General features: G+C 40.5%; 1 protein-coding gene across 1 annotated transcript; it reads right to left on the reverse strand.

Moving 5' to 3' along the window:
* Nucleotides 1-31,128: 31,128 nt before the first annotated feature.
* On the reverse strand, nt 31,129-60,570 carry GAL (galanin and GMAP prepropeptide). Its single transcript, XM_075566632.1, has 6 exons — nt 60,348-60,570; nt 58,937-59,017; nt 55,231-55,285; nt 50,204-50,290; nt 42,294-42,371; nt 31,129-32,934 (listed from the first exon to the last, which is right to left on the reverse strand). Exons 2-6 carry the CDS (start codon nt 59,015-59,017, stop codon nt 32,873-32,875), a joined length of 363 nt encoding a protein of 120 aa, XP_075422747.1. The 5' UTR covers nt 60,348-60,570; the 3' UTR covers nt 31,129-32,872.
* Between the last annotated feature and the right edge of the window lie 6,139 nt (nt 60,571-66,709).

Raw genomic sequence — 66,709 nt, forward strand, 5'->3', positions numbered from 1 at the left:
TCAGTTATAGCAAATAGGAGCAGAGAGAAAGAAGTCATGCACAGAGAGGAACTTGTTAGAATGGGAGCGAGCATTCCAAAGGGTACAGGAGAAAGGGAGAGAGGAGGAAGGGTGGTAGGGGATGGGTATGAGTTTGAAGGGGTTGACACCCGAAGGAGTTGAAGTTGCATTTGGCAGGCGAGGACGAGATCATGTAGAAATAAGGCAGGGACCAGGATTGGGAGAGATATCCCCAGAAGCAAGGAGGAGAAGCATGGATAGAAAGAATGTGTGAGGATGATTTGTGGGGGGTGTTTTAGTGCAGGGGGTATAGCTGTGTAGTAACAGAGGGTGCAAGTAAGAAAGGAGTTCATGTGAAGTGAGAAGTGGTAAAGAAAGGAGAGATGGAGATATATGAATAGAGTTAGAGACATAATGAGGCAGGTAGAAAGAAGTGCATAATTTGAAAAGAAGTGAGGCCATAGCAAATATAAATAGTAAAGGCAGCATCACAGCAATAGTTTAGTCCAGAGATGTGCAGTCTGGGATAGATAATATCCTTCTTTCCAGCATAGATCAAAATCAGGAATCAGGACCAGTAGGTGTTGTTCACTTGTTCACTCCTTTTGATCTCCCTTTTAAACTCCACTTTGCTTACTACTTAAAATGGGCTACTTGAAACTTGGGCTGATCACTTCCAGGTTGGAGTTGACTGTAACACTGACTGCATTCCATTTGATCACTTTCTGGTTCTTATTTGCAGTTTGAAGAATTAGAAATGAGATATTATAAGGTATTGGGAATTTGTTGTTACACAGTTTTTTTCATTTGTCACAGCGTGTTATGCTGATACAATTATGCACAGTTCACTTTTGATATGTTGCTATGTATTCCTATGGTATATGTGTTGGATTTTACAATTAAATGGCATCCGCTGTTGTGGGAGGTTTTGGTGCCAAAATACACTATTTAAATGTGCTTTGTGTGTTAATATGTACCTGATGAAAGGTCTCCATATGGGACCTGAAAAGTTGTTTCTTCTCTACTTTTTATCTCTGTCCTAGAGGAGACCTGCATTTTGAGTAATTTGTTTGTTTATGTTGTTTTGGCTGCACAAGCAGTATTTTCCTCGCTTGAAACGGTTTCCCCTCACATTGGAACTGTAATATACAGTACATACAGTATAGAAAGACTGTCGATAAAAGGTTTGTGAACTACTTAGGATTTTCACATATGTAACATATTTAAAACCTAAAATGTTATTAGATCTTAATCTAAGTTCTATTAATAGATAAAGATAGATACAGGTATAGCCAGCGAAGATGGGGTATATCCTGAGAACCCAATGTTATCGAAGAAATACAGGGACAGCTGCTGCTGTGCAGCTGCTGACAGTAGCTTATAAATAACACACAAATAATCCCCTATTGAAAATAGTAGCGGGTATATAAAACATTTAAATTACTTTTATTATAATAAAGAGGATCAAATAAATTGGGGGTAAATGGACTAACAGTAAACTAAACAAACACTAAAAAGACCTCCATAAGAAGCCAATAAAACTGGCTAGGGATGAGGTGTTCCAGGTGACTTTCTGAACTATTAGGTCCACTTATATACAAAAAATATATATAAATGAGCCTGCTCAATATGATCTAAAGTTACTGGAGTAGACTCCAATATCTGGAATGTATAATAGCACTAGCGTCACAACCACTCTCACTGTGTTACACCTATAACTGTAACTCATTAAAGACAGTGCTGCCTAATCCCTCTCCATAGCAATGATATAATAAGCTGCTCCTCTGGGCAATATAGTGCCCTGGTGCCGAGCCAGTATGAAAAGTATTCAATGTTTAGGCAGATATAAGCTCTTTATTGGACAATATAAAGGATTGCTGGTTCATAAGTAGGGACCGTCACGCCTCCATAAATAGTGGGGGCTCTACGTCCAAGGTCCTAGTGAAAATGCTTAACCAGTGGGTGTATGTATCGATATACTGTATTAGCCCAGATTATTGTAAAGCAGTGTGCTACATATGGTTTGTACTGTATGTTTCAGCATCAAACTCTTCAAGCAATAGGTATACCCATATACCTCCGAACTCCTGCTTTATAAGAATCTGGACTTGACCCTGAAAAGTAGTCATGCAAAGAATAAAGTTGGAAAAAAGAAAACCCAGTTGAAGCAGACAAAACCACACTAGGACCAATATGGAAGAAGAAGCATCGAGAACCATAGTGGTTGAACATGGCCGAAAAGCTTATTCTGCACTAAGTAAGTACAGCATGGTAAAACTGCATATAGCAGGTGTCACTAGGTAGCTGTGTGTGTCACTTTTAAGTGGTCTGTGTGTTTGTGTGTCACTGGGTAACCGTGTGTGTTACTTTGAAGTAGTCTGTACAGTATGTCACTGGGGAAGCTGTATGTGTGTGTGTGTGTGTGTGTGTGTGTGTGTGTGTGTGTGTGTGTGTGTGTGTGTGTGTGTGTGTGTGTGTGTGTGTGTGTGTGTGTGTGTGTGTGTGTGTGTGTGTGTGTGTGTGTGTGTGTGTGTGCGTGCGTGAGTGTATTATATAATATTTTACAAATTTAAAAAAAAGACATATTGTGAGAATAAATTATTTATTAACATTGTGCAACTTTGATAAATATATATACAAACATACATACACACACATACACACATAAACACACACACACACACACACACACACACACACACACACACACACACACACACACACACACACACACACACACACACACACACACACACACATACACACACACACACATACACACACACATACACACATACACACACACATACACATACATTGCAGACTGAACGGTAGCGGGTCGAAAACATAGTTTTCGGAGTCTTCCCCCCTATCGGCCGGCTCCACGCTCACTGCCGTGCGCCCGTGCGGCCGTAGCATAGAATGGCTGGCTAACCACAGCCAATTATAAGTGCTGCGCGCGCACGGCGCAGCAAGCGCACCCACTATATTACGGGCCTTCGGTGCATTGTATAAAGATGATATTGCCAGAGTCCCAATAATAAATATCCTGTTATCCTGCTACAGCTTAAACCCTGATCACCGCTATAAACGACATGTATTAGCTCATTAAAATGTATTCTTTTAACCTTGGAGGATTTAAGGTTGGAACATGTATGGATTGCTTAGAGGAAAGCCTCCTCATATGCACATTTTTTTTCCTTGCAGTTACTAACTAAATGCAAGTACAGTACAGTGCAATTAATGATGCAGAATTCATTAAAAGCAAAATGTAACTTTTTGTAATTTTGTTATTTGAGTACTTTATTTCTACAGTTTTAAATATAAAAGTTCAATTGTATTCATTTTTTGGAAAAAAATGATTGATTTTCAATTATATCTCTGTTTTAGTATAATATTGATGCTGGTTTGACTGGGTAATATTTAATTGTATATCCCTGTATAACATTGTAACTATTGTTATTTGGTATGAAATTAAACTTAACAATTTGTCCATATATTGGTGTATCAAGATTTTAAGAACAGCATTATATATATATATTTATTTTTTTATTACATATGGTTATTTTAAATATTGTAGTTTTTTTAAATATATACAGTAACTAATTTTCAGTCTCCGTAAGAGAACTTGGGGAAGTGAGAATCTTTACCTCTGAGGAAATAATAATTTGGGTCACTGAAGTGGGTTGCTAGTCTGTAAGGCTAGGACTATACTGATATGAGTAAGATGCAAACCAGCAGTGCCTAAATTATCAATAATTTTTTCTCTGAGTACTGTACATTAAGAGATGATGTGTCTTTTATGTATGAGGTTCATCACTTAGCTCACAGACTATTTCCTATTGATGTCTACTTTTTATATATTCTTTGAGCCATACATCTACATGATTACTTTAGAAAAGGTCTGCAGCATAATTTGTATCTTTTTTGAAATATTCAGTTTACAGTAGCATTATGTATTTTATTTCCATGATGCTATGATCAACTAGTTTCTTTTAGTAATGTGCTGCTGGGCAGTCAGAGGTCATCAACAATTTCCCCTTTATATTCCACAATTCACACTCTTCACTGTATCTAATAAAGTTGGATATGAATTAAAGGTGACATTGTGTAATTGAATCTACATGGAGCAGTGTTTCACGATTTGCAAAAATTGTCTCAGTAGGATTTGAGTGATATGAAATCACTACAATCTATATTGCACCATAGTCATTCAATTTTGATGTGGCCATTCCATTTTATCTTGAAATATAATTTTGTTTATTAAACCATTCAGTTCTGGATCCAAAAGTAAATTAAGTTTACCACAATCCTTTAGAGATTTTTAAATAAAAACACAATGATATATTTAGAACATTTTATTACCCCTATCTGGAATCTTTAAATTCGAAACAATCAATCCCTTTGACCAGATAAAATTAATAATACATTTACTTATATTTCTCCCAAGGGGGCTCAATACTTTTACAATTTAAAAATATATTTTTTTTTATAACAGAAACCAATAACAAGATAAAATACTAGGAGGAATACAATACTTAATGCAAAGATAAGTATTAAATGCCAGACATATTGTGTTTCATTAATAAAATTTTGTTGCTTGGAGATGAGGAGGAGCGCAGGCAGGTATAGCAAAATATGCAAGAAAGAATAACATATATAGTGCAGATGGTAAAACACTGTGCAGATAGATGTAATCTATAGAATAGAACTCACAAAAATCGCAGAAAGTATCACGTGTCAGAGATCCTTCTCTCTCTGACTGGAGCCCTTTGTGCAGTAACAGGGAGATCCCTCAAGGAACGGATATATATGAATAAAGAGAAAAGCCACAATAGTGCATACTATTCCAACATTTGTATTAGTCACACAATTAACACGAGTATATCACACTCACATTTGCCATGTATAAATCAGATGGGGGAGAGAACCGTAGCTCGTTGTATGGTGGTACAGATGCAGGCAGCTTCACAGCGTTTTGGATTCTCTTACTGTGTCTTCCGCATACGTCACAGCCGTCGCGTCACTTCCGCTATCGCGTCACGGCTAAGGGCGGAAGTTCCCACTGGACGAGATCTTTGCCCGGATTCTGCCAGTCCTTCAGAGCGGGTTCCCTCACTACAAACTCTACGCGACGGCTGTGACGTATGCGGAAGACACAGTAAGAGAATCCAAAACGCTGTGAAGCTGCCTGCATCTGTACCACCATACAACGAGCTACGGTTCTCTCCCCCATCTGATTTATACATGGCAAATGTGAGTGTGATATACTCGTGTTAATTGTGTGACTAATACAAATGTTGGAATAGTATGCACTATTGTGGCTTTTCTCTTTATTCATATATATCCGTTCCTTGAGGGATCTCCCTGTTACTGCACAAAGGGCTCCAGTCAGAGAGAGAAGGATCTCTGACACGTGATACTTTCTGCGATTTTTGTGAGTTCTATTCTATAGATTACATCTATCTGCACAGTGTTTTACCATCTGCACTATATATGTTATTTTTTCTTGCATATTTTGCTATACCTGCCTGCGCTCCTCCTCATCTCCAAGCAACAAAATCTACCCTTCTGGGACCTGGAACTGTCCCATCAGAGGAAGTTGAGCTGTCCTTTACACTTCTATTTTTCACTATTGGTGTTATATTGTGTGTATATAAGTTGTATTCCTAACAACATTATTGGTTCATCTGGGAGCGCCCAGTCCATTCCCCACTCCTTTCCTTCCCCTTCCCTCACATCCCTAAATTTTTGCATTCATTAATAAAATACCTGGGTAAACAGGTTAGTCTTTTTGATTCCAGAGAGGGGGGTCTCTCAGACCGGATGAGGCAAAGAGTTCCAAAAATCTAATAATCAATTATTAATAAATATCTATAGAATTGTTACATTTATTTACGTAGGACATTGAACTACTACTGTTTTAACATTTAAGGCAATGTCATTTAAGGGTGATACATGTTTCTTATTTTCACAGAGAAGCGAAGCGGCAGGTGGATGAGATCAGTCAAACAAATGATGAGCGCTCCGCTGCAAAGGACAGGAGATTCTGCAGAAGAGTCCTGATCTTACATTGCGTGAGAGCAGTATCAGGCAAATGAAATGCAATTTGGGATGGACCTATGGACGTGTCAGGTTTAGTGCTTTACTGTACAAAAATAGTGTGATTCTTAAAAGTGCCAAGTCTCTGGTTGCAGCACCTAGATTCTACAGTAGCATGTTTATTACAGTATGTAAAGTATAGTATAATCACATTTCTGTGTATGCTATACAGTATTTGTCTATGTTAGCAAAAATATACTGTACAATATTGTACTATAGTACAAAGAGACATACTGTAGTATTAATTTAACCCGTTCTTTCTTGTAATTGCAGAGTGTTTCCCATGATAAGGGAGGCCAACAAGATAAAAACAGTCGGCCAAGCATGTGCATTGATTCAGAGTGGAGAAAGTTTGGATGATGTTATATTTTCGGATGAGACATCAGCCGCTCTTGAAAGATTTACAACTATGGCATTCAGGGGGGAAAAATGTTTATCCCTGAAACTTCGGACCGAGCACCCACTCAAGGTTCATTTGTGGGGTGCAATATTGAGACGTGGACCAGGACCCAAATTATATTTCAAGGCAAGTCCTTGTGTATCAGTTACTTAATTATTCGATTGATTAGACAGAACACTAAATGTAAGGTACTGTGCAGTATGTAAATGTTACACTTTCCACGTACTGTATAACACTGCTAGACAGTTCTATATAAATAAACAGCTATGTAACAGGTTAGTAACAGGGTGTATTTATTTAAAAGTTTTTTTAGGGGGGGGGGGGCACAGGATTGGTACCACAGGCAAGCGGGGACCCCCGGACACTCGCAGGGAACACCTGAGGGCCACCGCCGGCCTATAGTATAATTCCTGTGCATAAAATATATATATATTTTATGTATGTTAGGGGGTATTGTGGTTGTTGGGGGCACAGTGGGTGGATGGGTTGTGTATTGCAATGTTTATTGGGGCAATTGTCCCCAATAAACATGCTATTGTGCCATAACCCCTTCAGTGCCTTAGTGGGTAGCCGCAAAGGTAATGAAGCTGCTTTAATGTCATTTTTTTATAGTGTGCAGGAGCAGGGGGTCTCCTGAGCTGGACCCCCTGTTTCCCGAGTTACAGGCCCAGTATGGGGCATCGGTTTCCAGTGTCAACGCCATTTTTAAAGCGTCCACGTCGCGTGACGTGTGACATGTAAATAATGGAGATACCGGCACCCCTTATCTGGGCCTGTAAATCGGGAAAGAAAATGGAAGCAGGCATACGGTCTTCTGAAGATGCAATTTAATGTGCCACCAAAGGGTCCAACGTTTCGGCAAAAATTGCCTTTATCAAGGAGAGGGCTACAAGATACACATGTGCATGCACATATATGCCTGTAAATCGAGAAGCAGGGGGTCCTCGAGGCTGAAATCAATGCTGTTCAGCTCAGGAGACCCCCTGCTCCTGCACAATATTAATTAATTAATGATATGAAAGCAGCTTCATTACCATAGCAGATAGCCGCTATGGTAATTAATTATTTTTGATTATGATGTGTATTTTGATACTAGTGTAGATGAGCAGGGGGTCTCCTGAGATAAACAGCTTTGGTTTCAGCCTTGGGGACCCCCTAATTCATGAGATACAGGCCCAGTTATGGGGTGCCGGTATCCCCCTGCATGATTTAAATCCCCCAGTAACGTGACGCGGGAGCATTAAAAGCACAGGGGATACCGGCACCCAATAACGGGGCCTGTATCTCATGAAGTAGGGGGTCCCTGAGGCTGAAACCAATGCGGTTCAGCTCAGGAGACCCCCTGCACATGTACACTATTAATATAATGTATATTTTTACAGTACGATCGCCTGTAAGAGCCGTGCATGGAGACGCAGCGTCTCCATGCAGTTCTTACAGGCTTTTTTTTCTATCAGGTATCGCGCTTTACAAGTTTAAGCACGATAGCAGGGGGAGGGAAATCAGCTTGCGCGATCGGACATATTTTGGCCGCACGGACCACAATGCGCTTCACTTGTTAGGGAATTCCGCATTTGGCTTCACTTTATAATGGGAGAGTCAAAAATTCCCAATCGGGCACAAAAGCTCACTGCTTAGTGCATAGCCCCCTAAGTCACTAAGTCTCTTTGCGCATGCGTGTGTATGGAACGCTTTGGCTATGCGCGTCACTTGATAAGAAATGGAATTTAAGAGGCGGTGGTCTGAGAGGAAGAGGGGAGGCCTGAGTTAGTTTTTAGACACATTTGAGCCAAAGACAGAAGGAATGTACTGTAAAAAAAAAGTAATTGGCAGCCTGGGGGAGCTGGACAAGGAAAAAGGTAGCGCTAATCTTATTGAGAGGGACCCGCAGCCTGTGATATAACTCTGACCCCCCAGGTCAGATAAGGAACCAGAAACAAATGTTATATCTATGGCGCTGGGTCAACAACATATATAAGTGAATAAATGTATTATACAACCAGTAAAATGATGCACTCCGCTGGAACTCTTCCAATGAAGACAGTGAATCATGCAAAAGAAACAAAAACAGACATAGTGTAATACAGTAACTAACAGAACACTAAACACTGCTAGACAAACATATGCTGAGACAAAAGACTGTTATATAAAAAGTATCACATTTAATAAAACAACATTAAAATGAAGGGTCACGTTTGCACCGCAGCCACAGGAGAAATGCCCGCTTACCAGACACTCAAAGGGTACAGGCAATGGATATATTGGAGAGTATCCCCTCTCTTGCGGGCCACACCACGTGTCCTGGCGTCTGACCGGAGCTCAGGGAGAATCCCTTGCTGTTGGTTCTGCCGCGGACCTCTACTCCTCGAGTTCTCCGGCTGGTGTGTGCTGGGAGAGATGCCGTCACGTGCTCCACATGGTAGCAGGATACGCGTCGATAGCAGCAGCCCAGTAATCAGATGTGTATCCGGATCTGTGTGCCATTCGCCGCAACCGGAGACCGCAACCGCGGGGTGACCGTGGAGTGGGTCCAGGTGGTGTAGTGGGTGATGGGGTAGCAGCTGTGCAGACGAAAACCACCCTACGCGTTTCGGAAGACTGCGCTTCCTTCCTCAGGGGTAAAAAAATAGTTCCTTTGCCATGCAGAGTCCACATATATATAGTCCCGATTTAAAGGTATATAGACCCAATACATTGGTGGACATGCGTAATGGCTCTAATAGTGAATCCCAAGTCTCAGCAACAATGACAACATGATATAAAACACAACATGACACATACAGTAACTGACAATACAGTATATAAACTACAAAACTAATAAAACTAATAAACACTCATCTGAGATTACCTAAATAAAACAGGAAACAAAAAAGACACAAAAAAGACAAAGTTATGCATGATAGTGGTACATAGAAGACATGAAAATAGTACATGAGAAACATGTGTTGATGTAGTTAACCCCTTAAGGGATATGCAACTCATGGGGGAGCTGTTAAGGCTTGATAGAAGCAAAGTGGGAGAAGGGTGGATGGCATTGTTTAGTGTATGCAAACAGCAAATTTCTCCCCAGCCCATGCACAAATGTGAGCATGAAAAACCCTGATACTGTATTACACAAGAAAAGTGTCACAGTGCATTTGCAAACTACATACTGAAAAATATAGAGAAAGTGGCACACCGCTACTTATAAATAACATAATAAGGCATTCTCTCACTGGTGCTCACCTTCCGTTAATTCCGGCATCTAAAATCTGGAGCCAAAGTTTGCAAGTAATAGTTGTTGTGAAGGAAGCACACAGGAATTAGAACTTTAAGAAACTTACTCTGTTTTTAATCCATAAAATGTAATTTACAGATCCAGCAGCTGTTATTCGAACATTTTACGGAGCCGTTTTCATGAACTTTGGTGTATTCTAAACGGCATTCACACGTTATTCTACCGTGAACGCTGCAGTGAATGCCACCAATCACACCAGTCACACCTATGTTTACCGCCGTTGATTTCCTTGAATTACCTGGATTCTGATTTCTTTGGGCGCAATTCTTCGCGTATCCGACAGGTGGCAGAAATGAATGAATTGTAATGTGTACAGTACAGTACTGTGCTACTGTGTCAATTTGCAGGTGTTTAAAAACCAGATAAAAAACAAGTCTACAGTACTACAGTGGTGCATTGGGAATCGACCTTGGTCCTAGAAGACGTTATCAAATGTAGACGTTTCATAATAAAAACATCTAAGACACAATGCTGTGGGTTTTTCTACATTCTTATCCCTGCACAATTGCTGACTGGACACCATGTGTACACCATACACGTATAAAAAACCTGACTGTAGTTATGCATTTTTAATATGCAACAGATAATATGGCGACTTTATCCGAAATATATGAATATTTAATTTCGAACTATGATTTTTACAAATTTTCACCTGACGTTCATGGGTGGACGCATTCGGTAAGACAAACCTTAAGTAACGATCAGTGTTTTTTTCGCATTGCCCCTCCTCGCAGAGATAGAAGAGGGTATTGGTGTGTGATCCCAGATTTTTACAGTATGTTTGAACATGGCAACTGCAAAAGGAGAAAGGTCGGGTTTAATCCATATAAGATTCGTCTATCCCAATCCAGCAATGTGCCAGCACCGGCACCAGCACCGGCACCAGCAGTGGCTTACAATAACAGTCCGACCATCAGTGAAAACCTGATGAATGGCAATCCTTGCTACATGTCCCACCAGATTACCTGCAAAATTTCCAGCCTGATTTCTAACCAGCATGCTTACCAACGTGATTACCAGCTTCAGCAGCTGTCAACTACAGGTGTAGTAGGCCAGCTGTCACCTGTCTACTATAATGCATACTACAGGAGTGACAGTGGCTCATCTCCACCCATTTGTCAAAGTTTATAATGAAGGTAAATATAATGCACTACAGTATACTGTATTCACTATATAGTGTATATATATATATATATATATATATATATATATGTGTGTGTGTGTGTATGTGTGTGTGTGTGTGTGTGTGTGTGTGTGTGTGTGTGTGTGTGTGTGTGTGTGTGTGTGTGTGTGTGTGTGTGTGTGTGTGTGTGTGTGTGTGTGTGTGTGTGTGTGTGTGTGTGTGATAAAAAATCACTGGCCCTCCAATAGAAATTCAATAATGAATAGGTGCATGTCCCATATAAATAATAAACGTATACATTACCGCATAGCAGCAAAAAGGGAGACAGCACTCAGGTGAATGAAAATAAATGTATTAAATACAGCACATAACTCCAACGTTTCCACCCTGAGGAAGATCCCCCTGAGATCCCCCTGAGGAAGATCCCCCTGTGGGATCGAAACGTTGGAGTTATGTGCTGTATTTAATACATTTATTTTCATTCACCTGAGTGCTGTCTCCCTTTTTGCTGCTATGCGGTAATGTATACTTATATGTATATATATATATATATATATATATACATATAACAGAAAAAAATCAGCGCTAGGACTAGCACAAATGAAATATTATAAGTGAGTAAATGGGTGACTAATAAATGTACTGACCCAGGTGAAATGAGCTAGCAGGATGCAGCCCTAACGAGGATATGCCTATCCTAATTAAATGGAAGAAAGAAAAAAGGCGCAATCCTGTGTAGCAATAAAAAACAGGAAAATGTATTAATTAAGCATGGAAGGCTAGGTGACTGAACAGATTAAAACAAACACAATGATGCCAATAGACACAATAACCACAATATATGACAATAAAAAACAAGAGTACTCTTGAAAATAAAAAAGAGGGAAATGTAACCAAAAAATGTCCAATAGCGCAAATGTAGGAGGCAGTGAGATGTGGAAGGAATTGTCACTCTATAGGTAGCAAATGAGTGGAGCAACAAATGGGGAGATGTAATTTACTCTTCAGATGATAGATTGCGGATGCAAACGTGGAAATATCAGGCTGATAATTGACCTCTATAGATGGAAATAGGGGGTAAGCATATAGAATATGCAAGGGATTATGGAATGGTCTCACCAAAGGATGTAAACGTGATGACCACTGGGGTCTCCGCAATCTCCGTCAGCACACCAACGAAATCACGCTGGAGATGAACATATGATGCTGATCCGGGTAACACTGGAGACGCTGTTCCACTTCCACTTCCTGGATTACCCCCACACACAAGACAGCTGTATTCGTTCAAGTTGAATATTCACTCGTGTCTTTGCTTGATTTCAGACTCAGACTCAGCCAGACAGACAGACAAATGCAGCCTTCCACTTTGTTCCACCAATATAACTGAAATAGTTGCTCTCACTCCTCACATGCGATTAGGCACTCCTTTCACAGTCAGCTGTCGGACATGGATGACGCGAACCTACGCATTTCGTCAGCTGTTGCGCCGACTTCTTCAAGGGTGAATTCTAGGGCATAAGTGATGAACCTTTATAGGGCTGATTAAAACCTGATAGGTTAATTAGTGGGAAGACAAATATGATGTCTCTTAAAGAGAAATACATACAGAAAATGAATGAAACTAGGATAGTGCCAATATATAACACAAAAAATCTAAGGTGATTGGAATAGGGCTACAGTAAAACATATATAATACATTAGTCTTCCCACTAATTAACCTATCAGTTCAATCTATAGAGGTCAATTATCAGCCTGATATTTCCACGTTTGCATCCGCAATCTATCATCTGACGGGTCAATAACATCTCCCCATTTGTTACCTATCGAGTGACAATTCCTTCCAGATCTCACTGCCTCCTACATTTGTGCTATTGGACATTTTTTGGTTACATTTCCCTCTTTTTTATTTTCAAGAGTACTCTTGTTTTTTATTGTCATATATTGTGGTTATTGTGTCTATTGGCATCATTGTGTTTGTTTTAATCTGTTCAGTCACCTAGCCTTCCTTGCTTAATTAATACATTTTCCTGTTTTTTATTGCTACACAGGATTGTGCCTTTTTTCTTTCTTCCACATATATACAGTACTGTAAGAAATCCACACCTCAGTTTACTGTTTACCTTGCCTTACAGACCTGTGCAGTCCTGGAACACTCCCCCTGGTTTCTACTGCAGCTGTGCAAGCTATCACTGCAACCTAGCCTTGTACTCACTCATTGGAGCAGTGCCCTCACACCCTCCTCCAGGGATTGGCCCGCTGGCCTTTAAGTACTGCATCCCCACAATCCTTCTCGACCGAGCATAGTCCTTCCTGGATGTCACCAAGTGTTCTGCCACAAGCCCCTGGCTTGTTATCTCGTTACAAACTCTGTTATTGTCCTAGTTCTTGTTCCTTTTCCTGTGCTGAAGCGTTGGATCCCCAGCGTACTTCAGCTTCCTGTTCCCCGAGGCCTGCTGCCCTTCCCATAGCAGAGGCCTGTCTACTGGTTCCTGGGGCCTGCTGCTCTCTCTCCATTGCAGAGGCCGTGTCCTGGTTCCTGTGGTGAAGCGGAGCATCTCCAGTGTATACTTCAGCTCCCTGTTTTCTGAGGCCTGCTGCCCTTCCCTTAGCAGAGGCCAGTCTACGAGTCCTGAGGTCTGTTGCGCTCTCTCTCCTCGCACAGGCCCACTCAGGACTCTTGCGCTGAAGCACTGGTATACCAGTGCTTCCAGGCGGTGGGCCCACTCCGGTCTGCCTATCCCTTCCTGAGACCAGTACCATGGGCCATGGTCGCCGCACGCGCAGAGGCCACTCCCACGCTCACGCTCCTAAGCTGAAGCGGGGAACTCCTGACTACCTGTTGCCGAACTCCTGCTTGAACAACGTTTACCCTGATGTCTCCAATCCTGACCCTGGCTTGTCCACTGACGATGCTGCCTTCTCCAGTCCCGACCCTGCTATGTACGACTACGAACTGCGCAATCCGGATCAGCCTGCGCGGTCTAAAGTCGGTGCTTATACAACCCCACCTCAGCCACGCGGTCCGACCCAGGTTTGTGGCGAACAACCGTGACAAGTACAGTATTAAGTTTAAAGCTGAAGTTCAAGCTGCCGGTTTTTTTTTAAATATGCTTTAAAAAAAAAAAAAACATACTGTATGTGCATCAGTACAATATCCACACAGACAAGTGATTAGTTACAGTAAGCTGCAGATCGGTCCGTCCTCCTGTAATCAATCGCTTTGCTCAGGGTTATTTAATTCAATTCTTGCACAGCATTATTGAAAATGTAGTCCTGCAATATGATTGACTGAGCAGTTACTACAGTAAATACAATTGGTGGACTGCTAGGGAGAGGGCTGGACGCATGCAGAGTACCTGAAATAATAGCATAATTTTTTTTTCCCCAGAAAAGAAACTCTGACATCAAGTGGCAAAAGATAAGGAGGAAGTTCGATGGAACTCTAAAATCACTTTTTTAAAACGTTGCTTTTTTTACTTTTATACAGTCAGTATTACCAGCTACACGCTTTTAAAACGTTGCTGCACTATTATTTTGGACAACACGCTATGCACTGTACAGTTCTGTATATAATCGATTCAATTACATGTCATAACCTGTACTAACATTTCCACACGCATGCGCATTGATTTACAAATCCAACGAGGAAAAACATTTAAAGTGACAATGTAATTTTTATTGAGAAGGAGAGAATAATTGTGAGCTTTATACAAAACCTTATACAGTATGATGCTATGTTTCATATTCAATACAATTTTACATGGTTATCATCACTACTGTTTTATTTTATCGAATGGGTGAAGAGATGAGCACAGCAAATGAAGGTGAGGGCTGGAGGCAAAAAAAGTTAAAATAAACTATTTATTGGGCATATTAGACAAAAATAAGGACACACATTAAAATACTCTGACGCGTTTCCTGCCGTGGAGGCGCTTTATCAAAGAGTAACACATTCTCCTTTAAACACTGCTTAAGTTAAGGTCAGTCAGAAAAATACACGCTAAGGATAATTGAATTAATTATGCACACATTATCACACAGATGTAAGACACAAACACCTATTGGGAAAGACCAAATTCAGACAGCTGGCCATTACTACAGAGTTTGTTGATTCATAAAGTTAAAATACTGCCTACTAGAAAGCAACAAAATCATCACATAAGGGAGAAGGAACGGCTCAGTGAGTAACTGACTGGCACTCAGACTTTGAAGCAGAGGAGCCTGGTTCAATTCCCGATGTCGGCTCCTTGTAACCTTGGGCAAGTCACTTTATCTCCCTGTGCCTCAGGCACCACAAAAAAACAAAACAACATAGATTGTAAGCTCAACAGGGCAGGGACCTGTGCCTGCAAAATGTCTCTATAAAGCGCTACGTACAACTAGCAGTGCTATACAAGAACATGCTATTATTATCACAATGGAATATATGAGCATCAATATCAAGACATCAATTAGCTCCTCAGAGCAGGGACTCCTCTTCCTTAATGTTACTTTTATGTCTGTAGCACTTATTCCAATGATCTGTTATTTATACTATCTGGTATTTATTTGATTACCACGTTTATTACTACTGTGAAGCGCTATGTACATTAATGGCGCTATATAAATAAAGACATACAATACAATAGGGCAGAGCAACTAGACTGTAATATATAAAGTAGTACAGAATGCAAAAAAATATTAAAACCAAACAAAAACAAGTGTGTAGAAAATAAAAACAGAAAAAAAACCCAACAAGAACAAACATATATCAATAAATAAATGATTATAAGGTAGATATCATAAAATAAAATAAACATATATAGACCATCAAGGAATAATATAGAAAATATAATATGTCTATATTGGATTATGTAAATATTTTAATTTAGATCTATAAATAAATAATATAAAAAAATCATGTAACATATCAACCTATATTCAAATATTTAAACAAATTACAAATAATGTTTAAACGGTGTATATCCCCATAATAGGAGACTCAATCCATATATAATATGCATACAATATGTAAACGTAAACATATATATCTAAGCATATAATGTATGAACTTGAGCAGCAGCGTGGACTCAGCCTTACCCTCTTTTTAAGAGACCTAATAGTCCATCCAACGTAACCCATGCCACATTCGCATGTCAAAAGGTTTACTGTATAGCTAGATTTGCAGCTGATAAAAGTTTGGATAGGCCAATCAATTTTTGGTTTAATACTTTTTACTTTCATAATTGGATTTGCATATTGACATACAACACAATGACCACATCTGTGAAAGCCTTTTGGGATATTCTTAACCTCAATAGAATTCGCTCTAGGGTCAAACAAACTTGGAGAAAGAAATTATGCTAAAGATTTAGCTTTCTAAATACACATTTCGGTCTATCTTAGAGGATGACACTTAAATCCCTGTCTAACATTAACGTATCCCAATGTTTATTAACAATGGATCGTATACTGTATGATCAGATTGTCTACTTTGTTGTGTTATAAATAGAGGTGTAGAGATCTCTCCATCTGATGACGTCCGTTTCTGTCTTTTACGGTGTATCAGTAGAAGATCTTTTCTGTCCCTCGATTTAGCTTCATTGGGAGCTTCACTGATATGAGATTCACTATATTGCCTGGCTGAAAATCTAGAGGCCAAATCTTTAGATTGTGTCTCAAAGGCCTCGTCAGTAGAGCAAAGTCTTTTTAATCACAAAAACTGACCTGTTGGAATGCCTTTTTTCAAAGATCTAGAATGATTACTATCAGCCGTGAGATATGTATTTTTAGCATTGGGCTTTCTGTATATTTCCGTTTGGATCTAACCTTTCAAATCTACATACAAATGTGAACCGGTGATCTGCGCTCAGAATTCTGTGATTTTAATTATTTATATAGTTGGATAAGCAAGTACCAATATCCCAATATAGTGCAAATTATAGTGCATATATACATCAACTGTTGGTGATGGTGAGTATTAAACCAAATAAAGTGCTGTGTTATTGCGTCAAAAAATATATATATACTCTTGAAACCTGTTAACAATCAAGTGATTAAAAGGAGGTTGCTGCTGCTGTGCTCATGGATTGGCTCCACAAACCGTCGTACCAAAGCAAAAAACAAATAAGATAAAACAGTGCAAAACCTCGTAGTGTAGTAAATAAATAATGTATTGATATATATCGGCGGGTAAGTATTACACGTACATCAATCAATTAAAATATTGGCATGACATGTTAGGGACATGTTACCACATCAGCTACTGCATCCCGTCACGTCTATTCAGGCCAGACAAGGAATCAAACCCCTTCTCCCTTAAGCGTCCTGTCACTTCAATCAGTGCACGTCTCACTGTGTAGAGGAGTACTGCTGCTGCAGATGCGAGCCGACACAGGCTCTTCACTGGGTCTGGATGTCGGGACTCCGGGAGCGCGCTGATGATGTCATCAAGGCTCCGTCGCGGGTTATGCAAATTTCGCCGATGTGAAATGTCCACATAAAAACACCAATTTTGATGCAATGATGTAAGAATACGTTCTCAATCCTTTTAGAGCATAGACTGGAACGCACCCTTTTTACCTACGCGTTTCGTATAAAAATACTTCGTCAGGGAATATTGGAGGTTCTCATTGGGCACTTCTTATAGCTATATCTCTCCCATGATTGGCCGTTGGAGGACGGGACGGCCCCTCACTGAAAGCTATTACAGCTGCTGCATAATTTAAACTAAAAACCCTTTTGTATACAACACAAAATATAGGGAAGGGAAATAACAATATACTTTATACATAGATATAAAATCAACATACAAATTTTATTTTTAATATTATAAATAGCATACATCTCTAAAAATAAAGAGAAAATAAAATTAGTGCACAATATAAAAATTCGAATAATCACATAGTTATCTCATTCGAATAAGAAGGAAAAAAGAGAATGGGGCTTATATTCTAAATGTTAGAATCATATAAATGAATATATTGTGAATCAAAAGGGACATAGGAGGGAACTCATATATTATATTGTATATTATCCTATATATACTATATACATAGAACCAGATATTGGATTGTTATTGCATCAACCATATTGAGGATGAATACCCAGACTTTATTTATAATTTTTATTTTAAAATTATCTGAATGTTAATATCCCATTATGGAATATTTGTTTTTTAACATTCCATAGTTAAAATTAGATTATTACAGTAATGGTAACGGATAGTAATTTTAATAGAGTGACCAGATATCAATCTCCTCATTGAGGCCTAGTGGTGCTAATAAAATATAACAATACAAGTGCGCCGCTAAAATGAATTAATATTTGTGATAGGATAGTGAATAAATATTACCACTATAAACCCAAAGTGGATATTTTAAATGTTAACTGTATTACCAGTCAAATAAGCATCTGCTGCTGTACAGAGGGTAGCCCAAGACCCTGGGTAACTAGACAAAACAAGACAAAGAACAGCGCACAACGCTCATCGTGAAATAAGAAAATACAATTTTATGTTAAAAATGGTTCAAGGTGGGGGCGTGGCCAGGACGCTGACGAGGATGGTCATGTAGGAGAGGAGCTCCACAGACCTGTGCATAAGCTCATCGATATAGGCACTTTCCTCCCCCAAATTCCTCCCTCAAAAACGAACCCCCTGGACTACATAACTGGCAGAAATGGCGGGCAGACCGAAAGCCCAATCGACACAGGGAGTCACAAAATATTTCACCCCTTCCCCACGGAGCTCGGAGGCAGCATCCAAAAACCAAGATGGCGCCAGCTCAACTAACGCACGCGGCCCCAAACACGCAGCACCAGATCGGGACCGATCTGAAGAGCTCCCCCCCACAGATGAAGGGGTCACCCACGAGTACATGCAGGAGCTCATGGCCTCAATGTTGGACAAACTCCATACTTCCCTGCAGGCAGACCTAAGAGCCACGGTCACTGAACTCAAGCAGGATATAACAGGCCTCACAGAGCGCACGACGGCCCTGGAGGTTAAAATGGCGGATACCGTGCAAGCTCAGGAATCAGCTGATAACGAAATCTACTGACTGGGAGCAGAGATAAGTAGCCTCCGTGACAGTCTGGAAGACCAAAAGAACCGCGACCGGCGGCAAAATATTAGGATACGCGGCATTCCAGAAACTGTGCCCCCCGGTCAATTAAAAGCTTACCTCCTGGATTTTTTCACTTCAATATGCGGAGACCTGGAGCACAAAGACCTGGAAATGGACAGAGCCCACCGCGCACTGGGACCGCGGTCTGAGGACCCTAACCGGACGAGGGACGTCATTGTCCGCCTCCACAGGTACTCTGTTAAAGAGAAAATAATAGAGGTCTGTCGAGCTAAAGAGCCCATCACATTCAAAGAGGACCCCCTACAAATCTATAAAGACCTTTCAAAAACCACAGTCAATCGCCGTAAGGAACTAAGACCTCTGACTATCTTACTGCGAGACAATGAGGTCAAATATAAGTGGGGGCTCCCATTCAAGCTCCTGGTGCAGTGAAATGGCAAATTCCTTACCATCAAACACCCGGAAGACATGGAACAATTTGCCCGGGCATTAAGCCTTACACCACCTCCTAGCTGGAGAGCCGACACCCCTGGACCCGACGCGGCGGAACCCCCGATCAGAGCGTCGGAAAGACTCGCGGGACAGAAGCAACAGAGAAACAAATAAAGAAGCCGCTTCTCTGCTCTTTGCTCTACCCAGTTCATTGAGTCACAGACCAGCCCAGCTGACCACCGAGACCAAGCAGTAAATAAGAAGCAAGCATCGCCGATCAGCAACCCATCATCATATCACCGCCTAAAGGTGGGAAGCAGCCACGGAGGAAGAAGACCGCACCCAAACCCAACCTCGACGTCCCTTACCAGCAGCATCTACTTCACCAAGGAATCTCGTGGACACAAGATGGCCGATAACTGGGGCAACTAAAGCAGTGCAGCTCAGCTGTACATATGAGGAGACGGAGATGAGAGAAGGACGGGGCGCACTCCGTCTTCTTTCACTCCCCCCCCTCTCACCATTCACCCAAAGCCTTACCACAGCACCACCGAGATCAGGGGACCTATCTATGTTGCCAAAACCCCCAAGATCTGCAGCAACGAATAAGACCCGGGATCCTTCCTCCGGGTGATGGGCTGGCCGCCCCAACAACCGTGAGTACTTAACACCCTGTAATCCGATCTGGCCCACCTGGCTAAAATCCTGACACACAGGCAGATCTGAATAAACATGGGGTAGCGCATCACGAATTTGGACCGAGCACCTGGGGGCCCTGGGTAACCCGTTACCAGACCCAACAAAGCTAAAACACTATGCTTGAGAGGTGAAGGAACACTAAGTACTTTACATGGAGAATTCAGGACTGAGGCACCAGCTATAGACACTCGTGCAAACGTACGCTGATCAGCATCACTATAATAATCACTAGTGGGCAAACCTAATAATACTCCCTCCACTCCCCTATTCCCCCCCCCCAAAAAAAGTGGGTTCCCCCCCCCCCTCCCATGTAAGACGGTAGGAAGGTTATTGTTATTCCTGTTGGCTCCGATAATCCCTAAAGAACACATATACCTCCGCGATATCCTCCCTGATTCCCTCCCTCCCTCTCACCACCCTCCCTCACCCTCACCACCCTCCCTCACCCTCCCCCCCCCGTCCCACAAGGACTCCGCATCCAAGTCACTTACCCCGTAAACACAAGTATAGCCACTGAGACAAGCCCCATACACATATTAGAGTATAACCTCAAACCTTGCAGCAGAGAAATAGCAGGCTGACCACATCCAGGTCAATTAAGTTGATAAGCATAGCATAGTAGGCAGCGACTGTGATGCCGGCTACTCATGTAGTCCCCACAATAGCTGTGGTCACACGGCTGGACAATCCTACACACAGCAGCTCCCATTACAGATAATATCACCCCAGTCCCCAGTCATCCAGCTTGCCTTACACAGCCCTAACTGCGAACGCTGACATACCACTCCCCCCCCCCCCGCCTCATCCCGCAAGGCTTATCTAAGCACCACAGCTACTCTCATAGTCACTCACAAACTTCTCGGTGGAGCTTACCTTACTCCATTAAACCAATAAAGGCCTAACTCCCAATTCACAGATTAGAAAATGCATCCCCGGTTAATTATGTCCTACCTCTGAAACTGTCCATATATGCCATAATGACTAACCTCCTGGGCCGATATTGTCTGTGTTAAAATGTTTATATGTTTGATTTTTAGAGCTGATTCTAACTATGGTGATTTGATGATCAATGGGACTGAACTTAACTATGCTGTCGCTTAAACTGTTATGCTAAACGCAAGGGACTGTTTTCTACCCATATTGATATCTATATTGCCATATTTACTTTATAAGATTGTTATTAACTATGTTGTTAACCATGTTATTACGCTCAACTAGTGAGATTGACGTTATTCAGGTTATTAAATATGTTGTTATGCCTAACATGCAGAACTGACACAGATAGACCTGCGGGCCATGCAGCCTTGATTAGTCCCCACTGTAACAGTAACTGCTGTCAGGCCAGAGTATAAAGCTTCTTGCAACAGGTTCCAATGCTGCCCAACAGCGCCCCATTCCCATCCCATCTCCTCTCCCCCCCGACGGATCATGTCGCCCCTCCCTCTCATGTTGTCTAGAGCAACGTATGAGACACACGGTTACTCCAGTCAACCATGTACACAGACCCAAACCCCTGTGCGACTGGGATCACCCAGGCGCATAATGTTATAGACTGCAAATACCATAGCTGTGGTGATTAAAGTATAACCAAACTAAGAACCTCCCTCCCCCTCCACACCCCTTCCCCCCCACACCCCAATCTCTCCCCCCTTCCCCTCCCCCTCCATCCCTCCCCCCACTCCCACCCCCTCCCCACCATCCCCCTCCCGCCCCGCCACCCCCCCCCCCACTTCCTCCATCCCCCCCTCCTCCCCAGCCCTCCCCCCCCATTCCCAGAGAGTTAACACTAGAAAACCCATTTGACACCACTGAGAAGGGGGGAAAAAGTGCTACCGAAAGAGACCCCTCTGATGACCACAGGTTGTTGACAACCCCTGAGGGCATCCCAGCCCAAATGCCGGTCGCCCGTGGACCTGGTGACACTCGGTTAGGCCCTAACGTGGACCTAATCACCTCTTTTCTCCATCTGCTGACCCTGTCCCAGCAGATCCTGACACCCCCTCCCCCTCCCATCTCCTCAGCTCACCGGGCCCGTCTTGCTCAAAACATATGCCTATCCTAGACGTGCTGAACCACCCTGAGATAGAGAGGGAAATCAAAACCTCACTTAAGGATTACTTCTTCTTTAACTCAGGATCAGTCACCTCTCCAGCAATCCTATAGGAGGCCCATAAGACAGCAATCAGAGGTAAATTCATCTCTATTGCATCCCATAGGAAAAAGGTTAAACAAAAATTGATTAAGGAACTCACTGATAATATTATTACGATGGAGCAAGCACACAGAACAAACCCTTCAAAGAGAATTTACAAGTCATTAACCGCGGCCAGACTAAACCTTAAACAAGCCCAGTTAGAAGATGTAGAAAAGGCCCTTAAGTGGACAAACCAGAAGTACTACGATAAGGGCAACGAGACCGACAGACTCTTGGCTAGCAGATTGAGAGGCATACAGAAAAGGGCCCAAATAACGGTGATCAAGAATAGGTCTGGTGAGATACAATATAGCGATAATATAATAGCAGCAGAGTTTACTAAATACTATACCGAATTATATAACCTACGATCCAAGAATGGCCGACCTGAACCAATAGCATCAGAAACTATAAAAAAATATCTAGATAAGTGCCATCTCCCTACATTAACCGAAGAGGAAAATGCAGTCCTCAACGAGGAGATATCAAAAGAAGAATTAGAAGAGGCGGTCAAAGCATTAAAACTCTCTAAGTCCCCTGGCCCAGACGGCTTCACTAATATCTATTACAAGAGATTTCTACCAATACTCTCCACGCATCTATTAAAAATGTTCAATCATTTTATGGAGGGGAATCCAATCCCCACCTCAATGTCTCTATCAAATCTGGCTATTATCCATAAAGAAGGCAGAGACCCGATGCAATGTGGAAGCTATCGTCCAATCTCCCTCCTTAACAACGACCTCAAACTATATAGTAAAATTCTAGCAAATAGACTAAATCCTATCTTATCAAGACTTATAAATATAGACCAGGTGGGGTTTGTCGCAGGCAGACAAGCCTCAGACAATACCCGCAAGATAATCAATATAATAGATTATGTCCACCTCACAGGAACCAAGGCTATACTCCTAAGTCTAGACGCAGAGAAGGTGTTCAATAGAATCGATTGGCTATTCCTAGACAGTACCATGCATAAATTTGGCTTCAAAGACGCATACCTAGAGGGAGTCCGCAGGCTCTACTAAGACCCGTCGGCAATGGTAAAACCAGGGGGCAGCCTACAGAGATTTAACATTAAAAACGGCACGAGACAAGGATGCCCCCTGTCTCCTCTCCTTTTTGCATTAACTATAGAACCTCTGGCATCCACAATACGAGAGAACGTAAATATACAAGGAATAGAAATTGGACGTAAACAATATAAGATATCTCTGTTCGCAGATGATATTATTCTAACACTATCCAAACCCCAAATTTCCCTCTCAAATCTCCAAAAAGAACTAATAGACTTCGGTGAAATATCAGGATACAAAATTAATAGCGACAAATCCGAACCATTAAATTTAAACCTGCCAGAGCCAGAGGTGAAACTTCTTAAACTAAATTTTAACTACCGATGGAGTTCCTCATATATCAAATACTTGGGAGTAAATATATCTAGGAACTACCAATCCTTATACCAACATAACTACCCGGCCTTATTTAGGAAAATCAAGCAAGATCTAGATAAATGGGAAGGATACCAAATATCATGGATCGGGAGAATGATCACGGTCAAAATGAACATACTCCCCAGATTGTTATATTACTTCCAGACTCTCCCGGTCCACATCCCTGGCTCAGAATTAAAGAATATCCAGAAACAAATTTTCCACTTTATTTGTCAGGGTAAAAAAACATGGATTGCCAGGGCAATCCTACTCACCTCAAGGGGGAGAGGAGGTCTGGGGGTCCTGGACATTATCAGATACTACCAAGCCACCCAGCTGCGGAAAATAGTCGTGTGGAACGCGGACTCAGACCAATATTGCTGGTTAGACATAGAATTGAAATACGCCGGCATGCCTTCTCTACCAGCATGCCTATGGTCTCTGAACAAGGAAGATATGCAAAACAGTAAATTTAAATTAGGCTCAATGAGGCATACGTTGGAGATCTGGACAAAATCTAAACTTAAATTCCAACTCACGACCCCCAACTCCCAACTCATTCCAATTCTCAAAAATCCTAAATTCCCTCCGGGTTGTGAGCCCAGACAATTCGACCAATTTACAACAAAAAACATCAGGGCAGTTGCCAGCTTCTTGAGCTTAGGGCAGTTCCTGAGTTACCAAAGATTACAAAACAAATATGAAATCACAGGTTTGAATGTCTTCAAATACCTCCACATTCGGCACTTCATCCAAACTCTATCCCCAACGTTGGAATTTCCCCCTCTCACTAGGTTCGAAAGGCTGTGCAGAGACACAGCCCACCAAAAAGGTTTTATAACCCAAATTTACGCAGAATTGGAAAGGGCAACAGACGCCTCCTCCCATGATTACATGCTCACCTGGGCTGCCAAATTGAATATAGTTATAGACCGAGAGGATTGGGAAAGTATTTGGGAATCTGCCTCAGGAACTTCAATATGTACCACAATTAAAGAGAACATCTACAAAATATTGTTTCGCTGGTATCTTACCCCAGTCAGATTACAGCAAATCTACCCTCTGGCCTCCGATTTATGTTGGAGAGGCTGCGGACAAAAGGGAGACATGGCCCACATCTGGTGGACCTGTCCAGAAATTCAGAAATATTGGGTAACCATACAATCTATAATAAAAGAGGCCACAGACCTCACAATACCCATTGACCTGCTGACCTACTTATTGGCCAGGCCAATAGAGAATATAGACCGACCAATAAGAAAATTAATCTCCTTCATACTAATAGCGGCCAGATGTGCGGTGGCGGCCTCGTGGAAGAAGATGTCACCCCCCCCCCCCCAAGCAAACAGTGAAAAAAAGAAACCACAAGGTAATGTTGATGGAAAAATTATCCGCCTTCCTGAAAAGTACAACAACATCCTTCTATAAAGTCTAGGAGCCATGGCTGACTCGAATAGCACAATAAAGCAGACCCCCACCTAACTTGTAACTTGAATCAGGTGAGACGTGAGATGAACACCCACACAGTAAGCTGAGGAGATCGAGACCTTCCCCTCCCCTCACCCCCTCCCCCCCCCCCCCCCCCCCCACCTTCTCTCTATTTCTGTTTCCTCCTTCTCGCCTGCCCGCTCGACCCAGGACTAGGGGCTGAAGGCATGACGAGGCTATCCATATGAAAAAAACAGAAAACCCTGTATTAAGCCAAGATATACCTGTCAAGCTGTATGTTGTACAAATGCCTAATAAAAAAATTTGAAACAAAAAAATGGTTCAAGGTTCTGCGTACATCAAGCAAGTGGAAAACAGGCACAGAATATAACACTGGTATCTGTTACCACTCAGGAACACTGGAACACACAGGGACAGCAGGGATGGATGTCTTAGTCCACTTCCGTAGTCTGCATCAAGGTGAAAGAATAGAAACACAAAATTAGTAACATTCCATTAAATATAGAATATATTCTACAGGGTATAGAAGAAATACATGCATTCAATAAAGGGACCAAATGTCTACACCTTCATTTAACCCCTTAGGGGAAAGGGATTCCAATTGGTAAATTCAAAAGGTTTCTTGTACAGAAAGATCTTTTAATTTATCTCCTCCTCTCCTTCCTCTAGAAACAATTTTGATTCCCTTAAACCTAAGGGTAGAGGGATCTTTATTATGGTACAATAACAAATGTTTGGATAAACTGTGTTTCTCATATCCATGTCTAATATTCCTAATGTGCTCTTGGATCCGCACTTTAAGACTCCGCTTAGTGCGGCCCACATACTGAATATTACAGGCACATTCTATTAGGTATATTACATGGGTTGAGAGACACTGTTAATGAAGTCTTCGATTTTATACTCTTCATTTGTAATAGCAGATTTAAATGTTTTTCTGTCTGTGTGCAGATGTTTACAAACAGAACAATTTCCACGTGTGCAGTTACCTATAGGTTTATTAAGCCACAACCTCTCTCTAGCATTCTTGGGGGGAAAATATCACTGGGAGCAAGTGCATTTTTTAAATTCTTATCTTTTCTATAAATTAATTTAGGTGTTTGAGAAATATGTTCCCCAAGGATGGTATCATTACGAAGAATTGCCCAATGTTTTTAAAAAAATCTCTTCAATTTTTAAATTAACTGAATTGTAAGTAGTGATAAAGGGAACTTCTAATTGTCCAACAGGACTTGATGGTATTTTAGATATTCTAGGTGCAATCATAGAGTCCCTATTCATACTTCTAACTTTTTCCAAATCTACTAATAGACTTGATTCTGGGTATCCTCTTTCAATAAATTTGAGGAATAATTGATGGGCCTGCTACTCGAAATCCTCAGGGGTACTACAATTTCTTTTTATTCTAACAAATTGGCCCCTGGGGATGTTTGAGATCCATGTTTTCTTGTGGCTAGTAGCCAACAGCATGTTATTCGTATCTACTTCTTTGAAAAAATATTGGGCAATTCTTCGTAATGATACCATACTTGGAGAACATATTTCTCAAACACCTAAATTCATTTATAGAAAAGCTAAGAATTTAAAAAATACACTTGCTCCCAGTGAGCACATTAGGAATATTAGACATGGAATATTAGACATGGATATGAGAAACACAGTTTATCCAAACATTTGTTATTGTACCATAATAAAGATCCCTCTACCCTTAGGTTTAGAGGAAGGAGAGGAGGAGATAGATTAAAAGATCTTTCTGTACAAGAAACCTTTTGAATTTACCAATTGGAATCCCTTTCCCCTAAAGGGTTAAATGAAGGTGTAGACATTTGGTCCCTTTATTGAATGCATGTATTTCTTCTATACCCTGTAGAATATGTTCCATATTTAATGGAATGTTAATAATTTTGTGTTTCTATTCTCTCAGTATTCTCATGGAGCTAATTCATTGCCATTTGTTTTATTTTATATAATTTTATGTGTGTATTTTTTATATATTTGTATTAAAGTATTGAAGCAATAGAGTAATCAACTGTTCACACAGCTGTATGTTAAGTGCAGCTAATGGTTGGCTGCCATTCGACCGCTGGGTAGCCAATCACAGGTCATTGAGTGGTATTTATTTTGAGCATTAGCCCAACATCTTTATTCCCTGAAGAAGTAGCTGTTTAGCGCTACAAAACGCGTTGGAACATACCACTCTTTTATCTGTATGCTCTCCAGTATTGTATGCAAGATTCTGGTGATTTAGCAGCCTTTCAGAGAGACTCTGTCCTTTTGACGCACACGTGGTGACGTCATCATCATCTGACGGTGCACAGTGTGGCGCTGCGAGTCTGACGTCAGACGCTGTCTCACGAGGCTGTGAGTGCACCAACGGAGATCCCGGTCTCAGCGGAGCCTGAACCGGACTTACCTGGAACTTGTGGGTGAGCCCATTGGACTCTCTAAGTACACCTTGTGCTGAACAGGGACCCCGCAGACCACCTTGATGCAGACTACGGAAGTGGACTAAGACATCCATCCCTGCTGTCCCTGTGTGTTCCAGTGTTCCTGAGTGGTAACAGATACCAGTGTTATATTCTGTGCCTTTTTTCCACTTGTTTGATGTACGCAGAACCTTGAACCATTTTTAACATAAAATTGTATTTACTTATTTCACGATGAGCGTTGTGCGCTGTTCTTTGTCTTGTTTAGTGGTGCTAATGCCTGCATTTTGTAAAGCCAAAAACTTTCCTGTTTGGATAACATTTTATCCCTATCACCACCACGTCTGCCTATAGGGACAATCTGGATACCAATATATTTAAGAAGTGCAGAATCGCAATTGTGTTTTATCTTAAAGTGTATAGATACACTATGTTTTTCTAGACCAAGTCTAATGTTTCTTGCATGCTCAAGTATTCTAATCTTGAGACATCTTTTTGTGTGTCCAATATATTATAACATGTCAGCGTGAATACCCCAGCCCGATAGCTTCCCAGACTGCGATAGGTCATGTGAGCAGCAGGAGTGAGAGTGAGACCCGGATGTTAACGTCAACGACGCCAAAGTGAGGATCATGGCTGAGTGTCCCTTGTTCTGCTCAGACCCAGGACTGTAGTGTCTGACTGCTCATTGTAATCCTACTACCTGTAAGTAGGATTCTAATTTTATACCATTGGAAGATCAGCTGTCTCAGTCCTATTTTTATATGTATATTTCATTATATTTTAATAAATTCTTGTTCTAGTCTATCACTGGGCGTTGTGTTACTGTATGTAGTTTAGTGGTATGTTGTTATGTTACAGTATAGATTGCCCTTACCCAGCAGTTATATGCTATGATTTGTTTTCTTGTTTTTGTATTTTGTTTCATGGTTTGAAAGATCATGTGTGCAGTCTCATCGAGGACCACTGGACTATCCAATTGGACATTGATTGATGGTCAGAAGATCACAGTTTGTTTGCTTTTTGGCGCCAGGTTAATTTGTTTTGATGTTCTGTTTCTGTCTGTACTAGGCAGTAGGTTAACGAAATGAAGAAAATCAGGGCGCCACGGCTCCATGTGTTGAGCAAATCCATGGAGCCCTGATTTTCTTCATTTCGTTAACCCTGGATTGACACAGAGAATCCTGAACCAGGAGCACCGGTAGTTGTATCCCATTTTGATTTTTTATTAGTGTGCAGCATTTATTTATCTTCCTAGGCAGTAGGTTACCAGGCAGCCTAGCTTATAAAAGTATTATTTACTTGTCACTATTTTGATAAGCACTGATTAGTTTAGAAGCTTTAGCGCTATTATCACTTTATTTCTTTCATCCTCTCTCAGGCTAAACAAACCTACTTTCCTTCACTAATCAACATGCACTAATCAAAACGCACATGTCAACTCTTCTCTGTCTTTGACTCTCTACTCAAACCACGCTAAGCTGCCTCTTCTTCTTCCTCAATCTCACCTCAGGACTTTGCTGACTATTTTAAGGACAAGGTGGAATCCATACGCCAGAACATCCCCTCTGTTTCTTCCTCCCATCCTACACCTCTTCCTAACTCTGGTACTGCCTTCCTTGACTCTTTTTCCACTGTCACAGAGGAGGATGTGGCACTGCTGTTCTCCTCTTCTCCATCTACCACTTGCCCTCTTGACCCCATTCCCACCCATCTCCTAAAACCTCTTGCTATAATCCCTACGCTCACACACATTTTTAACTCCTCCGTCTATTCTGGTACCTTTCCTTCCTCCTTCAAACATGCAACAGTTACACTATTACTCAAAATCAGCAAGCTTGACCCTACCTGTCTTTCTAACTATTGACCTGTCTCCCTCCTGCCTTTTGCCTTTAAACTCCTTGAACGTCTTGTATTCTCTCGCTTGCTCCACTTTCTGAACACCTATTCTCTCCTAGACCCTCTACAATTTGGCTTCCGCGCTGTCCACACGACTGAAACAGCCCTCACTAAAATAACTAATGATCTCCATGCTGCCAAAGACAGAGGTCATTACACTCTACTCATATTACTTGACCTCTCTGCAGCATTTGACACCGGGGACCACCCTCTTCTCCTTCACATTCTCCATACTCTTGGTATTCGTAACAAAGCTCTATCCTGGATCTCCTCTTACCTCTCCCATCATACTTTCAGTGTCTCTTCTGCTAACGCCTCCTCATCTATTGATCTCTCTGTGGAGGTACCCCAGGGCTCTGTCCTGGAACCTCTTCTCCTTTCTCTGTACACACGTTATCTAGGTGACCTAATCACATCTATTGGGTTTAAATATCACCTCTATGCTGATGCCACATACATTTACTTTTCAAACCCTGACCTTAAAACTGCTGTATAGACCAAAGTTTCTGAATGTCTCTATGTGATATGATCCTGGATGGACCTCCGCCGACTTAAACTTAACATGGCAAAAACAGAGCTCCTCATACTTCCTCCCAAACCTGGCCCTACTACCTCCTTCCACATTACTGTTGGAAGTACTATAGTTCACCCAGTATCCCAAGCACGCTGCCTAGGGGTCACACTCGACTCCTCTCTCACATTCTCCTCTCACATTCAAAACGTATCTAAAACCTGTCGCTTTTCCCTCAGCAATATTACCAAGATACACCCTTTCCTCTGTTATTCGACTGCTAAAACTCTCACTCAGGCCCTCATTCTCTCTTGTTTCGATTACTGTAACCTCCTGCTGTCCGGCCTCCCTGCCTCTCACCTGTCTCCCCTACAATATATCCTCAACGCTGCTGCCAGAATCACTCTACTCTTTCCTAAATCTGTCTCAGCATCTCCCCTGATGAAATCACTCCCCTGGCTTCCTATCAAATCCCGCATCTCGCACTCAATTCTCCTCCTCTTTTTTAAAGCTTTACACTCTTCTGCCCCTCCTTACATCTCAGTCCTAATTTCTCGCTATGCACCATCCCGACTCTTGCGTTCTGCTCAAGGATGTCTTCTCTCTACCCGCTTTGTATCTAAAGCCCTCTCCTGCCTGAAACCTTTTTCACTGACTGCCCCACACTTCTGGAATGCCCTTCCCCTCAATACCTGACAGCACCCACTCTATCCACCTTTAAGACCCACCTGAAGACACACTTGCTTAAAGAAGCATATGAGTAGCACCGTGGCTAATACTATACACATGATACATAAAACTTGGGTCCCTGCAGATGCACTTACCAGAATGCCCTCCTACTGTCTCTGTACGTTCTTCCTACTTACCAATTAGATTGTAAGCTCTTCGGAGCAGGGACTCCTTTTCCGAAATGTTAATTTTAGTATGAAGCACTTATTCCCATGATCTGTTATTTGTTGTTATTTATATGATTGTCACGTGTATTACTACTGGGAAGCGTTATGCACATTAATGGCGCTATATAAATAAAGACATACGTACATACATACATACAAATAAAGCTTGCTTATTTATTCTTTTATTAATATATTTCTTTATTTTTTATTTGAACCTTCACTAAAGTCTGTACACATTTTCTTCTGTACATCTGGTTTTTGCAGAAAGTTTAAAGATGCTTTGCATGGCTCATTACACCTGATAATGCTCACCATGCCATACATCTGGCTACACTTGTCTTTTTGTTTCTTAAAAATTACCAAATGAATACAGACTGGGAAAGGAATATACGGTAATTCGTCATGTTGACATCACAGTATTGAGGTGGCTATTCTAAAGAGATTAGTGGCAAATTGCTGAATGGTCCCTATTTCTTATAAATTGTCTGAAATAACATTTTGGTCCACTCCCACTAAAGTAGTCCAGCCACGGATGCATACAGGATCAAGTAGCAATGAAGGGAACTTGTATGAAGTCAAGGAAAGAAGAATCCAGGCACTCCAATGGTCTGTACTGTAGTGATCATTTTTTTTTTATTCAAGCCAGATCAACGTTTCGGTCCCAGAGAGGACTGAAGCGTTTATCCGGCTTGGATAAAAAAACAATTATTTTCCAAAGACTATTGGAGTGCCTGGATTCTTCTTTCCTTTACTACATACAAGTTACTGGCTTCTTGATCCTGTATGCACCCATGGCAGGACTACAATAACTTGAGTGTCCCTAACCCCTGAAAACTAAAAGGTAGGGCGTGTCACAGTGCTCTTCCTTTAACACATACCTTCAACCATTTGTGTTGTCACAAGTAACCAACCAGATTCTTTCCCGCTAGCCGTAAAAATAAACTCACTAACCAGCTCTTTTTCTCTTCTTAAGGGAAAAGTACAAAAAAATGTTTTAATAAAAAACAAAATATTAGAAAGAACTAGGAGTTACAATACAGGGTTATGTAAAGGGGAGCAGAGAAAGACAAAATACTGGAACAATGCGACATGGGTCAAATTCTTTTCTCAACCACTTCTTTTTTTTTTTTGGCCACTTTTCTTTGTCTTTATCCACTGAGTTTGTGCAGCAAATGTGAGAAAAATATCAACAAAGTTTAGCATTTCACTCTTATGTCTGCTGCTTAGTAAACAAGATGTGTTGTGGCTAGGAAAATATTGTGCCATTTGTAAAGAATAAGCTCCATTGTGGTTTTGGTATGTAAATCAGTGTTGTATAATTATACACTCCCTAAATTAACTGGAACACAAAATGGGAGCATTTACTAATACTATGCATAATATATTTGCAGGTTTTAATTTATTAAGTGTAATTTATCAAGCCAATGTCGATATGTACAGTAAAATACCTACAAAAGAACAGATTACATGTTGCCAGAAAGACCACCTTCAGCCTATTTAAAAGGAGTACCTTGTATTTGTGAAAAGCCCTCCTCTTTCCCCCCACTATCTCACCATCAAAACTATATGCATTTGATAGTACATAAGCAAGATGGTGATAGGCACATATCACATAAATACGATGCTGATAACGAGTGCATACAGGGTTCGTTCACACAGATGAATCTTCATATCGATATTGTTGTTACGTTGTAATTTCTTGATCAAGCTACCAGCAGTCCTTTAAACTATTGGTTTAGATATATTTCAAATTTAAAAAAAAAAGACAGCAGGTGTTATTTTTTATTTTATACTGTAGTGTAGCTTACCTTTGCTTAAGCAAAAATACACTGTAGTGTTATACAGACAAATTTATAAGTGGGAAATTATGAAAAATAAGTAGAAACCATAAACATTAATTTGATTAGTTATTTTCATTCTGGAAAGTAATTCAGTATACAATCAAAGAAAGTATATATATTTTTTTCATGATTGATTTGTTTCTTCTGATGACATTGGCGAGGTTAGATTGTCAAGTACGCCAGACTCTGCAAATAAAGAAGAGAGGAGACATACTGTATGAAATGTGGACGCTGACTAGAGAACAAGCTACTAGTGATGAAATCGTGTATTACACCATCCTTATGAATAGTTAAATGACGGTAATATCCTACAGCACTAAATCCATTCAGTCTCTAACTGCAATAATAATGCAAAGCAGTTCAATGAAAGAATCTAACAACTGTTAAACATATTCCTTGGCGGAAGAGTTTAATTTGTAGTACTTTATTAGTATGAAACTCTTGAGATATAATAACACACAAAAATGGACTGATGTGAATAGAAAATGCGAACCATGGACAAGTTATTTTATCCCTCTCCTCAGTCACAAAAAGGAGAAAATATTGTAAAAATTATTTGTCTTGAATCTAGTGCCATCAAACTTTGGCTACGTTTAAACAAATGGGTAACATTACACCGCCTATTGAAACAGGATAAGAAAAGAAAGCATCTGGGTGTATGTAGCTCATCCCCTTCCTCTCAACTCTAGTTTTCTGATTCCACGAGTTATGAACAAGCACAGTTACTGTATCAGGGAACACAAATATAGATATAGATATATACAGTCTAATAACTCCTGTTACTTCATGGGTGGCAGGTAAAAATAAATGGAACGGAAATATGCTGTCATGGTGGGACTTGAGGAAAGGCAAATATCATGAAAACATTTCCTCCTTTCCTTTGCATTCCCCCATAGCAGCCATAAATTAGTGGTATTTCCCAGAGCTTTACTTGTCTAGGGAGCAAACCTAATTTAAAACCTAATTTAGTTATATAAAATTACTATGGCCTGAGGCACTTTATAGTCAAATTGGGCTCTGCTTGCATGGGTGCCTGATAATTAATGGAGATAATAATACTGTATAATAATAATAATAATGTTTTGATAGGCTGTGATAATAATTTTTTTTTTTATCCATCTAGAGATTAAACTACTGGAAACCATGAAGTCCTTTTAGGGACTTTCCAATGGGGTAAAGTCTGCCCAATTTTCTAAAGTCCTTCATACAATCAAGGTATATTCTGAAAACTCTGACCACATCTAAAGTATGACATTTCCTTTTGTCTTTGTTCTGAGGATTTAAACAGAACAAAGGTACCAGAATATCCTGGTTTATGTGTAACGAGGAGATAACCGTTGATCTAGACTATGGTACAGTCCTCAGGGTGATTTTATCTTGATGGGATGATATGTACGTACAGAGAAGAGGTTAAAGCATTTTACTCTTCTGGCTGACATGTTAGCTACCAGAAAATCCTCTTTAATGCTCAGTGTCCCAATTGAGGTATGTGCTTCCAGCACAATGTTAAAGTACCAGACTAGGATTGGAGACCTTCATCTTAAATGGCTTTTAGATGCAGTTTGAACCTCATGATGAGAGAGTTAGAGGAAATGGGGTTTTGATAGAGTTCCCAATGCCGACACCTGCACTTTAATGGAATCAGGTTTGAGGTCTTTTTAGGGACTTTGTTGCAGGAAGTTGATGATTTGTAGGCTGGTAGCCTTCAGCAAAACAATGTTGTTTCTACCGCAACAAGCCTGATCTTCAAATTCTGTGATAAATTGAAAATGTTACTACCTTTCTTGTTGCTAATAGGGGGCTAATAGTTTTCTCTCGCAAGTTTAGTTTTTTTGTGATTGCCTTTCAATTTCCATGCCTTGAAAATTGGATGAAATAATCCTTTAGATTGTAGATTTGGAACTGCCAGGAGCAACCACAGTCCAAGGACTCCTAAGTTGACCAAGATCTGCATACCAGTGCAAACTGGGCCATACTGGTTCAATAAAAATAACCGTAGTTATATATCTTGGATATGACCCTTTGGATCATTGAAATGGGATGAAGTGTAGGGTAGCTCATGGCATCCATCGCTAATGCCTTTGGATCTCTGTTCCTTGAGCAGTACAATGAGAGTGGTTGTAGTGGTTTGAGGAAGCTATCAGATCTTTTGTGGCTTCCCCTGGCTTGTGTAATTCTATGAAAGATTTGCAGAGCAGATCAACTTCATAGCTGCTTAAAAAAAATCTGCCCTGAGATTTTTTGTACCTGGGATCATATTGGTTTCTGTCCCTGAGAGGAGTTTGGAAACTTTGCGTGCTTCCGTTTATTTGTCGTAGCAATTGCCAAAAATATATGTACTGGTTGATGAACAATTTAATTGTGTAAATGTAGCATTTCTTTTGTCACAGATCTTATGTCAAAGATGCTGATTGGAAGCAAATTATCGTGGCATTATTTCCATGCGCTAACATTAACAGAGGTTTGAGGATCTGCATTGTAAGGTAAAAGGCTCATTAGCATATGATTTGCCTATTAGTAAGCCAGGCATCCGTGAAATGTATCGAAGCAACATTTTTCACATTAACACGAGGGCATCATAACACATCACCTTTGTGGATATGCGTTATAAGTATCAATACGATAAATGGTTGTAAGGTAACATTAAAATATTTTCCGGACTCCTGAGGAGCTCCCACTTTGATGTACGTTTCTTTAAATTCTGTCCCATATTGTCAATAAATTGTAATGTAATGTTCTTGAATACAATTGGGCCAAGTCATTATGTCGACTAACTCGCTCATGAGACATAGAATTCTCATATATTATTCTGCTCATGGATTGGAATTTATGTCAAATATTTTTGCTTGCCCCCTGAAATATAATTTCCTGTAAATTGATATCTACCCTAGGTTCTGCGGGGTGGAAACTACTCATTTTGCCTCTTTCCGGTCTTTACTTTTATCCCACAGTTATCTAGATGAGGAAGGAAAAAACACCTTGTCATCTCAGACATGCAGCCACTGTAACCATGACCTTTGTGAATATTTGAGGAGATCAGTCAATATCCCAAAGGGAAGTGCCTGGAACTTATATTGCACTCATTCTAAATAAACCTTTTCATTCTTGATTCTTTGGAACTACAGTATATGTTACTGCTGGATTATTGTTTGTCTACTGTCTCTGTACGTTCTTCCTACCAACAAAATTAGATTGTAAGCTCTTCGGAGCAGTGACTCATTTTCCTAAATATTACTTTTATGTCTGAAGCACTTCTCCCCTTTGTGTTATTTATATCATTTTTTTTAAATATGATTGTCACGTGTATTACTGCTGTGAAGCGCTATGTACATTAATGGCGATATATATAAAGACATACATACATACATACATACATACATACATACATACATACAGAAATTCTTGAATGGCATTTCATAATGCCTCTGCCTTTTTGGGATTTGTCAATGAAGTGTTTTCACCCCACCCTGTCCTTATCAGAAAACCAATAAAGTGAAAGGGAGGTGGAGGGGAATCGAGCTGTACAACACACAATGACATCACAAAAAAGGGAGCAGCCAGAGGAAATAAAACTCCTCCCAAGACTAACTTTAACAAATAAATACAAATACTTATAACTTAAAATGCGGCTAACAGGGTATCAATTACCAAGGTGAGACGCCTTAAATATGTCACTGGAATTACATTAGTTAAATTTGGTCCTAGGAGGGATTGCCCCTTTAAAGAAAGAACCGTCTCTAAGGTAATTATTGACTTGTGGGATAAATTAGTGACCGCAGCACCTATCTTTGGTACAGTTCCTCAAAGCTCCAGATCCTTCTCATTAAAAGGATACAATGAATACAAATTTGAATGAGTCGAGGATCTTTTAAAAGTGGCATCCCAATCTTTATAAATTATATCCGACCTGCCTGATGTAAGGAGAATGCTCTATTATTTTTATGTTTCTCCAAGGAGAATATGTATATGGTATTGAGTTCTTCTTGGTTGTCCTTACTTTCAAGGGCTTAAGTATCTTCACAATAAACAGAATTTGATATGGACCAGGTTCCTCAGGAATGTCACCTTCATCCCTCAATAAATTAAAATGTCTTTCATCCTCTACATGTTTACCTGACCCGTGAGAGACCATATACAGTGAGGTTTGAGATCTGGATCTCTTAGCTGCCTCAGAATGTGCTTGCTCAAAAGTGGGTACCACAGAGCCTCTTCAGTCACTATTTTCTTAGCTCAGGAGAGCTTTAAAAGGAAAACAAAATGTAAGACAATGGGGAAGAAATGTACAGCACTACCTGCACTTACCACAGAATGGGACAGATGCCTGTTTCCCCACTGTAGAAATAGACTCAACCCAAGTTCCACTGATGTCAGATGGGTGCGTCTGGCCGATACACTCGGCGCATGGGGACACAGTGCACAAAAGCCCTTGTGCCGATGCACCCACCGGACATCGCTTTCCTCTCAGAGTACCTGATAGGACTCTAAGCCCCAAAATGACTGCAAATGTACCAGTATCAACCCAGTCAGTTTATAGGTCGGAGTGGGGGGGGGGGGGGGGGGATTATCCAGGTAGATTGGCACTAAGGCAGCCCATAGAGGTGGGGGAGGAAAGGGAAGATTCACTACTCAAAAGACAGCACTTCTGCAGTACAACCAACCCTCCTTTTCTTATCCCCACAATGACAGTTGGAGTTCTCAGCACCAGCAGGGACGCAGCTTTACATGGGATTGAAGAGATGGAAAGCTGCCCTACTTCCCTAAAAAAAATACTAATTTATACCATTACTTATAAGGATTCATTTCTGCATCGCTGGCAGAAATACAGATCTGTTAGGAAATACAGATGTAGCCAACATAATTGCAACCCGTGGCGTGGTCCTGTAGGTGAAATAGCACAATAGGCTCACCACCTTCTTACGCATGGCTGATTAAAACAGTGTCCACATCTACCGCTGGTGCATTGTGTATGTCACGCGGCAGCACGCCACGGATTGCAATATCGCTGACTATCAATGTACTGTAGTCCTTGGGTCAGTCGCACTGCCCTCCACTTCTACTCTGTGTTATTTTCATCTGTGCTCATGTGTGCTCGTGAGTCTCAGTAAGGAGACTTAATGGCCCATCAGGATTAACACACTGGGGGTCCCTGCGTCTGAATGGGACTCGTGCTTTGTCAATCCTACTGGGCTGCACCCGTAAGAGACCCGCACTAAGAGTGAGACTGAATCAGTCACTCTCCCTGCGCGCCTCGAAAAAGGCGATCACGCAGCTTTTATTTTAATAACACAGTATTGATGCGAGGGGTCTCCGGAGCTGAATCGCATTGATTTCATCCTCGGGGACACCCTGATTCCCGAGATAGCACCCCATACTGGGGCCTATGGTATCTCCCTGCATTGTTTAAATGTCCTGGTCATGTGGGCCATGATGCGGGAGAATTTAAACAATGCAGGGAGATACCGGCACCCCATAACGGGGCCTGTAACTCAGGAAGCAGGGGCTCCCCGGACCTGAAATTAATCCGATTAATCCGATTCAGCTCCGGAGACCCCCTGCTTCAATACTGTTAAAATAAAAGACGCACGATCGCCTATTAGAGGCGCACAGTGAGAGTGACGGATTCAGTCTCACTCTTAGTGCGGGTCTCTTACAGACAAGTGCAGCCCGCTAGGACTCACATTGCGCGAGTCCCATTCAGACACAGGGACCCCCGCTGTGTTAATCCCGATGCACCTTTACAGCTTGCTATGGACTGCCCTGCAGAGTATCCTTGCTTTAGCGCAATGTGCTCCGTCCCATGCCCACAGACACTGCTAGATAAAAAAGACTGCATCTGTACATCTGTATTTCCTAAATAACACGTCATTTTTGTATTATTTTTACATGTATATTGTTTTTTTTAATTGTTAAGTAAAAGACATGCCATGTAACATACATCGTAATTTAGGGGTCCATGTAACAAATTAGCATAGAGAAAAGTGTGTTTAGATGCACTATTCCATTTTCTGGAGTACAGGGGTAGCATACATAATAGTTTCTCACATCTGATGCAGACTTTTAAACTTACGTCTCTTCAAATATGGAGGATTTTTGGGGGTAAATAAAAAGCAAAAGGAATGGCACAGAGGGACACAGACTAATACATCTCATTATAATCTGTGCACCATGTGACTCCTCCCTAACTCCTCCTACCGATTCTCCCCAGGGTGCAACCTAGGGCAGCCAGGACAAAAATATGGATCAAAATGCTTTAATACTTAGGTGCAGTGTGAAACTGCCTTGATACAAAAACCACATACTGTACTGTAGTAGATTCGGTTGCAAAAAAATACATACTGTAAATCCTTAAGAGTCCAACTTCTAATTAGGTAAATTACTCTCCCTATGTGCGAGTAACATACTGTAGGAGATTTGTCCGATTTGTCCTGTGATCTTTTCCCATTTGAAAGCAAATTTCTGGGTGGACATTTCTAAGCACACTGATAGGTTTCTCCTATTGACCACAGAGGTGTGAAACTGTCCAAAATGCATTCACAAAATGTTAAGCATGTCCCTCCCCCCGTTTGCAATTCCCTGTGAAACGTTTCGCCAAGCCTCATAGGGCTAAAAATGTTGCCGAATCAATAAGCTTGGCCTAGAGTCATTACAGTATGTTAGGCCAAAAGTGCGTTATTATAAGTGTAGGGGTGTGTTAGGTACCTTATGCAGTTACAGTGTGTGCTCGGGGAGAATGGTGTAAGGTTCCGCGGCGGCCCAACAGTATAGGGCGCCGCCATGTTTATTACGCAACAATCGGAAGGCACTGGCAGAGCAGAGAGGTCGCGCATGCGCAATACAAGCCCGCGAACGACGGGCCAATAAGGGAAAGGCTCCGTTGGTGTACTACAACTCCCATGAGCTTTAGGGCAGTCACCTGATGCCGGGAGCCAATCAGGGGGCTGGAATTGCGGGAGGAGGAAAGGGAAGCGTGGGGGAGAGACCATGCTAGGCAGAGGGGAACCGGAGGGCAGAGGAAGAGGTAGTGTGGGTGCAGGGGGTCCGTGACCCGCCTGCATAGGACAGATCTTCCCTGCAGGCCCCTAAGAGAATCCCTGAGCCACCGTAGAGTGAGTTGCTGCAGGGACGTCCTATAGTGGTAGCGTTATTCCCTTATTGAGTAACAGTTAGGGACAAAGGTGCAGAGTTGCGGTTGTTGCAGTCATCTGGGACCAGACGACTGGACACTGCGACATCAGGAAGCAAAGCATTGGATCGACGGATCCTTTTCGAAGCTGTTACCGGTAACCGCAGTGACCGGAAGGTATTTACCACAAGTGCACCAACACCGGTCAACAGGCGCTGATCCCGCCTTAGGGAACACTCTTTCTGGACACTAGTGGAGTAGCCAAAGGACTGGGCCTATACAAATACATTACAGTACATGGACACGGTGTGGGGCACGCGGTGACGGGACAGAGACATTACTCATTAGAAGCATGGCCGAGCCACTAACGTTATAAGGACATTGCCAGTTATCAGTGTGTTATGTATGGTTGCCAATGCTAAGTGCTAAGATAAGTGATAAGGTATTAGTGATTACAGTAAAGTCCGTTCAAGCATATGTGTGTGGATATGTTTCTTGCCCAGGGGAATCTTACATGATGGGGATCCTGGGTAAGTGGAGGCGCTGCCGTTAGTATAAAGTGTTACCCCAGGCTCCCAGCTAGCGGAGGCTCAGATCTCCTGGAGCCACAGGTGTGTGCAGTACCCGTAGTCTCTTTAGAGTGTCAGAAAGAGGGCTACATAAGCAAAAGTAAATTGATATTTTTTTTTTTTTTTTTTTTAAGGAGATCAGCTTATTACGGGAAAACGTAATGAATTTGTTACCACGGCTGATACAAATATTGTGTCGTATTCCAAATTCTGTAAATACCGCATATTAAACATTTTGTTGCCAGTCATCAAGTCCTGATATTTATCAGAACCTGGTTAACCCCAAAAAGTACAGCAATTTTTTTTCAACTACTCCAGGCTGCCGTTAGCTTTATCTTACCAATGTATATAATGGTAAAATATTCCCACATGGAATAGGTGATACAATACATTACACATTTAACTAGGTATGAATCCCTTAGTAACCCAAGTGGTCAGCTAGTCATGGGTTTACATGACTAGCTGACCACTGATGGCTACTAAGAGGTTAAGATTTAAATCAAACACCACTACTTCCCCTTTGGCTACCTATGTGGCTAGTAAAGCATTGATTTTCAAAATTCTTATGTTTATATACAGTATGCACAGATTTAACCAGACTAAGATTCCCTTCGGCCAGGGAATGCTGCAAGAAATGAACTGGGATATTCCTTGCAAGGCCACCAACAGCTTTCCTTGAGCCCAGGACTTTAGTCTCCACCAGGGTCCCCATGTTGTTGAGTTGGGGGAGGTGGCCCTGTGAGTATCCCCCTCCCTCTCACATACTGTACTTCCCCTCTCTACATCTCCCCTGACTATCTCTCCTTCCTCACTCTTTCCCCCTCACCCCACCTCTTTCTGTCCCCCACTCACTCCCTCTCTCACTCTACCTATCTCTCTGTCATTCCTCCTCTTTCACTCTCTCCTCGTTCCCCTCTCAATCTCCCCCACCTCTCTATCTCACTCCCACCCTCTGTCATACCCACTTTCTCCTCTCGTCCCACCTCTTCCACTCTACCTCCCTCTATCTCACTATCTGTCCCTTTCTCTCACTTTCCCCCTGCTCTCCTTCTCTCTAACCTCTCTTCTCTCTAGCACTCTCCTTTCCCCCTGTCCCCCCCATTCACTTCCCCCTGAACCTTTACCTGTGGAGCAGGGTCCATCCAGGCTGTATCTAGCAACAGAAGGGGACCCACCCAGGTACCTATGGCAGGGCCTAACTTCCGGTTCTAGATCACCTGGGTAGGCCCCCTCTTCTGCCAGGCCTGGGACAGATGTCCTTGCACTCCCCCGGTCTGTGGGCCCAATTCCCTGGCCACAGAGAAGAAAGCATCTTGTAAGCCAACATTGATCTCCTGCAGCTTTCACATTCCCAGGAAAATCATTTTTTTAAAAGTCGCTTCAAGGAACGATAGCGTGGCTACATCTGTCTGTACTGTCTGATGGTTAACATGTTCTGTTTCTGTGAAACTTAATAAAATATTAACATGGTAAATCTTTGAAATGTCACACAAATAAATAATACATTGCACATCTTTCCATTATGCCTCATGGAGACCGCTCACATAATCCCTGACTCTTTTCACAGTGTACATTGCTTTTTTTATGATCCCGATTAAGAAGCAGCATTAAAGGTCGAATGTAGCTGCTTTCGGAATCTTTGTCACATCATAATCTTAAAATAAATAACAATTTGGCCTATGGGGAACATGTACTAATTATAGCCAAAATTACATTAATTAGACCCTTGCATAATTAGGGTAAGATTTAACTGGGATGAACAAATTGTCCCACCTTTATCTATTGGGAATTCCTTCAAGAATATTTATTTGTACTATTCATATGCCAAATTAGAATATTGAAGCTGCACTTACCTTTCAGGTGTAGGTAAGTCAAAAATTCAACCAGTGTGCGCACTACATTGTCATCAGTCAGGGTTCTTAAAAGGTTGCCTACAATACAAGATAGGCAAGTATATTACTTTAGCAAAAATATATTAATTCTATTTTCCCACCCTTGTGCTTAAAAGTTCTGAAACTATATAATATAGTACAGTGGGACCAGGACAGTTATGGACTAGTATTTACCCTCTTTCGTAGTGTCCTTGGAGTAAAAAGAGTATACTGTAGTAGGAAATGAAACAATGGTTTAAAAAATATAACTATCAACATGAAAATATAACTAATAGTCTATTAATCCATCTGATTTATTAAGTTATATTTCTATAAAATGATATTAAGAGACATTTTTCATTTTTACTTATGACTTTTGGTTTATTTACTATTTATTGTAGGTCAGGAAGCAATTTAGAGATTGATCAAATGGAGTAATAAGAAGGAAGGAAATATAAGATGCATATTTTATTCCAATGTATAGATTTTAGTTTTTTTGTGTCAATATTTCACCAATTTTTATGCAAAAGATATCCGTAAATTACCAGACCTTAGCCTAGAATTTCTAGAAAACTTGAATGAAATGTGTAACAATATGATAACGTTTCGTACATTTGACAATATAGAGTAGTTGGTAAATATTCTGCAATGAATACATTGGGATGACATTTCTGCAGGAAAAAAAATTGGAATACAGCTCAACCCTGTTATAACGCGAATCCGCTTATAACGCGATGCAAGCGTGGCTCCCAATTTTTGTATTTATGAATACTTTACAACACGATTATTGGTATCTTAAATACTTTATTGTACAAATCATACAATTGTACATTATTTTTAACGCGATCCGCTTATAACGCGATGTGATTCTTTGGACCCCAAAAACAGCATTATAAGGGGGCTGAGCTGTATAAATGGGCAGTCTAAAACATTGTTAGATAAGGACCTTTATAAACAAGTCTAAACCAATGTGGCTAAATAAACAGGTGGGAGGAAATGGAAAGGAAGAGACAGGTATTCCGGTTCTTAAAGTCAGAAGGTAGGTGCACTGAACCATAATATCAGAATTATAAGAAATGTCACAAAAATTGCAAAGGGGCATTCAGATTAGCAAAAACTGTAAATGAAAAAAAGGATTGCAATAGAAAGTAAGATCAACCCTAAAAATGTATTTAACTACCTTAACAAAAAAAATGAGAAAGGAGAACATACAGTAGGACCCTTTCAGGGTGAGATGGGCAGTCAATTTTTGGCAATAAGAAAAAAGCAGAGGTATTAAATACATGATTTGCCCCTGTTTATACAAGGGTGGAGCAAATTGCAAAAATAGTGCAACAGGAGGAAGCCAAAACCTATATATTAATAAACAATTGGTTAACAGATGTAGAAGTGCATAGACGGCCTAATAAAAGCAAAGTAAATAAAGCATCTGGCCCCGATGGCATGCACCCACGGGTTCTTAAGGAGCTAAGTTCAGTAATAGCCAAACCATTACATTTAATATCTAATGATTCCATTTCCACAGGCTCAGTATACCACGATTGGGGTAGACATGGTACCTATATTTAAATAGGGAGCTATTACAGACCTGGGAGCCTGACATCAATAGTGGGGAAGCTACTGTAGGTTTAGTATGGGATCATATTCACGAATACCTAATGGATAACAAAATTATTAGTAATTGTAAGCATGGATTTATGAAGGATAGGTCATGCCAAACTAATTTTGTTAGTTTCTTTGAGGAGGTAATAAGGAATTTCAGACCAGGGTAATGCAGTTGATGTGGTCTACATAGATCTTGCAAAGGCTTTAGATACAGTGCCACAAAATAGGTTAGTGTACAAAATAAAGGAAATTGGTCTCACAAAACTATTTGCACCAGGATTGCAAAATGGTTGAAGGATAGATAACAGGAGTTGTCATAAATGGAGCCAGTCAGGTTGGGTTTAAAGTTCTAAGTGGAGCACCTCAAGACTTGGTACAGGGTCCCCTGCTTTTTAACTTGTTTATTAATGACATTGAGATTGGTATAGAGAGAAAAATCAATTAGGCATGTAATTTCTCTCCACAAGGACTTGAATAGATGGAGAACTTGGGCAGGTAAATGGCAGATGACATTTCATACAGATACATGTAAGGTTATCCATTTGGGAAACAAGAATAATCCGGCAATTTACTAATTAACTGGGGCAAAATTAGGTCAATACTTGATGGAGAAGGATTTAGGAGTGCTTGTAGACAGCAGGCATAGCAATGGTGCCCAATCTTTTATTAAACAGGGCATGGATGGAAAGGAAATAAGCATGAGAAGGAGCATCTCAGTGAGTAAAGACACTGACTCTGGCACTGAGTTTGAAGCAGGGGAACCTTTTTCAATTCCCGGTGGCGGCTCCTTGTGACCTTGGTCAAGTCACTTTATCTCCCTGTGCCGCAAGCACCAAAAACATAGATTCTAAGCTCTACAGGGCAGGTACTGTGTCTGCAAAATGTCCCCGCTATCGCTACGTAAAACTAGAAGTGATATACAAGAACAAACTATTATTATATTATTATTATGCCACTGTATAAAGCATCTTGAATATGGAGTACAGTTTTGGGCACCATTGCATAAAAAAGACATTATGGAATTAGAAAAAGTGGAGACAGGAGCCACCAAATTAATAAAGGGGAAGGATATCTGATTTATGAGAAGAAGCTAGCTATATTAGATTTGTTTACATTAGAAAAGAGGCATCTAAGGGGATAAAATAACTATATACAAATATATTCGGGGACAATACAAGGAGCTTACAAAATAACTATTGATTCTAAGGTCAGTACAAAGGAGATGGGGACATCCCTTAAGTTTGGAGGAAAGGAGATTTCCCCAGGAACAAAGGAAATGGTTCTTTACAGTAAGGGCAAGTACAATGTGGAATTCATAACACATGGAGACTGTGGTGGCAGAAACAATAGATATTTTAAAAAAAAATCAAATCAAATAAATAAACATGGGAAAGATGTTGGTCCAGGAGGAAATATGATTGCCCTTATTCAAGTCAGGAACGAATCTATGTTTTCCCCTTTTGAGACATCATTGGATGATATTTCACTAGGGTTTTTTGTTTGCGTTCCTCTGGATCAATATACTGTAAATACAAATATAGATATGTAACTGTCATCTAAATGTAACATAGGTTGAACTTGATGGACATATGGCTTTTATCAACCAACAATCTATTATGTAACTATGTAAATATGTAACTTGCACATCAAAGCCTGGATTTAGGAAGTGAACAATTACAAAATCCACTCAAAGATAACTGATTAGTCCTAATGTCCTAATACTTTAGTATGTATACTGCATTGTGAAGCTAGCAATGGTAACAAAATTATAATGAATTATAATGGTTCAACAGTGACAAAATCTATTTACAGTACAAGGGACAGTAAAAATAGTACATTAAACGCATGCATGTATTGTGATACAATCACTATTTCTAGGGGCTGGAACAGTGCAGTAAGTGTGCTTTCCAGTCTACAGAGAGTTAATCTCCCCTAGAGAAGATAGCAGCAGATGCAAACTAATTGAGCAGGCTGGACTCCTGATTGCACATGGAGTTTTAAAAGTCAGGAAGTGACTACACTAATTTTGACAGATTTATTATAAATCATTCTTCCTGGTAATGCACAGGTTATTAAGAATTTATATTAGTGTTAGGGACCCTTGAGATGTGGTCTGCCGTGTAGTGGCTCAGGGGCTTACAACACTTTGGCCAAAATGTTAAACTAAAAGACCATTTTATTTAATAGATATCTATACATATATATTTAGGCACTGTACCGTGTATAGGTTTCACTTGATGTGCACTGAGCTCTGTCTGTGTTTCATGTTCTGTCTCTGGTTTTAAATATATATCGCCATGCTCAGTAGCACTCCTCTGTGACACCTATATGCTTTTATATATATATATATATATATATATATATATATATATATATATATATATATATATATATATATGTTGTGGTTATTTTGGGGGTTTAATATGAGCTTGCAGGTGTTCTGTATGTTACACAGAGAGGAGACTGATTTCCCCAGAGAAAGGGGGCAGAGAGGCAAAGTGCTCCCCAGCAAAGAGACTGGACAGTCCCCTAGACCCTCTGGATGGTGGTCTGCTGGGACTGCATAGGTTTGAATCCCAGGGAAGAATAATGAAGGACGCGAGACTGTGCTGAAGCAGGGATGTCCGGTCCTTAACATTGGACTTACAGAGAAGAGGGATTCCTTAAACCCTCGCAGGTTCCAGAAAGAATTACCTGGAGCCCCAAATCGGTACAAGACAAAGAGATAAGTAACATATTAATGTACCGAAGACTGTGTTGTTGCATATGATAGGGCATGTTTTAAGCTGGGAACCAGTTTAGTTGGCCAGCACCGTTAGAAAGGGCTAAAGCTAAGGTGTAGTTAGTTTTCCCTAAAGGGAATAGGAGATATTTTTATGTTTTGTTTTGACTTAAAGGGATGATGGGCCTGTTGGTGTAGGATTTAACCCTGTAAATAAACGCCTTGTAGAGAAATACAATGTTTCCGGCCTTATTCTGGGATTTAAAGATACTGCAACGTGATGTGGGCATCACAGTATATTCCTGTCTTTCACAGGACCCCAAAACTTGCTCAGTCCATCATCACATTACATAGGGATTAAACTGCAGAAAATTACTTTGGCTAATGATGACATGCAAATAAGACACATCTGGCTAATCCATAACACATATTACAATATCGCTAAATACATTACCGTCCATTCAAGTGAATAGGCTCCAAAGTTTCATGTCACTATAAGGTGTTTTATGGCTTAACACTAAGAACCAGTTGCACTAAGCTATGCTAGGCTATTTAACCTAAAACAACATCAAGTTATTTGTAACGACAATTCACTAAAGAGAATATCCTAGTGTTAACCCAGTGCTACACCTTGAAATAACATATGGTTACATACTTACCATCATTAGTGCCAATAATATCAAAAAGAGACATTCCACTCCAAAAAATTGCATTTCCACTAAAGGCCATTCAGGTTAACACAGGGATTTAACCTGACAATAAGTATTGTAATGACTAATGCATTAGCAGGTACGTTAATAGGGTAGAGACGCGTTAAGTAATACAATGCACTTGAGTATTAGGAAAATAAAACACTACCGCATTCCAAACATTTTAATGCATGTGTTTATTAATGTTATATTATTTATAATATATTTCTTGGTCTGACACAACTATTTTAATAGAAAGTGCGAAGTACCAGACCAAAAGAATATACCACTTTTTACTTTATCTTGTATTTGTCTTTATAGGGACTAGTATGAAATAACGGTAGGATAATCATGGTCTGAGAGGGAATAATGGCAAGTTTTGTTGTGACCTATTTATTGTAACATTATATATCTGTGCTAACATTAACGGAGTTCAGTGCATCTGCAATGTTGGGTTAACTTCACAAGGCTCATTAGTATCTGATTGGCAAATGAGTAAACCTAATGTCCTTAGAAATAATAATATTGATACTTTATTTCAGTGGTTAACTCTAGATTATCGTAACATAATTCTCTTTAGAACATAGGTGTTAGGAGTAACGTTACATTCATTTTGGTTAACGTTACATTAAAAAGGCTAAGGGAGCATCATGCATCTTGCTTCCTCTACAGCAAAACCAAGATATCAGGGTCTGGATGCAAGTGATACCACATTAAGGTAAAACTGGTATTACAGGAACCATGTTATGTGAAGCTAACGCAAGGCAGTGTTAATCTAACCTGATGTTACGCCTACTGCACACCCATGAGTTAAACAATGGCTGTTGTTTTTGCATGTCATTATCTTTGTGAATATGGATTAAATTTAGGGAAAATAACATCCATTACTAATTTAGGTAATTTGGTGTTATTTGCCCTGATTAAATCGAGCATCTGGGCCTGTGTGTCAGGAGGCAAACTGATGCCATTAGAAAATACAAAAGGCTTCAGATGACTTGCACAAGAGATATTTTTTAAACAAACTCCAACACAGTTGTACACTGACAAATGAAGAACAGCATGAAAAGCGCCAGTGCTTCCTATGAGGATAATACTTTTAATAGCATTTTTTATTTAGGTTTCTACAATCATTCATATTTGTGAATTTTAAAGGGAGATTCAATAGTAAATACATAAAGTAATAAACTAATATTACTGTGGCTACCTGAAGATACATGTTTGTTATATCTACTGAACGAATACAATTATAATTCAACTGCATACTGTTTAAGCCGGTGGTTTCGAACCCTTTTCTGGTTAAGGAACCCTAAGTGAAATTCTGAGGAACCCCAAACCTTCTCTAAAAGCAACTCTGTGATCAGATGCATTGTAAATTTGTCTGTATTTGATACAATTTTCAAATGACCAGAAAATTGCAAGGAACCCTTTAGGGAGGCCCAGGGTACCCAAGGGTTGCTAGGAACCCTGGTTGAAAAAACACTGGTTTAAGCATTACTGTACTGTAAATACACCTTTAATTGACCATTAACAGCCTTCTTCTATAAGCACTTCCAAATTGGATCATTTTGTGTTTGAGCAGCTATAAATGTGACCATTTATATGACTGTATTGATTTAAAAATGTGTGTGTGTATTTAGGAAATAATAACATCCATTAGTCTGCATTAGCACATGAGAACTTACTTTAAACCTGTGGAATACTAAATAACACAACAATGCAAGTTCTGAGATTTATTGGGCAATTAAATATATGGGTTCAATTTACATAAAATAACTGCATTTAGACTGTACTCCAACTATTGTAAAATTGAAGTCACTACGGCATTCTCTCTTTAGTCTTGTATGACCCACAGGTAAGTCCCCAAATAAAACAGTATCAATTGTACATTTTGTGCAATGTGTTGCTTTGCTGATCAGAGTTAGGCTTTTGGTACTGCTGTTGGTTTAACAAGCTATTCAAGCATTTTGAAATATGGAACAAAAATGAACTAGACCACCATAATTGTATAATGGGTGAAAGTGTTACAAAAACAATCCAATGCAAGGATTAACTGTTATCCATGTTTCCAACCCCTGTCCTGGCTCTGAAACAAACAGTTTTTAAACTGCAAATATGTTTACTCTGGGGGAGAAATATATCACAGGATTCTTCACTTGTGAGGATATGAAATCTCTGCAAACTATAATTCCATCTATGATGTAATGTAATGTAACCATATACTGTATAACCCAAATATTTTCTTTTTGTATCTACTAGATTAACAATATATTATATACACTGTAATAAAAAAGGAAAACAAATGTGGACATAAGTATGTCACTTTTAATACTTTCTTATTCTTAGTCTATTGCATCAAGAATCTTTTACAGTTAAGTCAGTAACCCAATCAATTACTACATTGTCCTCCAACTAGACACACCAGTCTGCTGTTTGTTGTTAAAAAGCTGCAGCATTATTTATGAAGCTGGAAGCAGCTTGCAGATAAGGCATTATAACAATATTTTGGATAAAAAAGTCACAACCCCCCTTGTACTGTTTAAAATACATGAACGTCAAAAACACAAATATACTTCCTGACAACCCATTATAAATTGTAAAACAAGCTATGGTCATGTTTCATCACTCTATTAAATGCCAATACCTGGGACATGCAATTTGAAAATTTAAATAAAATTTCAAAAAATTATTGGTTATCATTCTACTTTCTCTTACTTGATAAATACTGTAGACCCCTATACTGTGTTGTCATGAACAATGCCACATTCAATCTATTGCTTCAAACCCACAATGTAAGCATGTCTCGGCAAAAGCCAAAACACCTTTTTTTTCAGCAAAGTAACTGAATAAAACACAAGTATAAGAACATTAGTTATTACCTGACTTTATGTCCTCTTCTGGTTGAATATTACGTTTTCCATTTAATCCATGCTTGTCATTAAAAGATCTATGATTATCTATTGCATCTAGTAAACAAATTGATAAGAAAGGTTATTTTGACTTGAAAGTATCAGAATATGCTCACTTAACACAAAATGTTCTCACACTCCCTCTGTGATAAATGTTGACATTTTTCTCAAAGATCTTGGCCATTAGATGAAACAAATACCTCCGTGAACTAGTCAACCCTGACCAAGTGGGCTTAATACCAGACTGACAGGTGCCTGATAATACTAGAAGAGCAATTTATGTTATTGCAGTGGTCAAACCAAAATAGTTGCCATCTCTATTATTGTCCCAATGCTGAAAAGGTGCTTGATAGGGTCAACTGGGTGTACATGACAGAAACACTCAGAAAATTTTACTTAAGTGGACGCTTTCTACGAGCAATACTTGCTCTATGTGCCCATCAACAACAGTACTACTGTATGCTCGGGTTCAGCATCTGAGCCCTTCTCAATCAGAGATGCCCCTTGTCCCCCTATCTATTTGCCCTCTCTCTGCAACCACTGGCCTCTCGAATATGATACAATCCCAATATAAGGGGTGTACAAGTGGGTACCCACATATTTAAAATCTTATTGAATGTCGACGACATCCTACTCTCCTTAACCAGACCTCTCACCTCACTACCCAACATGTTCAATGAGCTATCCAACTGTAGTAAACTGCCAGGTTTAAAAATTAACAGTGGCAAATCAGAAGCCTTGAACATCAACTTAGCTCATGGAGACATAAAATTGATATGGCTGCAAAACCATACTGATAGTACGCTTTTAGGTTGTTCCAGCCCCAGGGGACCGGAAGTGGACAGAGCAGGCAGGAAGTGCCTCCCGGAGTTATCACTGGAAGACATCATAAGTTGGTTACTTCAACAACCTAAAAGCGTACTATCAGTACACACAATGTGAGTGGATATACTATGGAGTTATAGATTATATCTACTTATACAGTATTACACTATGTGTGTGTTCTTTTTGTTCTATATCCCCATAATATCCTGCCGCCTGTGAGTCTGGGAGATATCGTGAGTATCCTGTCGTCGGAGATCATATATACCATAAGAAGCATCCTGACATCAGACGTTCTTCAACAACAGTTTGGTTAAACTGATTAACCGAGATGCCTGTTTTATCTTACCAAATGTGAGTGCATTACCACCTTTACCTATACCGATCACACACAGAATTACACTATTGTGTCCTTTTTCCTTTATTTCATATTATCTGGATGTGAGTGCGCATTGGATCCTCCTACTCTACGCCATTTCCAGTGGTTGAAGAACCCACGTATTACCCTTTGCTGCACCCATCAACATCTGTTACATCTATATTCGGGACTATAAGTCATCTTTGATTATATATTCACAGTATTTTTTGCGCTCATTTCCCCCTTCACTCATGAAGATAGAGGGGAAGTGGAACCTTTTGGTCATACCTAACTTAGGCCAGGTTCCCAGTGGTCACTGCGGTGCACGCTGCTCACAAGGCACAGCCCTCTGTGGGGCAGGCCACAGTCAGCGTGTGTGCGCGCACAAGCCGCAGTGCACGACCACCTTGGCCAAAAGATAAGATTTTTGTTGCGGCGGCCGAGCATTGGCCACGTCACGGTGGTGGTTCAGCTAATGAGGGCGTGATGTTATGGCCCTCCAACGCCCCCACCACCCCCGTCGTCGTCGTCAGATCTCGTACTCTGCTCTGAAAGCACAGCGGCAGACCACAGGTCGCTGCTGAAACAGGTGCAAGCAACGGCAGATGCTACGGCACGCACGTAGCCGTTACCACTGGGGCCATAGCCTAAGGCATCGTTAAATCCCTGCATAAAACTATAATGGAGCTCTGTGGATGGGCCTTGTTAGAACAGAACAACTCTTTTACATATCATGAGTAGAGAAGGGCGAATTTGGATCTGCGGTGAATCGTCCGGTTCCTTTGGTCTGCGGATTTCAGCGGATCAATCTCAAAAAGAACGATTCGCGGTTTTTGGATTTTTTTTTATTATTATTACCAAACTACTCTGTGAATTCCACAATCCATTGATGGATTTGTAGAATCCAATCGGAGGATTCAGCAACCCGTGGCGGATTCTTTAAAATGCACTATGGATTGCTGAATCCGCAGATTGGATTCTACAAATTTGTCAACGGATTGTTTCCAATGGCGGTTTATGATGAATCCACGTGGATTAAACCAGACCAAATCTGTCTGTGAATTTTACACCGCGAAACGGAGTTTGGGGTGATAACGCGAGTAAATCCGGGAAACGGATTTGAGAGGATACGCCCTTTTCTAATCATGAGCACTAACACCCATTATAGGTACGCAAGGCCTGTTATGGATGAAAACAGCACTTAGTACTGTGTTACTGAGCTTTGAAGATGCCCGTCAGCACTTAACAATGCGTTAAGTTAAGGCCTCATTAAATCAATAACAGAGCTCTGTGGATCTGAGCCGTAGAGTTCATTAACTACATAAATTGTTGACTGATGAGGAGTCAAGAGTGCGACAATGTTCATACATATAAATGCATTAAGACATGTTTGAGTTGATTTGCATTTGTTGCTTGTGCAAGAAATACGTGATTGACAATGCTGACGCATTTGTGATGGACAAAAGTGGTGCATGCATGTAGTTTAATATTACATATCATTTACATTTGTGTGCCACAGAACACACCCAAACTCTGTTTTTTACACAATCCCCAAACATCGTTTTTAATTTCTGGAAAAGACACCCTGATGCATACACCACACAACACCAACAAACTTGGCTCATACAATTGATTAGAACAGTAGTGGTGACCAAACCGCTCAACCTAATACTTGTAAATATCTGGAAGTATGTACATGTATTTCTAATGATCAGGGTGCAAATAGGAACGCAAACTACATAAACACAGGTAAGGTCCTATTAAATGCACTCAATGAGGAATAAGGGAATCAGGACCATATAGGTCAGAGATATGAAAATATCTCATCCACTAGTATGTAAATACAACCTAAAAATAGTTGCCTGGCTCAAAACACTTCCTCCAGAGGAGATCCACATATGATCATAAAATGAAAATAAAAAAACTTTAATCACATATGTAAATATAACAAAAAAAGTGAGCTATATACAGTGAAGCAATATTAAAAATCCTCCATGGGGTGGCAGTCCAATACCAAACTTGGATCTAGGGTTCCAGTTTTATGCCTCCAACAGTGTGGATCTATACCTCCCCACTTAGTACAAATATGGAATGGGTGTATGATAAATGTATCAGTATACCTCACATAGAAAATGACACAATATCACTTAACACCTCTATGTTCCTCTTATGATGTATATAATTACTACCTCAATAGATATAAGTAAACACCACACAGACGGGTTACCTCCAAGGGCAGGGAGGAATAACTGAGAGCAATCTCCTAGGTGATTAGGTACATGAAGGCATAGTAAATCGCACAGTGACTGGAAGCATATAAACACACATTGCCAGTAATATATCAGGAACACCTGTTAGGCTCTGTAGGAGGACATGTGCAGAGGTACACAATGGAGACTGTTGTAAGGTGAAATCATAACAAGGCTTTATTGTGCCTGTCGCTTAAAACACAGCAAAAAATCAACATAAGCGAAATAGTGAGCCAAACAAAGAAAACCTATCTCTGCTTTGGAGACTATCTACACATGTAGCTCAGCCCTCTCTGACTGGGTTGGTTAGCTAGGCTCTTTACCAGCCCCAAATCATGGAGACATTTATCAATACACAGACCTAGATAATAGTCTTATACGAAAAAGTCTTATCTGTTAGCTGGGCTGCTGTAGGGGAAGCGTCTTTGCTCTCCTGGATCCGCACCCTTGTGTGCACAGAAAATGTCAGGCTCCAGGTTAGAATCTTGTCCTCCTTGGCTTGTCGCTCAAGACATCTGCCCTTCCTTGGTTCAGCCCAGTTGTGGACTAAGGAATTTCTGCTCTGTCTCCAAAGTTCAGCTCAGGTGTGAGCAAAGTTGTCTCACTTCCTGTCTCAAAAGACAGGCTTTTCTAAGCAATCAGCCAGATGGTGTTAGTTAATTGCCTACCAGCAGTTAACCACCACACTGCTGGATTAGAGGCACATTTGTGAACAGGGATAAGTCCCCTGTTACAGGCTCATTATGAACAATATATATGTCGCCTGTGATCAAGTAAATGCAGTAACTCACTAACGGGCCAAATACTCTCTATGGCTCAGAGTGGATATCCTCAGTGTAGGCCATCACATTGTGGGCTAAATGGAAGCACATAGAAAGCATATATGGACGCTAAGCGTCCGAGTGAACCACAATTGATGCCTGTATACAGTACATAGGCCCCCATTGTTTTTTTCTTGTATTTTTTTTATAACTGTGAAACATATTTTTGCTCCGGAATCGCACACTTTGCCTTGATACTTAGAAGGCATATATATAGATCTCCCAGCTGCAAAAATGGCGGCAAAAAACTGCATGAAATTAATCTAAGCAAAAAATCCCATTGTTTCCTATTGGGGCCTTTTTCATTTTTTCCCCAAATTGCACAACCTGGGCTTTGATGCTTAAGGGTATATTTTATATACTTTGAAGTGGTCATTTGGAGCCCTTTTAATTTTAAAATCTCCATTGACGGCATGGGTATTTTCGGCTGATAACGGACCGAACGGCCACTTCAGGACATATAGAATTACCCCCATAAAACAAAACATTGCACCAGGATTAATCAAAGAAAAAGGTCCTGTAAAATACACTGGTATTTTTCACTTTGATAAATATGTTGAAATACATAAAACTCATTTGGGATTACATTAGTCAAATAAAAATGTAGAGGCATGAGATTTAAAAACCTTCCTCTCGGTTTGCAACTTTAACTATTTTTAATGTGGTTTAACAGTTGTTTGCTTCTGTGCCGGTCAACATTAACCTAAGTATCAACATACAGTACACAAGATGGTTTCCATCACTTACGTGGTCCTAGTAGATAACCTGCACTATTCAGTGTCCAGCCACGTTTATCTTTTCCCTATTAAAAAAAAAAACAAAGTTTAATGTCAGAACAAATATTAACCTGTTCAAAAAGGACAAAAAGTTAATTTATTTGGAATGTACAGATGTAGCAAGAATACTGTCTTCTGTTCCGCTGCCACCCGTGGTCACGTGACCATGGTAGTCATGGCACCAGGGGATTAAAGTTGCAGGGAGTCCCATTTCGCAGCATGAACCCTCCGCAGCTCGACCACAGCAGGCCTTTGCGTCTTCAACGGCGGAGCCAGGGACAGGGAGTCTGGCTACATCTGTATAGGCTATAAAATGCCATGCAAACTATAATGGGCCACATATATCAAGCGTCACAATTTGAGAAAATTGGCAGCGTTTCTGCAAATATGATGAAAAAAGGAGGTAAAACTGGTACAAAGAAATTGCACGAGATTTATCAAAACAAAAACTACAATGAGAATTTTAATTGGATTCATTTTTTTTTAATAAATATATTGGATGTGAAGTACCAAGGTAAATTTGGAGCAAAATTTACACAAACTGTGTCATTTTCATCTTGCATCTTTTTCCGACAATATATCAAGGTCTTGTTCCAAGTTTTTATGCCACGTGCATCAGCCTGCGATTTGGGGAGTGTCAGTAGGAGTTCGGGAGGAGTTATATAACACCCAGATTATAATAAGAAGTATCACAATCTGCGTTTCTTTTTGGGGGAGTATCCAGTCTGCGTCTCTGTCTGCAATTCTTTTGGGGGGAGTGTCATCCTAAAGAAAGTGCACATACTGTAAAAGTTTGTTTCAACACATCGCTCCATTTCCTGCGTGCGTTTGCATCAAATGTTTGAAAGTGTTTCTTACATTCGATGCAAATTGTTAGCCAGAAAAGTTGACGCTACATCAGACCACAAATACAACAAAAGTGATGCACAGAGACGCAGAGTTTGCTACATCTAATTACAATCTGTGTAGAGGGTCACTCCTCCCTACCTTCTCCTATTGTCCCTCCCCATATCGCAAAGTGATACAATCGGTGCAACACTTGCAGCACAGATCTAAATACACTGACACAAAGAGGGCAGGATGGAAATGATGCAATTATGCTGTCAATTTGCCTTGATACATCAAACCCCCCAAAATCTTTGTGCGCCGTTCTTTTTTCCGTTTGTTTGCCAAATAAAACCCGCCAAATCTAAAGTGGGGCAAATCAAACTGATGCAGCTGATACAAGAAACTGCTCTTGCTTATGCTCCAAAAAACAAAGCTGTGGTAAAGCACATTTTGTTTGCTGCATTGATATATAGACCCAATACAAAGAAACCCATAGAAATCAATGGGATATGTTGTATTGATAAATCTGGTATAATTTTTTGGGCTGTCCCCAGGAAACTGATTTAAAAAAACATACAGATGGGAGTTTAATATTAAAAGGACCAATGTACTAAGTGATGTAAAGCAAATATTTGGCGCAGATATGATGCAGAACTTTTTACTTCTGTGTCTACTGTATATATGAAACAATCTCAAATTGTATTGCGCTTGGGTATGCCTGTTTCCTAGTCTTTTATTTCTCAATGCTTAAGCATTAAACATTAGTTCAGTCACACATTTGGGTGCACATAAATGGCTTGAGTATGATGCACATACAGTATGTATATGGTATGTGCTAAGACATTTTTTATCTGTACACCAAAAATATCATTGAACCTGCATCAAAATCATGGCCATGTTAAAACTGGTTTAAATTCTAAAAACGATGATTATATTGTTAGCACAGAATTAGGTTACTATGTATCAACCAATGATGTATTAGATGCAGCACGGATGTTTCATTATATACAGTAGGTTAACAAAATGTATTGTTTTTACACTATGGCTATTGTAAAAAATATTAAACTAGTAAGGAATACTAGTTTTAAATGTAAAAAATACAGATAATTCTGGTTTCATTTAAATTGAATCAATCAGGTATTGAAAATGACGCAATCTGTCAAACTTCTTATCAAACTAGATGTTTGTGACATACGTATGAAGTCACAGAACGAGCTTAATAGATACAACGCACATTTTATGAAGGTGTGTACTAATTTTTAGTACTAAAATTCAGATAGACAAAACAAATTCATATGATCCTAGTACTTAGGCCACTGATTCATAACCTCAGAAGGGGCATACTGTATATATTACAGCAGAAGTTGGGCAATTCTGGGGCAGAAAGATATGAACTGTTATTTAATGATGCCTTTATCAGGGAGAAACAGATTAGGGCTTGTACCCTATAATTTTACATTTCCAAATCTATTTAAAATTGTACAGGAAGTATGTACAATTTTTGCTTTTTCAAAAAGCAATGTTTTTATGGTAGACTGGAACGTTTTATCCATTTTTAAAACCAGGAAAATACTTTTGAATTATATTTAAAAATGGAAATAATTTAAGAGAAACAAATCAGTGGAGAATTGGGGCTTAAGTCGCACTACATTGTTCAAAACATCACAATGTAATCACCGGAGATGCAAATTGTTAGATCACATTTCAGTAGGACACTTAGTGGAGCCCTGTGTGATTGCTGTTGGACCTTATACAATCCAGGGTTGGAACAGGTGTTGATGTTCTTAACTGTGTACAGTATAACTTAATATTTTAAATTACTTGTAAACTAGCTACCATAACTACCATAACTACAATAGCTACCCATACGTTTTCTAACATTTTAATATGTATGGTGCATCTACAGTTAAATGTTAGTTGTTCTGATGGCCTCTGTCATCTCCTCTGACTATTCACTGGAATATTTTGAAGATCACTTATTAAAGTGTTCAAAATGTGTGATAAAATATTCCACCAAATTTATGAAGGAAAATAATTCTTATTGACATTGACTTTTTATTTATTTGATAAAGTGGGAATAATATTTTTACACCAATTTGCCCCAGATTGGCACCTAGAAGACTTTGACACATGACCCTCATAACATGAGAAAATTATGTATAATAGATTGAGGAGGGTTGTTGGATTTTTACACATAGTAGCATCTGCATTTTGAAAATGCTGGAAGATATTTATTGAAGTCCCCTGGCTGCAAAACTGGGGAAATAATTTGTGCCAGATAAAACGAAGAATCACTTTGATTGTAAGCTCTTCGGGGCACGGGCTCCTTTTTTCTAATGTTACTTTTATGTCTCAAGCGCTTATTCCAATTATGTGTTACATTACTATGTCACGTGTGTTCCTGCCGTGAAGCGCTACGTACATAAATGGCGCTATATAAATAAAGATATACATACACTAAAAATATTTGTTAAATAAATGCATTTTTGATCAATGTCATGCTGTTATTTTGTAACCAGTTTGCATCCTGGATACTTTCAATAAATAACTCTAGATGTCCTTTCCAGCTATTTACACCTTCCTTCCGCCTTTGAAATGAAGAACTGTAATGTATTAATTGTAGGTGCCCACTTCTTTTTTAGAAGCATTGGGACTTTTCCACTGCTTCGGTCCATTAATAAACTGCAATCTTTTTCAGTACTATTTATCTCCTATTTCTTTGTTCTGTGATACCTCAATTCAAAATGTTTTCTAAGGTTGATAACTAAATATGATAGCAGGTGCCATTCTAAAAACAAGATCAAATAAAAGTAGCCAATGCATGCAGTATGCTTCAAAGTTTCACTTACTGAAAGAACTAATCCAAAAGTCTGCGAGAGGGTGGCACACAGGAGAACGGAGACCAACAGCAGACTAGTGCACTTTTGCATCTGCAAACATATTATCATGTGTGAGAAATCAACTTAATATGAGATTACTGTCCAGAGCAAGTTGCTGCAAAAACACTGCACCAGGTTGATAGAATAACAAAACTCCACTGTTTTCAGTAGGAATGTATTTATCCTAATAAATCTGGTGCCGTTTCTTTGCCGTTGTATTGCAGCTGAGAATCTTTGATCAACGCCCCATAGAAGTTGTAATGTTCTTAATATTGTTAGTTTGTATACTCACTTCCTTTTCTACACATGTTTTTATCGCATTTTATGGGACATTTTGAGGTCTGTTTACTAATGTCTCCTGGCTGGAAGACAATGGAAAAGCCAGTGCAAAGACAGCACCGCATTCATTAATGATAAGCAATACAATTGAAAGCAATTAGAGATTTTTTTCTAAATCTAGTACACTTTTTTTGCCCCAGTGTTGCAGCTGGAAGACTTCAGCAAACAACCTCATGTTAGTAAAAAAAAAGTTATAGGTCAGTAAATCGAAAATGCTTTATTAATTTTAAAATTATTCTGTATCAAGTCAAAAATGGTGCAACTCTGTGGCAAAAAAAAGTGCTCCAGATGTACTGTATCAAAGAAATACATTGATTTCAATTAGATTTTTTTCCTTTTATACATATGGTGCAGATTTTTGCTCCAGACTTGCCTTGATTTTGCCTTCAAACATAGGGGTTAATATTTTTTCAAGTCTTCCGCTGCAAAAAGGGAGCAAAATGTAATGCAAAAATACTACATAAAATGTATGATTCCAATAAAGATTCTAAATCCTTTTCATGCGTCGATTATTATTATTATTATTATTATTATTACTACTTGTTTTATTAATTAATATTAACATTAAATCACAGATAAATTGTCTCTGTATGTAAGTCGACCAATGCAACAGTTAAAAATAAATGCAGAACAAACAAAATTCTCCTACTATAAACAATTCTAACTTTCCACATAGACTGTATTGGGGACTTAGTGCTTTCAGATAAATAAATAATTAAATCAATGGGGGAAAAAAGGTTGAAAGATACACATATTAAAACACGAAACAGAAAAAGAGAGAGAGAGAGAGAGAGAGAGGAGAGAGAGAGAGAGAGAGAGAGAGAGAGAGAGAGAGAGAGAGAGAGAGAGAGAGAGAGAGAGAGAGGAGAGAGAGAGAGAAGAGAGAGAGAGAGAGAGAGAGGAGAGAGAGGAGAGAGAGAGAGAGATGAGAGAGAGAGAGAGAGAGAGAAAGAAAAAGAGTCAGAGAAAGACAAAAAAAGAGAGAGAGAAAGACAAAAAAGAGAGAGAGAGAGAGAATGAATTAATGAGATAGTGAAGAAACCTTGAAATGATTAGTGTAGCCTTGTTTGGAGTTTCTTTCCTTTCTTGCAGGAGAGTGCAGCAGGTGTTCAGAGCTGGCACACAGCAGGCGCAGAGCTGCAGATTAGGACTCTCCGTCTTGCAGAAAGTGGTCCAAGAAACAAACGGCAGAAATCTTACTGCATGGTTTGACTGAGCTAGTGTCCCCGGGGCGTCAATGTGAGACTGAAGAGGAATGCTGTATTTATGGTAAGCAAAGTAAGACATGGACCTTCTCTCCCTCCCAGGGGGGACATGTGAGGGACTCAGACGTCATGGGATCATTTCCACTACAAGTCACTGCATTAAGGGAGGGGCAAAAATTACAGCAATTCAATTAAAGGTACTTTGAATCAATATGAAGGCTGGAGACAGATAGCAGGACTGGTAATTACCTGTGATTATGACATGGGTGAACACTTTGTGCTACTTACAGGAACTCGACTCGGCTACTAGCTGTAGGCTCCTTGCTATACTTTCTTTACAGCGTTATGCAGAATTGTTGTATGCACACATTTAATAAATGTGTATTATGTAACGTTTTTAGATGTCTTGCAACATTCATTTAGCTATGGCTGTGAACAGTGAATTGAAAAATTAATAAAACATATAATGCCAACTCTGGGGTAGATTTTATGACTCATACATTTTCAATAAATATTTTAAAATCAATTTTTTTAATTAAAAAAATATTTTTCATAATGATTGAAATCCAGTGTATGGTATGCATGCGAAAGCACTTATTATTATTTGTAATTATTATTATTATTATTAATAGTAATACGATAAACCAAATAATTAATATGTTTTCATTACATTCTGTTGAAAATCATGTTGAATGCCTCACATTTTTCAAGTGCATACTGTATATTTATCCTTGTTTTTATTACAGTTATTTTGTTTGTTTTTTTCAGGGGGGGAATGGGGGGTTCCCATTGCTTGAGTTGATCACTTGAACCAATTACCAATGAGAACAGGAACAATTCGAGAAGCAAGAGTTAACCTGTTGTCTGGTCAGCCTGCAAAGAGCACTTTGTTTATTAAACATGCTCAAAGTGTATTTCCTTGAAATGCAGGGATGTGGGTGGTAGCTATTACCATGATATAATTATATGAAATTAACATGTTCCTTATGTGGGAGACAATAGAAACTAACATATATATCAATATGTAAATGGATAAAGTGACGGAGATAAATCACCACAAAAAAACCATACTGCACATTTGTAAAACAACAGGTTGATTAAAATGTGTTTACGGACCTAAGTATGTGCTATGTTTCTAGGCCTTAAGAAAAGTCCAGTGGCCCGAAACCTTTTGAAAAAATAAAGCAGTTTACAGGTGAAATAAATCATAGATTGTATGTGCGGTACCGCAAATTTTTATTTTTTTATCATTGACACCTTTACAGTACAACTATTTGAAAGACACCAAAGGAGCTGCACTACCCTAAAACAAAGTGTAAAATGGCCCCAACCAGAGTAAATATTAATAATAATAATATAATCATATTGGCTTTCAAATAATGTTCCATACTGCAAATATTTCACCAGATCTTACTTTGTTTAAACAATAATGCTCTTAATTTATCAAAGTTGTCTATAAGAGTGTGTGGTTTAAAAGCAACCGGTTCCTTGTTAGGATCGACACTAAATATGTAATTCATATTGGTTTCCCATTTATGTTTCCAAATGTCAAAGTTATGACTAGTCAGTGTTAACTCCATTGTAGAAACAATGAAGAAAAATAAACATCACATGCAAAAAATTACTGAATGGGATAATGATAGGTGTGCTAGACCCTAAAAAAGGACAGTGATAACCACAGTAAATACTACTAGAAAGGCGCTGCACTACCCTAAATAGAGTGTAAAATGGCCCCAACCAGAGTAAATAAACAGGGGGTGCACCTAAGGGAGATGGAGGAATGTAGCAAACAAGAAAGAAGTCTAACAGACTAAGCAAAGAGACTCCCACTAAAGACAAGGGCACTCAGGGCAAACAGAGCATATTAATGCATATTTATTAGACACAACTACAGGCACAAAAGATATAAAAACAATTAAAAACAGAGAAAGACCATCAGCAGGCAAAGCACACAAAATAATGTGCATAGAGAAACAAACCTCACCTAGATACAGTAAGTGAAGTAAATATGGACAGCATTAGTCATAAAAAATGTACATGTGTATCCGGGTACAAAAGTGAAAAGTGTATGAAATACAAAGTGTACCTACATTGGAGAAGAGCAAAAATAGCAGCAGACAAATGTAGTTAATGACACCAGACGTGAAACAAAAAAACTATGACAGAAGCAGCAAGTAAAGTCTGTGCAGACCACAGTGATGGCATCAGTGACTACGTGTTTCGTCACCGCGTAACGAACCCCTGATGAAGTCACGCACAGTGACGAAACACGTAGGGCTGACGTCACTGTCGCCATCACGTGGTCTGCACAGAGGAGAAATTGCCAAACAAACCCAGAGGAAGATTTTTACACTTTTCACAGTTCTTTTGCTTCACTGTAACAATCACTGACAAATTTCAGACAGCTCAAGTGACCCTGCTTCAAGAACTGAATGCGATACACAGGGCCGCAAGACATGGGGGGACAGCCAGGACAAGTTGCAAGTTGGGCTCAACCTCTGCACAGGCCCGGCTGCTGGTCCTCTTCGCGGCCAGGGGCCCGCTGCTCTCCCTCAACTGTAGGCCTCTTTCTTCTCTGTTCCACGCCAAGCTTCCAATGCCGGTGCACAACAGGCCTCTCTGACGTCAGCTTGCCGGATATAAGCTTGGCCCAGCTTCGGGCGCGTGGCAGCAGAGGGAGACCTGCCTCGCGCACCAGCGTTGGAAGCACGTGGGACAGAGTAATGTGTCACGCTGTGCAGCCCGCAGACCAGGCCAGTCCCCTGTACTGAGGTGGGATGTTGAATATACACACCGACAGCAGAGGGAGCGGGTCTGGGATGTGGTTGTAGCGTGGCCAGGCCTGGGTTAAGATTAAGAATAGTCGTTGTACTTGCTGAGTTCAGGAGTGTAGAGAGTTCCGTAGTTAAATCTGTTTCCGTGTCCAAGGGTCTGAGAGGTAAGAATCGTGATGGGTAAGCCGAAGTCTGAAGCCAGGGAGGTAAGTCAGACAAGCTGGTTCAAATCTGTAGGAGTAAAGACAAACAGGAGCACGACACAGTTTCCAGGCTACACAGGAATCAAGGAGCTATGCAGAGCAAGGAAGTGAAGGCAAAGCAGGATATTTAAAGCGACAGACGAGGGGCATGGCGGAGGCGTGTCGAGGAGCTGCTCGTGAGTGGCTGAGAGACCGGGGAAATAGCAGAGCACAGCTGAGAGTCTGTAACACCAGTGCCAGAATCCAAGATGGCGACGGCAGAGTTCAAGGTATGCACTGGCGTGGCGGCATGGGTAGCGACGGGGGGCAGGAGCAGCAGCCGCTGCAGTACTGGTAGTGGGGTAAGGAGGGGTCACGCCGCAAGGGACGTGGCCCATGATTCCTAACAGTACCCACCCCCCCCCCCCATCCAAGGCTTCTGTGGAAATTTCTTGTGGAAGCGGGTCCAAGAGAACTGGATGGAGCATGGATGTCCTCCCTTGGGTACCCAAGAGCGTTCCTCTGGGCCATAACCCTTCCAGTGAACAAGGAATTGTATCTTTCCTCTGGATACACGAGAATCCATGATTGTCTGGATTTCGAATTCAGGGTGTCCTTGGACCGTGACTGGTTTGGGTTTATGGGTCTTAGCAGGGAACCGTTTGCTCTGGACGAATGGCTTGAGCAAGGAAACGTGGAATACGTTTGGAATCCTCAATGGAAGACGAATTGCCACAAGATTGATTTGTTCCTGGATCAGAAAAGGCCCTAAGAACCGGGGTGCCAATTTCGGGGGTCGGAGACTTCAACTTGATGTTCTTGGACGAAAGCCAAACTCGGTCCCCTGGCTTGTAATTAGGGGCCTGTTGACAACGGTGGTCTGCTTGAGACTTGAATTTCTGAGCGGCGCTAAGAAGCCGCGGACTGAATCTTGATCCATGACTCCTGAAGAGTAGTTACCCGTTCATCAGCCGCCGGCACTCCTATCGGAATGTTTGAGATTGGCAGTCGACTTGGGTGGAAACCATAATTCACGAAGAACGGGGTTTCGTGCGTGGATTCATTACGAAGTGAATTGGTTGCAAATTCTGCCCAAGGTAGCAGGGTCAACCCAATTATCCTGGGAATCAGAAATAAAACACTGTAGGTATTGTTCCAGCGTTTGATTTAGTCTTTCAGTTTGCCCATTAGTCTGGGGGTGATAGCCTGACGAGAAGGATAACGCCATGCCAAGCCTCTTGGAGAAAGCCCGCCAAAATTTCGATATAAATTGCGTGCCTCGGTCCGAGACTATGGATGTAGGTATCCCATGGATGCGAAACACCTCCTTGGTGAAGATATCAGCTAGGGGTGGGCGAGGAGGGAAGTCCTTTGAGTGGAACAAAGTGGGCCTGTTTTGAAAAATGGTCAACGATGACCCCCAAAATGATATTCATCCCCTCTGGAAGGGGGTAGATCCACAATGAAATCCATTGAAATATGTGACCATGGACGTTCAGGTAACTGGCAAGGGCATGAGCAAGCCTGAGGGTCTTTGATGAAGAGTCTTGTTTTGTGCGCATACTGGACAAGCACTAGTAAATTCATGAACCATCTTTGCCATATTAGGCCACCAAAAAGTACGCTTGATAAGATCCAAAGTTCTTTTGAAGCCGGGATGGCTGGCTGAACGGACAGAGTGGCCCCATTCTAGTATCTTTTGATGAAACCTGGGTGCGGCATAAAGAGTTCCTTCCCGGTACCTTTAGACCACTCGGAATTTGTGTTTGAGCTTCAATGATCTTTTCGAGAATGTCAAATGAGTTGGTGGAAATTATAAAACTTAGAGGGTACGATAGTTTCAGGGGGTTTCTTTGGATCTTTCCCTCAGGAGAAAATTGGTCGGGACAAGGCATCAGCTTTTGTGTTCTTAGAACCGGGAATATAAGACAGAGTAGAGGGAGTATACCTGTTCCGGTGAGGAAGAGGCAATTCAGCGGGCACCACGAGGCAGAAGAAAAAGTTGCTGAAACTGGACTGTGCTGTATAACAATTCTTTAATAAAGCATGATTAAAAAGAGGGGGGACGCATACCCCTGCACCTCTAACGCGTTTCACCCGCAAAATGGGCTTTTTCAAAGAGAACATTACCCGTGTGCAGGCCATTGATATACCGGGAGTTAACCGGATGTGACGCCATCCAGCCAATGGGCTGTGAGTATGTCGCGAGCGGCATGGTGGGATGCCAAGCCCACTGCCTGACGCGCGCCCACACGGAATGAACCGGAAGTGACGTCATCCAGCCAATGAGCTAATGGCTTGCCGCAAGCTGCATGATGGAACACTGAGTCCAGGGCCTGGATGGTAATCGCACGGCACCCCTGGGCATCAGTGTCATGCGCAGTTGGGACTGGAAGGTTAAAAACAAAGTTAAAGGGACATTTGAGCAATCTACGTGTCAAATATGATATAACAATATGATGTTAATAAAAGTACAAAAGATATGAAAACATACATTTCATAGAGTATATGTATAAATTGTTGTAGAAAGCAAAAATGAAAAAGCAAAATTAATTAAAAATAATTAAAAATAAAAACAAGTAATGGCAGAGGGTAATAGACATTTCCAATATCTAAATATTATATTCCGATGATATTGAAACACACAGTTAGTACAGTTGTATTATAATTGGTACAGTTTGTTAATATCATTGTTCAATCAAATAGTAATCAATTACAATTAGAGAAATTAAGGATATAGTGACATCATTTTGACTTTGTAATATGACTAGACTAACGAAACATTACATGATTCAGCATAATATTGATTATCAAATTCATCATTGTAAATGATAGAATGCACCAGTGTGAACATAACAGATCTCATTTAAGACATGGAAGAGTGGAGGGAGTAAAAAGAGGAATGTGTGGAAAGCAGGGGAACAGGGGGGAGGGGGAAAGAAAGAAGTGAAGGACTGGGAATAAGAAATTGGACTGAGAAAAGAGGGAAAAGAGAAGAAGAGGGAAAAGGAGAAGGTGGGGGGAAGGACAGTAGAGAGGAGAAGGAAAGGAGAAGAATGGGAGGGGGGGGGGGATGGAGAGGGGGGGGGGGAAGAGAAAGGGGAGGGGAGGGGGGGGGGGGGGGGGAAGGGAGAGGGGGAAAGGGGGGGGGGGGGAGGGGGGGGGGAAGGGGGAAAAGTGGGGGGAAACGGGGGAGGGAGGGGGGGGGCGGAGGGGGACGGGGAGGGAATGAAAACATTGAAT

The sequence above is a fragment of the Ascaphus truei genome, chromosome 12 (assembly GCF_040206685.1).
Source record: "Ascaphus truei isolate aAscTru1 chromosome 12, aAscTru1.hap1, whole genome shotgun sequence".
NCBI lineage: Eukaryota > Metazoa > Chordata > Amphibia > Anura > Ascaphidae > Ascaphus > Ascaphus truei.

Excerpts from the sequence above, each read along its gene's own strand:
- GAL (XM_075566632.1), bottom strand. The coding sequence starts at position 59,017 with ATGCAAAAGTGCACTAGTCTGCTGTTGGTCTCCGTTCTCCTGTGTGCC. Across the intron at positions 55,286-58,936 it reads CTTTTGGATTAGTTCTTTCA|GGAAAAGATAAACGTGGCTG; the intron begins GTAAGTGAAACT and ends TTTTTTTAATAG. Across the intron at positions 50,291-55,230 it reads AGGTTATCTACTAGGACCAC|ATGCAATAGATAATCATAGA; the intron begins GTAAGTGATGGA and ends TTTGTTTACTAG.